General features: G+C 42.8%; 1 protein-coding gene across 1 annotated transcript; it reads left to right on the forward strand.

Moving 5' to 3' along the window:
- Window positions 1–13,908: 13,908 nt before the first annotated feature.
- LOC147906331 (auxin response factor 12-like) lies at window positions 13,909–38,614 on the forward strand. Its single transcript, XM_087378104.1, has 15 exons — window positions 13,909–14,767; window positions 19,428–19,540; window positions 19,915–20,013; window positions 31,734–31,790; window positions 31,905–32,057; window positions 33,418–33,502; window positions 33,648–33,738; window positions 33,941–34,105; window positions 34,289–34,411; window positions 34,564–34,639; window positions 35,120–35,258; window positions 35,890–37,155; window positions 37,280–37,530; window positions 37,627–37,817; window positions 37,902–38,614. The coding sequence occupies exons 1-15, from the start codon at window positions 14,761–14,763 to the stop codon at window positions 38,050–38,052; spliced, it is 2,967 nt and encodes a 988-aa protein (XP_087234230.1). The 5' UTR covers window positions 13,909–14,760; the 3' UTR covers window positions 38,053–38,614.
- Window positions 38,615–72,089: the final 33,475 nt, after the last annotated feature.

Here is a 72,089-nt window from a genome sequence, read left to right on the forward strand (position 1 = left end):
AGCTAACTTAGTCTTTTCTTGTGAGTCGTGATTCGTGAGCCTGTCTATGTCAATCTTCAAAGGAAGGCCCAACTTTCAAGACTCAAAGTTTGCTGATTCGAGAAGTTCGAACTTAGCATTGCTAGTCACCATGACTCGTCAACTCAAACCAAGGACCCATGTACTTTCACTTTGAAGTTTGAAGATGCTTAACTTTCATGTGCATTTCACATTGTGAGTTGCTATTGGAGTCTTGAGAGTTTTGGGAATGGGGACTTGCATCGTATATTCATATCTGTGTGTAGATTCATTGTTGAAAGTTGAAACTATGGCTGATGGCCTCCCCTCTTCACATTAGATTCGATAAATGGCCTTGTATAGTATATTCCTGGCAATACGAATTCTATCTCGTTGGTGCAATCGTTCGAGCTACTATAGCCTGCTAGTCGCTTGGCCAGAGCAAGGTAGACAATGGATATGACTAAGAAGGAAGAGCAATTCAGCCTAGATTCTGGATGTCACCAATCACTCTAGAATCCACAGATCCAAGACCCCCTGACACACAATTAGTTCTATCCATAGATGGTGGCACATTGTCATCCAACGTAGAGTCCAAGACCTCTTACGTTGCTGGGTAGCTGAATCAATTTGCTTTTTTTATTTGTGTGCATCAGTTTGTCCATAACGCTCATCACCACGTTAACTTTTAGCTTGCTTCGCTCTTCATCATCATGACACCCTCCCGAGTCCCCCGCCCTTGGCCATGTATCCTTTAATGAATCTCTCTTCCCACCAATAGCCAACCCTTTGCTAGAATTCAATATGTCCTTCTCTCAACATGTTTCCAACTTCTTGAATCTCCAAATGCATCATATGTCATGGTAGAAGCTTGTTATTAAGAATTTCCACCACGAAATTGATTGCCCACACAAGATGCGAATTATAGCCAAAAGCTTGCATACATTCTGAAGCTCCCAAGTGCGATTACGTGTAGCTAGTACACAAGGAAAGAAAAACCTCAAAGGAAAGGCAAAAAAGCAAGTCACTACACAAGGAACATAGACACACAATGAGAATGATGAAAAGCTACAAAAGCAAAGCTAGGTGGAAGATTGAAGAGCAAAAAAAGGGGTCTGTATCGGGATAGAAGATGCTGCAAAGCTATGATTGCAACCGCATATACCTCGCTAAGAATGTACTTAGTGTGCAACCTTGTTTTGAAATTTGTTAGGTCCTTGTTTAGCCTTGAGCGTTAAGATTCAAGGAAGTGAGTCTCTTTTGAGGAGTAGATTTAGGGTAGCCATAGTACATAGTGAATTTCAAAATTAGCCTTAGATATATTGGCCATCAAAATAGTAAGAAGTTAAGCTTAAAAAACCAAAGGTGATTACATTTTTTAAATGGTCTAAGCATTTTTAAATACTTTTTAAAAAATTTTAACTTTATTAATTTATCGAAGCAATGAGCATTAAGTATTTCTTTTTAATACTTTGTTATTTCCTTTATGAAGGAATACCACCAAGTTAGGTTTTGTGCAATTGACATTATTTAGAATGCAGGGATTTAGTAAAAAGGATTCATGTTCAAAATCTAATAAACACATATCCACTCTTATTGAAAATGAAATAACTGAGGTAGAAAATTTAGAGAAGGCAGAGATAGATGAGAGTCTTGGGATAGATGAGGCTAGCTGCAGGAGCGAAGCTAGGAAGAACTAGAATGAGGGATGGACCAAGATCTTTGATTGGGCTTATTTTGATAGGGGACTGAATATTTTACAAACTCTGCAAGCAAGACAAAGATAGCAAGAGTGTATTTGGAAAGCTAGGATCTTGCAACATTCAAAGTAGTGCCCTATCTAATCATGCCAAGTCCAAATCTCATAGATTGGTATCATGTTCATATGGAAAGCGAAAGGTTGAAATCACTCAGTGTTTAAGAACAAAAATAAAGCAAATCTCGCAACCATTAATCTTTTTGCATCAACATACCATATTGGAAAGGAAGATCTTCCTTTCCATAAATATCCATTAGTCTTATTTACTAAATGCCCTTCATTACCCGTTGATATGTATCATAATGATAAATCATGTACCATGTTCATGTACTATATTAGTAGTCTTTGCTTATAGACCACGTTAAAAGGATATGATGATCTCCTTTTTTTAGCATTATGATGGATGAATCCATAGACATCACAGTGACGCATCATCTCATTGTGTATGTGTCCTTCTTAGAGGATTTTGGAAATCGATAATGATACAACGTCTATACTTTATACTACATTTGAGCGACTACTATTGAAATATGATCTTGATATTTGAAAAATGGTTTGCTTTGGCTCTGATGGTGCTGCAATGATGATTGGAAAAGGATTGGTGACTTTATTGAAAAGCATAATCCATATATGACATTGATACATTGCATTGCACACAGAACAAGTTTATGTGTTGTAGATGCAATCAAACAATCATGCATGGCACAATATATTGATAAGTGCATAAGTTCAATAAAATGCATTGTTTTCAAAAAGTGCTTTAAAAACATCTATGTTGGAAAGTTTAGAAAAAGAGTTTGGTTGTGCCATACTTCATAGAAGTCGCATTCATAACGTTAGATGGCTAAGTAGGCACCAAGTGGCTCATAAGGTTTGTGGATCACTAGAGTCATTACTAGCATTTACAAGCACTGAGAATGCAACTGTGTTTGAAAATATTTCCAAGTTTGAATTCATCTATTGTCTTCGTTTTATGGTGGATATACTAGCCAAAATTACATTTCTAAGCAAAACTTTTCACCACAATTACATAGACATAGTTTCATTTATAGTGAGTTGTGTTCAAGTGAAACTAGAAGCAATAAAAAAATAATTTACTCATGAGCGTGAAGTTGTTATGAATGCTTCACTTGATGATCGCATGGGTTTCCCTATCATTCATGATTTCTGACCGGTAGATGGTAAACTATATGCCCTTTGTTCATTAATTCGGGGCCCATTAAATTGGATAGGGAGATTGATGAATGTGATCTAGAGAGGGCCATTGCATTTTAGAAAAAATTTGCTTTCTCTATTATTCAAAACTTGAAAAAAGATTTTCCGATAATGATATTTTAGGTTGCTTTAAGGCTTTGGAACCTTGTAGCTTTCCACCTAGGTTGGATTTTGAGATTATAGCACTTTGAAAATCCAAAAGCTAGCATCATTTTATGGTGACAAGAAGAGAGCAACTAATGGTGCAGGTTTTGAGGAATTGATTGACATTATCCTAGCTAAGCAAGAGTATCAATACTTTAAATTACAAGCTCCTCATGAATGGAAGGCATGGAGCTTGTTAGAGACATGGGTTGCATTGGAAGAAATGCAACAATGTGTGCTAAGTATCCCATGTTATTGAGATTGGCTAGAATTTTTCATATATCATCGATATGCAAATCCCAAATGTATTACCAATCGTACTACTTTTTAAAAGTATTTTTCACCCTCCATGCTAATGTGCCTTCCCCTCTCCATGCTTTTATCATTTTGCCCTCTTGAGATGGCACTTTCATTTGGTGCTACTTTTCGCTCCATGTTCGCGTGACCTATTTCTCCCTTATCCATGCTCATATTGCATTTACCTCTTGGTGTGCACTTTGATTATTTATATTTGGGTTAGCCATGAGATGTGTTTTAGAATTATTCTAGTGAGTCATCATCTTTTGCTATTTGCTACTAGCTAGTCTCTATTCCATTTCACTGTACTTAAAATAGGCTATCTTATGGTATAACATAGATTTTCATGGCTTGCAAGAGAATGAAAAAAGCCTATGAGATAGAAAACTTAAAACTTTTTTTCAAGGTACAAGGACAGAAGGGGAGGAAACATATCGTACAATAGAAAACTTAAATTTTTTTGTCAAAGTACAAGGACAAAAGGGGAGGAAACATATGGTACAATATCCAAACAACAATAGAAAATAAATTTGTAATATTTGAGGAGGGAGAAATAACTCCATGAAAAGAAAAGCCCCATACAACAAAGTGAAAACCCCATCCTCAATGTATAGAGAAGCATGCCTCAAAGGTAGCATATGCATGAAGGATTGCCATCAAAGTGTGGTCTCAAAGCTATTGGAAGCATTCTAGGCAACAACATCAAGTCATTTGGGTGACTACTAGGCTCACGTCTTCACAAAATTGACCTTGCATCCAAGGACTCATGAAGTGACAACTCTACAATGCCTCAAAACTTGTTTGACTAAAAGACTATACTCTTTAAGGTAGAGATGACGTGTACAATTGGAAAGTGGTGCACAACCTAGTTTATCTAGTTGTAAAGATGGCTATAGTAGTGGTGTGAATTTCCTTTGAAACAAACACAAAGTGGTTTGGCAACATAACATCAAAGATGCTCTCCATAAGACATGATCGGTTGTTAAGTGGAAGCACTGCAACATGAGTGCCTCACTATCTTGAGCTTTGCCGCATCTAGCTCTGGTAATATGAGGGAATCAGATGCACAATCAAGCAAGTCCACCTGTATATCTCTTGTGCATGCATTAAAGTCACTAAGAAGGAGGGCGTCATCGTGTATCATCTCATATAGGTTGTGTCCCTTTGTGGTGACCTCACCTATATAAGATGATGTATCTTGGGGAAAATAGCACATAGCAATAAAGATCGGTTGTGCATTTAGTAGTTGGACTCGTATCCACAAATGTCATGCATGCTTCTCTCTTCATACCACAAATATGAGTGGTGTTCGATGTAATTTGAAAAGGAAGGCCATGCCCCTAGAGCATGGCACCCCATTGTCTCTCCTTATCTCCATCCTATGGGTTGACTCCCATGTATATCCCTATTACTATAGATAGTCCTATCTCTGGGCTTTCATGTGTCTTGATGTAGAAGATCATGTCTCTATTAGTGTATGTCTCCAAGAACCCCCTAGATCAACCCAAAGGGTGCCATTGCAATTCCACACTTCCATTTTCAGTCCACTTTGTGCACTCATCCCATGGGCCTGACACCGTCATAACTCCCAATCTTCCTTTTCTTCATGTATACTCTCTCTTGAATGATCACTTTATTATCCCTATAGGCAGCCCATTTCCCTTCTTCTCTTGCTACCATCACATGCACTAATCCCTCCCTTCGACGCTCTTGCTATAAGAGAGTAATGTTGTCATCCAAATAAATCCCGGTTCCTTTCAAGGTTGCCCTCATACTCATGCAGGTAGACTTATCCATAGTAGTCTTGATCTTCACTAGTGGCCTCATTGGTGTCTTCACCTTTCCCAATCTCCAAGCTGTCTCAAAGGTGAGATTGACCCCCATCTTATTGAACAAGACTTTGGCAGCTGGCATTGGAGTGTCTCCCACTATTAGGCCATTGACCAAGACATTTAGTGCATTATTGGCCCTTCTCCTTCCTCCAAAGATTCAAAGATGAAACTCCTTCTTGGGGGCTAATGTGCCTTTCTAACCGCATCTTTCTTCCATCATCTTCGCCTCTCCCTTGTTGATTTGTTGTTTGAGTTTAGCATGTGTCAAATGTACATTGCACAAAGAACATATTTCTACTCGATCGGGATGGTAAGGGTAATTACTTGGTGCAAAAAGTTTGTTTGATTGATTAAGTAGCTTTGGATAATCTAATGAAACCAAGAAAATGAGGTGGGTTCATGCACAAAAATGTCATATAGTTATATATGACTTCTGCTACCCTAAACACAAGAAAATTTCTTGGCTTTCTTGCCTTTGTAGCCATAGATCAAGCTTGATGTCAAAAAATTGCAGTCTATTGCTGTTGTTATGGATGCAAGCATTTATGAGCCCACTTTTAACAAATAGTAGATGCATGTCTTGGTCAAATATGTCCTAGTTCCACCCACAATGTAACAAAGAAATAAAGACATCCAAATTATCTTGAAGCCGTGAATAGTCTAGGCATAATTAAAGCTTTAAAAATGCCCAAATATGGATTGAGCATGAAAATTTGTTGTAGGGTTGGAGCCTTCAAAGGCAATGCATGACAAAAAACAATTCAAAGGTTTCATTGATGGTATTAACTTTCAAAGGCAATAAGTAATCTACATTTGTGTTTTATGAAGTTGGGAGGGAAGTTACAACTAGTAAGATGGAAGCTCTTCAAGATATAGCAAGGTGTTAATGCTTGCACACCAGTTACAATCATAACTAAGGTTAATATTGTGGAATTTTTTACCATTAAACTTTGCTTAGATTTTTGAAGTTAATTTGGTACTTTCCCTTTACAAAGGAAAAACAAGGAACAGATCCCATGTGAAACATTGTAAAATATGTTCATACATAGTACACACTTGCCATAGGTTACAAAATTCAGCCTTAAATATGTTTGGAAAGGTAATGAGCAACATTATCGTTTGTAATTTCAAGATTTGAGGGATGATTGTGACATACGTGATTGTAATTACAAGTGCCTTTCAAAAATTCACACTTCTAGTAGTTGCATGTAAGTATCATTGAGATTATCTAGGTGATGAGCTAATACTTAGGCCCTTCAAATTGAATGGTCCTTTGAATGTAAGGTCAATCGTAGTCGATTTTATTTCCTATAGGAAATTGTAAAATTGTTAACAATACCCATCTTGTTTCTTAATAGTATGCCATATTGCGAGAAGGAAGGTAAGACGCGCAAGGCTTTATTATTTTCATCGATGAGTCGATCACTTATATGTTCATTCTAGAAATTGTGTTACTGATTCCACTCAAAATTTAACATTTTTCCAATCCAATCTATAATATCTGATTAGTGCAATTCGTAAATGTCAATGCCACAATGCTATTTAGATAGCTTCTACTATATCTCTTCACCCGAAGCTAGTCTTTCAAGCACCAAATAGATTAAAATGCTGGGTTTTCCTAACTTTGCAAAATTATAAAGTATATATATTTTTTGAGTGGAGATGGAGAGTGAATAGTTTTGTATTGTTCCTTGCAAAATGTGTAAGCAATACTAATTTTTTGTGAAGTGGAGATGGGGAGTCGTAGTTTTGGTTTGTGTCTTGCAAAATATATTAGCAATGTCATCTTTTTAGGTGTAAAAAATGGCAAAGCCTTTAACTTATATAGTTTGAATTAAGCATCACCTCTTGTTAATAGAACTAGAGAAGGGGGAAAAAAAACCTATTCCTCCCCTTATGGTGCATGTTCTCCCAACTAAAGGGTATCCTAACTTGTGTTAAGTAGATTCTATACATTCAAATTGGATTAGCCAAGAGTTGTGTTGAGTAGACTCTATACATTCAAATTAAATTAGCCAAGACTTGTTGGACTTATGATGAGGTCAAGGGGTTGAACTAAACACAAGCTACAAATTGGTGCTTAATATAGGCTTAGAAAATTCTATAGTAATAGTACCATCTTTAGCAAAGTTATGTTTCCCCCTCATTTGAGTGCTATCCAAACACACTTTGTTGTATTAGCATAATCAATGTGAACAATACATAATTATCTATCATTTGCTCATAATATGTTTGCCTCTTTAAAACTATGTTCTTCATTGTAGTTGGGTTTTCTTTACTTATGCACATGCACCATACAAAAGATCGATGTCACTAAAAAAGAACCTATCTTCTTTTATCTAATGATATGCCACTTGATTCATATCTCATCGTATAAAATTACATAAAAGCAAAGCTTGGTTTGAATCTTTGGTGAGCTTTGAAGTTCCATAGGAGTCAACTACATGAATGCATCAGCATGGTGATTGGCCTCCAATCACCGATCTGATGCGGCTTTGCCTTTTGCTTCATGAGACCCACATCGGCAGTGAGGGAGCCCAACTCTATGGACTTGTTGGTTAGATCTTCCCCAATCAATCCCAAAATAATTGCCTCTCTTAGGATCAAGGATATCTACGCCAGCATAGTGGATAATGAGCCAAATGGGTTTGCAAAAGGCAGGGACATTTGAAAACATCCTCAATGTGTCAACAGTGACCGACTACACGGAGTACTCAGCTCAGAAAGCCATCTTCTTCTCGGCTTTGATCTAGATAAAGCTTATAATCGCGTTTGGTGGGACTGTTTGTTGGCTGTGATGGAGAAACTTGGGCTAGGCATCGGATTTCTGAGAATTGTTGATTGCCTCTTTGGGAACGCCTCGGCAATCTTGTGCATCAATGGGGGCACGGTGGGCAATTTTCCACTATGGAGATCGGTAAGGCAGGGGTTTCCTCTTGCTCCTGTGATGTTTTCTATTGGCACAGTTCCTCTAATGCAAATGATTAAAAGGGCAGCTTAGAAGGGGCTAATCCACGAGGTTGATTTACTAGAAGGGGGTCCGTTTCTTGTTCAACTATTCGTGGATGACATCCTAGCCAGCTTCGTAGAAGATGAATCTAATGTGAGAAACCTTTTGCAAATCCTCCAAAGCTTTTGCCTCGCCTCATGCTTGGTTACAAGCTGGAACAAAACCTTTGCTATCCGGTTGGACCATGTTCCACCACCGGTGTGGCTTGAGCAACTTCAAGTGTAGATTCTCCTTTGAGGTAACGTCATAAGATACCTAGGGGCCCCCATCGGACTAAGCTTGAACTTACGCCAAAGGTTTGATTGGTTTCAAGGAAAATTTGAGGAGATGGCAAGGACTCAGCATTGGGTGGGATGCCAAAGTGATCATAGTCCAACACATTCTTGCAGCCACAACAACCTACATGGCTTTAATCTGGAATTTCAAGAAGTCGCACTGGAACAAGATTGAGCAACTGTTTAGGAGTTTTGTGTGGATGGAGGAAGTAGGAAAAATGAGGATGCACAATATTCCTTGGGAGCCACTCAAGGCTATTTGGGCCTCCCCGACATCAAAAGAAAAAACATCTCCCTGATAGCCAAATGGTTCCCTAGACTGCTAGAGAAGCAAGCCCCTTGGATTGATATTACCAAAGAGTTCATTTCCAAGGGTAGAGGTAAAGGAGTGGGTGCTTGGAAAGAGATCACATGGTACGACAAGATGTTCTCTCAATTTCCACTTTCTATCGTTGGGTCTGATTTACTTGTAGGTATCGTTGCAGCCTTGAAAGAATGCATGGGGTGCATGTCTTGGAAAGACCGAAGGGGTTTAAGAGGGGACACACGCCTCATGGAAAACATCTTGTGGAGCTCACACCCGAGGAAGGGGGGAGAGCCCTCTTCATTCGTGCACGTAATGTTTCCAAGAAAGGAATTCAAATCTGGCGTGACCTCTAGGACACCCTAAAGGGTGATTGGCTTCTGCTACAAAAGCTACGCCTGAAGTTTCCTCTCAACGATGGGGAGGCTGACTTGATCCAAGTAGTGATCGGGACAGCACCCCGATTGGTGGCCAGCAAACACCTATCCATCATTAGACTGGAAAGCTAGCCAATGGCTAGTAGGGAAGCAATGCGTTCGCAAAATCTCATCCAAATCAATCTATGGCTGTCTGATGCAAGAAAGCACGGTAGTCTAGGAGCTGAACCGAAAATGGATGCTGAGGAGAGGCAGAGCGTGGTGGAAGGATAGGTTCAAAGGAATATGAAAGGTTTGCGTCATAGGGAAAGCGAGCTTTTTGATGTGAAGGATCAGTGGTGGCTGCCTCTCCGAGGGAAGCTCGCAAAGTGGTTTGCAGTCAACCCTTGTTGTCTGTTGTGTGGAAATCAACAGAAGTGGCCCGCCATCTAATGTGGAGTTGTATGGTGACTAGGAGCGTATGGCTTAGGGTAGAAGCGGCCATTAGAGACTTGGGGCTGATGTCAAAATGCCACTTAGGCTCACAATGGAAACCTATTCTCATGGGAGATACATCCCGATTTTTGTATATGCTAGTAGCATGTTGGCCGTACTTGAGAGCTGCAATATGTATGGCGGTTTGGGAAGTGAGGAACAAGATTGCCTTCCAACACGGAGTCCCATTGGGCCATAGGGAATCACTCATTCTGGCCCCGATTAAAAATAACCTCAAGGATATGAGCTAGATTACACAGCATCAAAACCCACTAGTAAGTAGATACCTTTTGGTAGTCCGGTCCTGCATAAGAAATGGGCTTTGACCCAACTCCTTGCAGCACGGGCCGAGCATAGCTAGCTGATAGCCGGCCCATTTTTGTAATTGTCATATTTTTTGCTAGGCTGACTACCCCTATAATATAAGTTGCTATTTTCTTTAATTAAAAAAAATAAAAAAAAACTACATGAATGCATCAAGTTGCCTTAACTCAGCCATGTACACTAAAGATACTAATTATTGCTACAAAATAATTTGCATAATCAATACAAGAACTAATGTGTTCCTAAATATGCCTTTGTGAGGTAAACTAATGTTTTGTGAAAGTAAGGTATGCTATTAGCTTAAAAACTCACCACATGCAAGTCTCCTTCATGATGAGGTAAAATATAAATTCGGACGTGATGAATGCTCTTTAATAAAAGAGCATGTTAGAAAAAAAAATGTAAGAGCATTTTGGTGCCCAAACTTGTGACAAAAATGAAATACATTCTATGTCACGGAGGGATATAATGTTGGCCTCACTTATGCCTAATTCTTTTTTAAACGCCCCATGGGAGTTTGCAATATGAGATTAAATAATTTTGTGAAGGACCCACCATCAAAAAATTAGAGAGAATAGCTTCTTTCCCCATTCTTTCAAATTTTCCTTCTTAAAATGTATTGCAAAGGGGCTTTTAAAAAATTTGAATCCGATAAGCTTCATCTTATGTGTATTTAAAATAAGGGACTCTTCATTTTGCCACTTGGAGGGAAGAAGACAATTGGTCAAAGTTCCCAAGTGCCAATCGCCTTGCCACTTTATTGAAGTCCACAAAGCACCATTTTATCAATGTAAAAGGACCATATCTCATGCCTTGCTTTCGTCCCTTCCCATCCTCTTGTTGCACTACTTAACTAATTCTTGAATATGATCGATGTAGGCCCCCATAGATGCTTTGTTGCTTTCGTAGTCCATGCATCTATTGAAATTATATTTTAAATGGAAAGGAATAAAAAAGAGATGAATGCCTAAGGAGTCATCATGCCATAAGCATATAGGTTTGCAAAAGGGAAAAAACCATAAAACTTAGAAAAATGCATGTTTTCATCCTACAAAGGTTGCTGGACTCAAGAAGTTGTTCATGGCATTGTCTTTTTATATTAAAAGGCTTCCATACTTTATGGGATTTAGTTTTGAAAACCTTGTAGTTAGACCGACATGACATGCATGAGAATTGTCAAAATACATGGGATCCTTCTTACCTTAGTTTATGTTATAAATGGAGCTAGTACCAATTGTAGTGACTGGATTAAAACATGATTATGTTAAGTTATAGTCCCAATGAATATTTAAAGGGAAGGGGCATAAAATATTTTGGCGATAATATATATGCAATGAATGCCATTTTTATAGAGCAAGAGTAACATTGTATAACCTTGCATGAAAAAACGTGCATCACAACTTGCAAGTGTCACCTTTTAAGAAGGTGGACCTTTCAACAATCGTTCAACAACTACTCCAACTCTCAATCACTTCAACAACTTCTGAGTGTCTTGTAATCAAGCTAGTGAGCTTGCCTCTAAGAGTTTAGGGAATGGTGATAGCTTGAAGCCCATAGATTGGTATTATCATTATTAGGGAGAAGACACTAGTCCTAGTGAGCCTATCTCTAAGAGTTTAGGGAATGGTGATAGCTTGAAGCCCATAGATTGGTATTATCATTTTATAAGGGAGAAGACACTAGTACTTATTATAACGTACTTATCACATTGCTTTTGCCCAATTATGAAGCTCAAGGGGCTATAGTGGATGAGGTAAAGGCAATTGGGATTGCAAGATGATGGTGACAAGCAAGTATAACTATACAGGTCTATAAAAGTCCAAAAACAAGAAGTATAACTAAGATATTGTTTGACTAGATGTTTGTTGAAGCCATAAAGTAAATCCAGTTAAGGAAGGTTGGTGAGGGTGGACGAGCACCTTCGAGGAGATGTGGAAAGCTACATTCAACATTGGGTGTTGGAGAATGGTGGAGTGATGTGGAGTATGCAATAGAGAAGGTGAGGTTCAAATTACAAGAAGGTGCATGTGGGAAGTGATAGGATCGAGTATATTTCCCATTAATGTAGTTGGTGTAGCAAGAATCCCTTTGTAAAGCTCACGACTCTTGGTTGCCCGATCCTTTCAAGCTAGTTGGTCTTTTCAAGGAAAGAGACACTAGCAAAATACTTGAACAATTGTTCAAACGTCTTTCATAGTTCATGCATGCTTACTCTTGTGTGGGGGGGTGCCTAGTGAGAGAGAGAGAGAGAGAGAGAGAGAGAGAGAGAGAGAGAGAGAGAGAGAGAGAGAGAAGAGAGAGAGAGAGAGAGAGATTATAATTGAATTATATGCATAAATATGTAACACACACACACACACACACACGAGCAATCCGCTCTAAAGGGTTGCTTCAAATAAGATTAGACGTTCCCCTATGTGGTTTAATATTACAAGGGGGCACAAGGTGCCAAGAGCATTGCCCTTTTCTAAAGAGACCCGCTCAAAAGTTGGGCATAAAGTGTGCATTGCAAACAAAAACTCAAGAGTAGAACTTGAGTTCTTAAGAATGACCCCTAGCAAAATGTTACAACTCCAACGCCCTCTAAGAAGTGCTAGGCCAAGGCATAGGCGTGGATGTTTAGTAGTGGGGGGAAAAAAGCTGAGTGAGCCAGTTTCCTGTTGAATGGTAATGAAACTGGCAAATATGAAATTTCAACTGGAAATTGACTAGTAACATAAGTAAACAAGGTGAATGACATGCAATCATTCATAAGGCTTGCCCAAGATAAAAAAAGTAAACAAAAAGGAATCCACTGGAAATGGTGTGGAGGAAGACTCGAGGAAATAAAGGGGAGAGAGGGAGAGAGAGAGAGAAGGGAGGGTGTGGGAGAAAAGGTGGAGATTCTCCTGTAAGAAGACTTGAGGAGATAAAGAAGGGAAGAGAGAGAGAGAGAGAGAGAGAGAGAAGAGAGAGAGAGAGTCAACCACTTTAAAGTCTGCATTGAAGTCCAATGAAGAAAAAAATGTACTTCCAAACAATTCAAGAAATGCCTAATTTTGCTTTGCCAAAATTGCAAGGCTACCCAAAGGCAGGCCAAAAACCTAAAATTCTAACTAGTTGACTATAAGCCAACGAGCCAATTTGGAAATTTTCCGAGACCGTAGTCATTTGTGTGGAGTGATATGTAGGACCAGCGGTTCGGTTCCTGTGGGCGTAAGTTCACAGCATGTGAACGTAAGCCCAGGTTTGAAAAGTGCGAAAAGGGGGTCATGCGCTAATATTTGGAGGGATGAAGCGACGCGGGGCTTGCAACGTGGCATGGATTGATAGGCGGTGATGAGAAGTCTATAACGGGGCAGAAAAACAGGAGCCCCACGTGGGCGCCACGGCGGCGGTGGCCCAAATGATGGGATTGGGGGTGGCGCGAACATGGTCTCTGACACACCAATGCATGGATGTACATCAAGGCTGGTGAAGGCATGGGCCATGGGGGGGCGCGGGTGCCCAAATCATTGATGGATGGACAAGCCCTCAAGACCGTCGGCATCTCATCATGAAGCGCGTGGGGAGATGGGGATGATGGGCACCGGATCATGGGTGGTCATCCATCATGATGCATGGGTTGGCTGGCCCATACACTACGGCCTACCCGCAGCCTCCTCGTACGGATGGTGGAGAGTGAGGTGGAGGCCAGTGAGGGGGTGGCACGTGGAGGATGAGGTGGCGGGGGCTAGGGAAACCGGGAGCGCCGGTGGCGGGGAGAAGGGATAGAGTGGGGTCGACCGGCTGGAGCCGGTAGGAGGAGCGGCCTACAGCGGGTGACGCGGTTCCCTGAGTAGGGGTAGTGTCTGGTTGTCTGGCTGTCTGGCTGTCTGCTGGCTTAGCGACTGATTGATTAGTATTTATTATGAGCTCGATTAGCTGTGAGCTGCCTTTCTCTCTGATCTGATCTGACACTCAGAGGTCTGGCTATGGCGGACCTCACAGTCTCCTCCCCCATCATCATCTCACCATCATCCCCTTCGCATTCCTGAATCAATGCCCCCTTCTTTGGCTTCTTGCTGCCTCCCTGCACTTTCTTCGTAGCCTCCCCCGAACCTCTGCCCATTTGCTTTCCTGCTCCCCATCCCCCCCATCACGCTCATTTGCTCGCGCGCCTCTCCTTCCCAAGTTCTCAGCTCCCCTCCCCTTCTGCTCCCTGCGATCCAGCAGAATTCTCACCCCGGCATTGTACACCGGCTCTTTACCTGGGTTGGAGAAGCCCCAGCCGGCGTGACGAAGCTCAAAGACCTTGTTCGCCACAGCCCCCTAACGTTGAAACCCAGCGTCAAAAGCGATGCGCGAATCTTTAGTCGTTCATGGATGACCAAGCTTCGATCGTTCATATCAAGGTCGCATTGGGGATATTTAACTTTCGGTGTACGACGAGATCTCGCAAGCAGGAGGAACATAGGCCGGATTGTTGCCCATTTGCCCAAATGCAAGCTTGGAAGGTAGAAACAGGCCCTGCCGATTTCCTGTGAAGCAACCAAGTAGATCTGCATGATCTATTTCTCAAACCAGAAACGAATATTACAGCTTTCGGCCTCTGGATGCCCTGGTCGTGACGTTTCGCTTCTGGAAAGTTTTGCATCTCAGCGAGGAAGCGGACTCAACGCATTGGGCAGTAGAGCAATGCGGTTATGATGCCACTTTTAGTGTTACACATAGTGGTCATCTGTCGATCTTAGCCACTGGGCTCCAGTTTTCCATAGAATCAACGTGCAAACCATGGAAGGTAACTCGTGTTCGGATTTCTCCCTGCATCTTGCCGTATTACTTTTTTTGGTGACCTACACTTCAACTTACCTGCCGGGAGGGCGGAGTCACTTTCGTAGGTGCCCAATTTATCGAGTTTGTAGATAGTATGCTATTAACAGAGGCACAAAGGAGCCCTGGGGTCCCAGTTGTTACAAAATTTGTAAGGACTTGAACCATCGTTATATTTACAGGGCAATTTTTATAATTTGCAAAAGTGTGGGGGCTTGAAGCACCTTTTGGCTGGAAGGCTAAGTGCAAGCTGGTTTGACCTCGTTAGTGGCTGTCCCTCGTATCCATTCGTCTTCAGACAAAATAATTGGAAAAATGTTTGTTATGCAAGGCCTAGACGCTGGCTCCGACTCTTGATGGGTATCTTTTGGAAATCAACGAGAGAGTACACAATTTGGAGGCGGGGGGGAGATTCTGTCTTTGAGCATTCTGTGTATGACGCTAGTGAGGAGACGTGGGGTAATACACAAGGTCTACCTTGTAGCCCTCGATGAGTATATTTCCATGGATAACACGGTGGAATATTACATTTTTTTGCGAGGTGATCGAGAGACTATGAGAGAGAGAGAGAGAGAGAGAGTTCAACTTCAACATACACGAAGGCATAACGCCAGACATAAACAAAGGGTTACAATCTGCTTCAACAAAATGCCATGCTAAAAGCGAAATGTGGCTGTATTTCCTAATGGAAGTTATGAGAGGCTACGCCATACAAACGAAGCTGACGTTGCAAGCTGTCCCAATGAGATTTACAAGAGACTGTTATATAGTGTTAAGTTATGCTTGCCTTGCCGTCCTAAGAATGCAAACATTTCTGGAAGTGCTACTCTAGGCATCTTATTCTGGGTAGTATTCTGTCAGGCTATGATGTCAAACTTGTAAGGGCTATTCTTTGCTATGAGTAAACTAAATTACAGATTCAGGTGAAAAGTAAGGAAAGTGGATGTAGAGCTTATCATATGTGCAACACAATAGATGTGAGTTGTAGGGTACAATGCCTACTTGCATAATCGAAGAAAATTAAAAAACAGCTAGGCTGAAAGCTGACTTCCTTATTGGCTGAGTAAACCAGTTGCAATCCCCTTGGCTGAGACAGCGTAACAATTAAGCCATAGTCCTTCAAAGAAGATGACTAGGCTACAATGCAGAAAGATAGACTGGAATTGTTGAAGACTTTATGTACAAAGACGCTAGAGCTTTTGGAGAAGGAATCTATCCTCGTGACTCTTGTGAACTGAACTGCACTTCAAAAGGGGATTCTTGTGTTTTCTTAGATCTTTAGAGGTTGATATATACGATAAACGTGAACAACCTGAATATAGTGGTTTACACATTATAAAAATGCCTCACATTGACTCAAACATTTCTGATTTGGCAAAATATGGAGTCATTTCTTCCCAATTCCATAGATTTTCCCGCCTTTGTACAGCTAAGGAGTCTTTTATCACTCATTGTAGTAATTTGATCACTTTACTATTACACAAGAGGTATAATCCAAGGAAAATAATGAAAAAAGTTCGCACATTCTTAGATATGAAGTCTTTTATCTATGGTGTTTCGGCCTTAGGTTTGTTTAGAATGATTGAACTTAAGCTGAAAACAAAAAGCGGGGAGCTGAATAGCCCGTTTTTCTTTTAGTTTCAAAAGAGAGTTTGTTTGAGTATACTTGTGCTTTCTAAGTTAGAAATGTATTTTTGCCTCTTTGCAGAAACGAGACATAAGTGTAAAGTGCCTTTTAACTTTTTATGTTTTAAATAAGAGAGAGAGAGAGAGAGAGAGAGAGAGAGAGATTCTAGTTTTTTGGAAGTTTTTGTTTCTTGACTTGCTTGTTTATTTTTGCTTAAGTCACCTGCTTCGTTTCTTCTTTATTTCTTGTTTTCATTCTGTTTTGTTTATTTGACGTATTTTAGCAAGCACTAGGTTTGCCCAAGAGACTCCGCGGGTCTTTAGAAACCCAGTATAGCTGCTTATGCTTGGGCACTGATGACGACATAAGTGTTGCTTTGCTTGCTAAGTATGTCTTCCTTTTGCTTTTCATAAAAGTTTTTGTTTACCTCTTTTTTCTTCTCTTTCATTTTCTCTTTTATTTTCTTTGTAGATTTTTGATCTTTAGAACAACAAAAAATTCTAAATTTGTATGATTGGACTTATTCTAGTCTTACAAAGGTATATATGGAATTGTTGAAAATGGATTATTGCCTATTCATGTCTTGAGGCTCTGTATTTGAGATAAACCACATTGGTTTTATTGTGCCATGTTATGATTAAATTTTGTTTTGAAGTTGTTGCGTATGCAATAAGTAGGGAGGGGTTGTGAGAGTTTGAGGTAAAGAGGAAAATTGGCTGCATCGAAGGGCTGTCTAGGAGCAGGATAGGGCCCTGGATGTGGACTGAGGTGCTGGCAGCAGCAGGCCTACAAGGGCAGCACATAGGGCAGCGAACAAGGGCTGCCAGGGCCAACATATAGGCCCTGCAGGTGGCAACAGGAGGGGATCTGAAAATAAGGCATGCCGGCCCTTTATGGATTGAAGTAGGGACCCCAGGGCTATGCGCATTTGATACATCTTGGTTTTCAGAACAGCCCCACAAAAACAACACTTCATTTCCGGAAGTGTGGAGCAGATTTGCTCATTTTGATTCTTTATGTAGATGACATGCTTATCACTGGGCCATCTACAGAGCCTTTAAGGCTGATTTGGAGAAATCTTTTGCCATGACAGATATGGGTCAGTTGCATTATATCCAGTTTGCTCGTGGCATTATGATGAGCTAGTTTAAGTATATTGGACAGCTCTTGCATCGCTTTCAGTTCAAGGATTGGAAGCCGATTTCGACACCTTTGGAGCCTGGCTTTTGTTTTTTGTCAGAGCATGGGAGTGATCCATTCATTTGATGGCACTCTTTATCAGCAGGCTGTTGGTTGCTTGATTTATCCGTTCCTTGAAGTGCACGTATCATTTGGGGCTTCTCTATGATGATAAGTCTTCATTGGTCATGGATGGTTTTGAAGAGTGAGTAGGCCATTTGTTACAACACAATGGTGTCACATAGTGGCAACTGTTTCATGCTCAGGGGTTCATGCATATCATGGTTCAACAAGAAGCAGCCTACCTTTAGTTATGAGGCTGATACACGGCAGCTTTTATAGCTACCGTGGAGTGCGTTCGGCTTTGTGCATCACTTGCAAATCTTGATGTCAGCCATACATCTTCTACGACCATCTACACTGACAGCTAAAGTGCCTTGGCTATTGTGTGAAATCCTCTTTCATGTGCGTACTAAGCACATAGAGATTGTGGAGACATACAGCTGTCCTATGTTCCGATAGAGGACAACTTTGCATATCTCTTCACAAAGGCTCTACTGCAACCCAAGTTTGAAGCTTTTCGGCAAGCTTCACACTTGGTACTTTTTGTTACGTGATTCTGCTAACCTTGTACTATCATAGGTTGCTATATTCATCACGGATGAACATGAGTATTCTTGGGACGTTTCTAGGGTACTTCAGCCATACTATGGAGGGGAGTTTGTTGCCACTTTCTTTGGTATGAGCCATATAGGCTAGTTAAGACAGTTGGTACAGTTAATACTAGTTCTATCTAGGGTTCGTACACTTAGGACATTTAGTCCTAAGTTAGGCCTACTATATAGGCCACACATATACTTTCACTCTCATCAATTCTTGCAAGTACTCTTTGAGCTTTCTCCTTCCATTGCACTCCACTGCTTCACTCGACAACCATGACATTCCATTATGCATAAATGTTGCATTTTGTAGGTTTTCTGAGAGTTGTGCCTTGTAGAAATCAGCAAAGGCATGGGAGATGCCTCCATCCAGGGATGCCTCCGTCTTAGGGATGCCTCCGTCTAAGGGCAGACAGTGAGGATATTGACTTACTGGTTTTACCAGATGACAGGCAACAAAATGTCTAAAATTGGATTATGGTAGATTCAATCAAGTGGCAAGCTTGAAGGCTCAACTTGGAAGGAAAAGGCCCTACGACCACTGACGATCTCCATCCAGCTATCTTTGTACGATGGTATAAAGCACAATTCCATGGGCAGGTGGCAGGGCCCAATAGGCTTAGATTGATCTGGGCGGAAGTTTGATGAACATTCAATAGCTTATTATAATATTTAACGACAACACACTGTTAAGTTGGAGTAGTATCTTACTGGTTATGAGTAACCGCTGCAGCTAAGCAGTCTACTGCTGTTTTTCTCTCCTTAGCATTCTGGTTGCATCATTACTATAAGTTCACTGCAACTCCTATCTGTAGCAGGACGGTTTTGCCTACATAGTATGCCGAAAGAACTGCAGGACTGCCTCTCCCCAATCTATAGGAGGATGGACAAGGGAAGTACATTTAGCGTCTAGTATATTTGTATGCAGAAGTCAAGTCTAGCAATTGGAGGTGCAGGTGATTGGATGAGAAGATAAAGTTCCTGATTGTGTTTCTCTTTTGAGTATCCTGCTGTTGTATTTATGCATGACGCTTCTATGCTCTTGGGGGCCTTAGTGCTTTTGCTGTTTATGGGAATCAAATTTGGTCTTTCCAGCATGCTTTCGTGGAAACAAGGAGGGATCCCTTTTTGGAAGAACATAAATGGAAAATTTTATTATGCAGGGGAGAGGAGAAGCATTAATCCAGAGCTGTGGCACGCCTGTGCTGGACCACGTGTTTCATTGCCACCCATTGGTAGCCTTGTGGTCTACTTTCCACAGGGTCACAGTGAGCAGGTTGGTAGTCTGTGCCACACATGCTGGTTTTATTCCCGAGCAAAATGAATATTTAATTAGCTGTTAATGACAATAAATTTGCTTTGAGAAAGAAAGATGAGGAACGCCAATTATGCTGGGTCTGCTGCATCCTGTTAGCCTTTTTTTCAGCGTTTCAAATTGTTCAGGATGTGACATTTGATTCTTTCCTCAGATCTTCAATTTATTAGCATTTTCCTTTAAGGTAGAGGATGCATATGTTGGTGCTTCTCTAAGCTTTTGCTTTTCATCTAGCCTTTGAGGACTGTCAGTAGATTTTCAACAGTTCCGGGCCTCCGAGGTCCAACGTTATGAATTCATTCAATGTTTGTTACTGGTGCTTCTATCTCATGCAGGTGGCAGCCTCGACCCAGAAGGAAGTGGATGGGCACATCCCAAACTATCCAAACCTTCAATCACAACTCTTTTGTCAGCTTCACAATGTTACATTGCATGTATAATTCTATCTCTGCTGTTTCTATTATCCATGTTCAACAAAATTATAGACATCTGGTTTCATTTCAGTTTTGTACATGAAGTCATGGGGAAATGTACTATGAGAGCTATATTTGTGTTCATCAAAGTAAACATCTAGTTGTACTCTATTAGAAGACACACATCTATACGTGCACACAGACACACACGCACACTGTAACAAGCATGCATGCATTATGCATAGCACACTTGCATGTGAGATGCTTGCTGTACTTGAAGCCTGAAACTGAGTGCACACAGAGAACATAAAGAGAGATGCAAGGCGATCACTGGCTGCAGGGATTTTTATGGGAAATCCAGAGTTTTGACAGAAACTCAGTACCAAGGCCTTTGTATAGATGGATGCTCAAGTATATGTGAGTGCATATGTTTATATGGTCTAAACCCTCCTTTGGGCGGTCATGTCGCTAGTGGGGATGTTACAGTAGCTAGTCCCTGCTATGTGTGATGGAGTTTATAGCTTTCAACCTTATGAAAGACTGTCATGAGATTGAAAAAACTACACACTGTGTTGTTTTTCTTGAGGATGAGTTTTGGGCATGTTCCTGGATTCATCTCAACATATATATGTGGTACACAAGGAAGAGATGGAGATTTTCATTTCTTCAGGGTGGTGCTAGTTTCTCCTTTTCTGCTAGAACTGCATCAGTGATGGGTGTGGGTGGACTGCTTCTCTGCTGCTGTTCTGAACCTCCTGGCTGCTGCTATGGATGGGCTGGTATGCTGTCCAGGTTAGGCCTTATAGAGGCTCGATCTTTGGTCGTACCAGCTGTTATGCCCTTGTTAATCAATAAACTGGGTAATTGACGAATTTGAGGGCTATGAAATTGACTTAGATCTGCTGAACATTCTTCTAGGTGGTCAGAAGATCACTGGATAGCGAGTATGGGTGAATTTTCGAGAAGAATAAGAATGTTCCCATAATGTCCATAATACTGTTGATAGGGTCTGTACGACCAGGCCCCAACCAGCTGGTTGGACCTGGCTGACCTAACTTGATTGGTCTTTTTTGGGCGGGCTGGCATCCCAAGGCTGGCTTGTTGGAATTAATGCTCCCCCCTCTGGATGGGCACCTAGATGTAGATGCTCACAAGTTATACTCCCATATGAGGAGAAGCCAGGTGCATTAAGGAACGATGCACATGCATCTTGTTTCAGCCATTGTCAGTCAGATGGATGAATTGAAGTGAGGACAGCATACTTGGCTGTCTACAGGTCGCAGAGCAGGCCAACTGCTGGTGTGGCAGCCTGATCTGATGACCTGGCACATAGGACTGAGGTGGTGGGTCTGTGACATGGCACGCCATGTGTACTCCCAGCAGAGATAACATAGCAACACAGCCACGTTTGCAGTCAGTGGATGATGTGGCAAGCTGGCGATGTGGTAGTCAGCCACATTGCATGTCAGCTGGCTGCGGATACTGGCTGGTTAGACTAGACCATCTTCTGGCCCATATAGTATGAGGGTTGCATTCCCCTCTCAATTTCTAATCCCAGCACAGAGTAGAAGCATTGTGCTCAGCCTTGGAGCACTTGTCCTTCAAATCTCACGTCTTCAGGGTGTGCAGGAAGGCTATTGACATCCCACCAGGAAGGAGAGCAGAAGGAAGGTCTTAGGTACCAATTGCTCTTAACAGTGAAGTACAAGTCCAAATTCCTATGGCAAGTACAAGGCTAGACTCGTAGGCAAAGAATTTGCTAAGCCAGATGTTGCGAGTCGCGACTGCAAGAATAAGAACTAGCAGAATGGTTCTTGCACTCCAATACTTTAGATGAACGTGAGTGAACAGCCTTGATAAGAAGTTCATATATCTCTTCAGGGAGAAAGGTAAAAGTGTTTTGCTATGACCACATCTGCAGTGGTGCCGATTATCATGGAGAACGCCTTCGTATCTCTGGTGTTACAACTCCATCTGTCACATCCTTGGACTTGACCTCGGTCCATTCAGTGATCTCCTATACAAGCCTTGCAACCAAATGACTACGTAGCTTCACCTTCATGTCAGTAGGCGGATCCCGTTCCTTTTGATCCACAAAAGAAAACCTTGTTTAAAGAATTCGATGGTATTTTTCTAACCTCGGGTTTGATTTTGCCACTCAGACCATATCATAGAGCTTTTGCTCTAGAGCAAGCCGACAAACAAGTACCCATACTAAGTCGATTCTCGATGCCCATGATGTTAGAGCAAAACGATGCAGGGGAATTCTAAACGAAGAAGTAAGTTACGTAGCCAAGGAACTCACACGGTGGTATAGTTGGAATCCAAAACTTCTTTTCCTTAGCAAATCAGCGGACTCTCTCGGGCAGCTTCTGCTAGGAGGGCTATGTTTTGTAGAGAATGGAGGGGCTCCCCCTTTTCTGTGGCGTTGAGATGGCACTTTCAGCCTCAACCTTGGTTGTTTTCTACGTCTTTCTCAAGAGTGTTTTTGTGTAAGAAATCCTAGATTTACTATATTTAGAAATGTGCTAAGGAACAGAAAGGAGACTGAGATAGCAGAGAATAAGGAATAATTGTATTGCTTGAATATCTGTAGGGTAGATGTTGTGTGTCATCCATACAATTGGGCCTCTCTTATATAGAGAGTGAAGAGTCACACATGAAAGGGTGTGTACTCCAAAGGGTATGTGCATGAAGAGGTGTGTACCCCTTGTGAAGGGTGTGACCCTTGATGAGAGGGTACATTACAATAGGAATGTCTCTTCATAGAATGTCTCTTGTGAAGGGTTGTGCCTCATTAGGAAGTGTCCCGTCGAAAGGGCAAAGGTTGTGCCTCTTAGGAAGTGTCCCATCGAAAGGGCATACCCTTCCACAAGTGTCCATTCATCAAACCATCCATAAGTCTAGAAATAGAGAAAGGAATACGTCACAGATCGTGACATCCCCTCCCACTCAAAAGAAGACCCTGGTGGAGATAATGAACTGATGTAGAAAATATCACGGTAAATTCTGAAAATACTGCTGTAAAAGGTCAGGGTACTGCTGTAAGTCTTCATCAGACTGCCAAGTAGCGTCGGAGTCGTCCAGATCTCGCCAAAGAACAAGGAATTCCGTGATAATTCGATGTCGAGTCTCTCGCTGTCGATGGTCCAGAATACGCTCAGGAATAAGGAGAACATAATCGTCTTCGATTTCTGGGACATAATCACCTGCAGGAGGAACTGCTTCATCGCCTGGAATGTACGTCTTTAGCCAAGAAATATGAAATGTTAGATGGATTTTACCCCATGATGGTGGTAATTCCAATTTGTAACTTAAAGGTGAATTTTTCTTGACGATCCGGAAAGGTCCATAGTATCTTGGTCGCAACTTAGGAAACACAGACTTAACCGTCTTATAGCGATGTGGGGCTACAAATAATAGCACCATGTCACCAGTGTTAAATTCCAGGTGACGTCTATGTTTGTTGGCAGACCGTTGATACCGCTCTTGCGCTTTTCGCATATGATCCCTGACTTGCAGTAGAATGTCTTGCATTTCTTGAACCAGTTGATCAGCTAGGGCCACTCGATGTTGAAGTACAAAATTCGTTGGTACAATCGGAGTGTGTCCATAAGCTGCTTGAAATGGAGTCATGCTGATGGCACTATGGAAAGAGTTATTATAAGCAAACTCAAGGAGTGGTAGATACTCTTCCCAAGCTGCTAGGCATGACTGAACATAATGTGGAAGTATTTCTTCCAGAACTTGGTTGACTCTTTCAGTCTGGCCATCTGATTCTGGGTGGTAGGCTGAACTGAACAGTAGAGTTGTACCCAAAGATTCGAACAGGGAAATCCAAAAGTGACTGGTAAACTTAGGATCTCTGTCGGATATGATATTCTTGGGCAATCCATGGTGTCGGAAGATGTGTTGTATGAAAAGTTTGGCTATGTCTGGAGCCTGTGCACTGCTCTTGCAAGCAACAAAGTGTGCCATTTTGGACAATCGATCAACAATTACCATAATCTGAGTGTTACCTCTGGAGGATAGTGGTAGTGTTGCAATGAAATCCATGGAAATACTTTCCCATCTTTCAGTTGGAACTAGAAGAGGCTGAAGAAGTCCTGTTGGAAGTCGTCGGCTTGCTTTCATTTGTTGACAAGATAAGCAAGATGTAACCATTTTGATGACGTCGCTTTTCATCTGAGGCCAGTAGTATGTGGCACTGAGTAACCGATAAGTCTTGTTGATGCCTGGATGGGCAGCATAAGGAACTACATGATGCTCTTTTAACAAAAGTCGTCGAACATCCTTGTCATGTGGTACGCAGACGCGATCTTGATAATACAGAAGGTCGTCCGTATAAGAATAGGATGAGAAAATCTTCTGTTCGGAAGTCGAAGGTTGATCTTTTGAAAGAACCTGTACTGCTGTGCCGAAGTCTTTATCATTGAAATACTTTCCTTTGAATTAATTCGGAACATCCACAGATAATGTAGAGATTACCATGGCTGATGCTAGAGGTAACCTGCTGAGAGCATCTGCAACTACATTGCGTAGTCCTGGTATGTACTCAATGGTCATGTGAAAGTTGGCCAGAAACTCAACCCAGCGTGCTTGTCGAGCATTCATGACTGGCTGGGTAAAGATGTACTTTAAAGAGTGATGGTCTGTTTTGACCACAGAGTCGGCTCCCATGAGATAATGTTTCCAAGAGCGATAAGCATGTACAACAGCAAGAAACTCCTTATCATAAACCGGATATCGGGTTTGGATATCAGAATGTTTATGGCTGTCAAAAGCAATAACTCTGCCTTCTTGCCTCAAGACTGCTACAGGCCTTCTTGCCTCAAGACTGCTCCTGTAGCGATGTCGGAAGCGTCGGTCATGACCTCAAATGGAAGGTTTGGGTCAGCAATAGCCATAACTGGTGTGGTAGTGAGTGCTTGCTTGAGTTGTTGGAAACTATACTCTGTTTCGGGAAGCCACTGAAAAATTGCTGTGCTTTTCAATAATTCGGACATGGGAGCTGCGATTTCGGAAAATTGATAGACCTTTGTATGGTAGAAGTTTGCCAATCCGAGAAAAGAGCGGACATCATGAACATTCTTAGGAGTAGGCCAATTTCGGATTACCTCGACCTTCTTGGGATCCACAGAGATGCCTTGAGCGGAAATAACATGTCCCAAATATTCGAGTTGGGTCTTGAAGAACTCACTCTTCTCAATGTTGATGTATAGAGAATTTGCGCGGAGAACTTCAAAAACTTGGTGAAGATGTTGTTTGTGCTCATGTAGGGATCTGCTGAAAACGAGGATGTCATCGAGGTAAACGATGACGAACTTATCAAGGAAAGGCCTGAAGATGTCGTTCATTAATGTCATGAATGTGGTCGGGGCATTGTTTAACCCAAAAGGCATGACCAAACATTTATAGTGTCCATACTTTGTTCGAAAAGCTGTCTTGTACTCATCGCCTTCTCGTATGCGAATTTGATGATAACCTGAACGAAGATCAATCTTTGAGAATTGTGTTGCGTGTAGAAGTTGATCGAAGAGGTCATCGATGCGAGGCAATGGATACTTGTTTTTGATAGTGAGCTTGTTGAGGGCTCGGTAGTCGATGCAGAGACGCATTGACTTATTCTTTTTTTCCACAAGTAATACAGGAGATCCGAAAGGGCTGAGACTGGGCCGAATGTGACCTTTGTCGAGTAGTTCGGCGACTTGTCTTTGGATTTCTTCATTTTGAGTGTAAGAAACCCGACAAGGAGGTTTCGACGGTGGATTACTGCCGGGAATAAGTTCGATGGGGTGATCCACTGGTCGTCGAGGTGGTAACTGCTTTGGCAATTCCTGTGGAAAAAGGTCCAGGTAGGGCTGGAAAAAAGGTTGGTTGAGGTATTCAAGAGGATCCTTTGTTGGTGTCTCCTCTACTGCCGTAACCAACAGAAGTGAAGTCTTTACTTAGCGTTTACGAACCCACTTCTTTACTTGTAGGGCAGAGGCAACTGGGGTTGAAGGAGAGTCCCTAGAACCAGTTAGCTCAATAAGTTTTCCCTGGTGGACAAACTGGATAGTATGGCTGCGAAAGGTGATTGATGGATCATAGTCGTAGAGCCACTGTTGTCCAAGTATGACATCGTACCGAGAAAGAGGCATGATGTCGAAGTTCAACTTGTCCGTATAATGTTGGATGCGAAAAGACAAGTTTTTGATCCTGGTGTTGCACAAGAAAGTTGTTCCATTTGCGAGTTCAATCTGATAGTCCATGAGACTAGGACTGGTGGTCAACCGAAGTTTATCGACCACAGAACTGGCTAGGAAATTATGAGAACAGCCATTGTCGATGAGGATGGTGACCGTTGTTCCACGAATCGATCCTTGAACACAAAGTACTTGAGTGGCCAGGGAAGGATCGGGGTTGCTGGCAAGGCTCAGGTGGATTGTATTCGCCATTCGAACAGCTTTGCCTTTCTTGTCTTGTGCTGAGGTAGCATCTTCTTTTTGGGAAGTGCTAGGTTTCATATTGGAATTTTGCTTTGGGCGCTTGGGACAATCGAACCATCTATGGTCGCCTGTACAGATGGTACAAAGTCCTTTTGTGCTGGAGCTGTTCTTCTTGTCAGTGGCCGCACCTTTATGTTGGGGATGTCGGTAATGACTTTGTGAAGAAGAAGAAGCGCGATCCTTGGGGGAGTGCTTCTGTTGAAATCCGGCAAATGATTTCTGAGGCTTCTGGGGATCTTGAGACTGTCGCTGACCTTGATTACCGAAGTTTTTTCGAAACCTGGTGTTATCTTGAGGGCGAGCACCTTTGGCCATAGTAGAGTTCTGTGTGCGATTAGCACTCTGCTTCCCTGTGTTTAGGAAATCTGTAATGCGCTCTGCGTAAGCAATAGCGCCATCTGTGGTGGTGATGTTTGCTTTAAGGACATCAATGCGTAACGAGGGATTTAGGCTTGAGATGTAGGCTTGAGATGAAAGCATGAAGGCGATCATCCTCAGTTAAACCATCAATCTCCAGCACCTTCCCAGGGCTGGACTGCGCAGGAAAGGCAGGAGCGAAAGAACCTGGCGGGTCAAGGACTGCGCAGGAGGGGGGGGGCTGGTGAGGCCAAGGATTTGTGTGCAGGGCTGGTCGTACAGAATGGCGCAGGGCTGTGGGAAGGACAGCGTAGGCTGGCTGTACGGCAGTAGGCTGGCTGCAGGGCTTGCGCAGGCTTGTACGGCAAGGGCAAGGGCTGGCTGCAGGGCTTGCGCAAGATTGTACGGCAGGCTGGCGGGTGGTACGGCGCAGGCTACGCAGGACTGTACGGCAGTGACGAGGGCTGGCGCAGGCTGCAGGTAAGTCCGTACGTGCAGAGGCTGGTGCTGCGCAGGCTGCCAGAAATCCGTATGGTGCACGCCGTACGGGAATGAAAAGGAGGCTGGCGACTTTTCGTGGAGGCTGCCTAGGTGGTTAGCTGCCCCAAAAATTAAATGGGGGGTTTAGTTAACCCTAGGTAGCTAGGGTAATCCTAGGGGTAGGGGATGGGTTTATTTTTTTCCCTTTTTACCCCTCTAGGTACCCTTTTGTAGGTACTTGGGGCCTAAAAGGTGTACCTATTCGAAGGGGTGTGACCCTTGGAATAGGTGCACCTTTTCATGAAGGGGTATGTCCCTATTGTTAAAAGGGGTGTGACCCTGCATGAATAGGTATGTCCTTTTGTCCACGATGGGGTATGTTCCATGAGTGAGGAGTCGAGACTCGTCACCAAAAGGTGTGTCCCATGGTGGAAAAGGTGCGTCCCTTGGTTTTGGGACAGCCCAAGCACCTGAAAAGACACGATTTTTGTCGTGTCCATTCACATCAACTTGTGATGTGTGGGAGATGGAGAGGCCATAGATGACTTTAGGCAAGGTTGGCGCTAAAAATTTTTACGCTCATCCTTTCCATCTCTTTCATGCACAATGTGCACGGAATATCCTTCTAGCGGAAAAGATGTATCAGATTAGCGCTAGAAGGAGGGTTGTGCCTCATTAGGAAGTGTCCCGTCGAAAGGGCAAAGGTTGTGCCTCTTAGGAAGTGTCCCGTCGAAAGGGCATACCCTTCCACAAGTGTCCATTCATCAAACCATCCATAAGTCTAGAAATAGAGAAAGGAATACGTCACAGATCGTGACATTTTGGCCTGTCGTTAGAAGCCTTAGTGAAGGTTCAACTTTCAGAAGTCAAAAATAATTTCTAGCATTTTTCAGATGTGTATTTTTTTCGAATTCTTTGATTGGTTGGTGTGTTGACTTTAGAGTATCTCTTTCAAATTTGGGTGTGCTTTTTTGGAAGTGCATTCATTCCCTCTCTCTCCTCTTCCATTTCTCTCCCTCTCACTTTGGGCAGGATTCATCTTTTTCTCCCCCTCTCTCTCTCTCTCTTTCTCTCTTCTCCTTCTTCTCTCTCTCTCTTCTTCTTTCTCTCTCTCTTGGCAGGCCACATGAATGAAATTCATTGCATGATGTATTTCCGCCTTGGGTTGGCCAATCTTGGTCTGTCCCAATTGGCTAAATTTTTTTCCCCATAAAAATGACTTCCGATAAGTAAAAGCGACCGGTTCCCTACTGGCCATGCTTGGCCGTGTGGCATCCGGCCACTCTTCTGCCCAGTCTTGTGGTCCCTTTCTTGACCGTTCCCTGGCCAAAAACCTCCACAGATCTGCTGCCCATCAGCTCCATCTGTTCCGCCTGGTTGCTGGCTCTGCTCCAGCCATCCGTACTGTTCTTCAGTAAGATGGGCATCCGATTGCTTTCAAGCGTTGGAAATACACGTTCTTGTGGCTAGTGGAAGCGGGCAAGGATTGAACGATTCACACAAATAAAAAACCAGGTTTGAAGGGAGAGGCTAGAGGTGGAGGTTTTAAAGGAAGGCTAAGGAAGAGGGGAGGGTTAGGCTGAGAAGGGCTGAGAAGAGAAGAGGGGCTGAGAAAGGGAGGATTAGAAGGAGAGAGAGGACTCAGAGGGGAGAGGGAGGGGCTGAGAAGGACAGAGAGGGCTGAGAGGGAGGGGGCTGAGGGGGACTGGAGGCTAGCTACGAGGGGTAGGGAGGAGGCTGGAACAGCTGCAGCAGAAAGGCAGTAGCTACAGGAGACATTCATTGGACCAGAGATTCATTACTTTGTGGAGTTGCTGGCGATTGTCCAGGCCCTCAACTTGTGGAGACATTTATTGTATGGGGTTGCATATAGTGTCCAGGCCGATCATTAGTCTATCAGGTGGCATACAAACTATACCATTGTATCGTACGGCCCCGCATTATGAGCCCATCATTCACGGGACTGGAGAGGCCGGTAGACTAGATTCTGTATAATGCATCTAAAGGACTTATGGGGCTCTCGGATAGACCTTGGATCTGGGAGTCAGATTCAGATTGTTTGCATCAATGCATAGCTCTCAGTCTCATGGTCACAACGGCATATTCGGTCATCAATCGGAGGTTAGAGCCATGAGATTTCTACATGCACCATTTGAGCCTTGACCGGCACTTCCAAGTGCCGCGTGGCAGCCCCCCAGTCAGCGTAACAGCAGCAGGTCGTGGCTGTCTGGTCTGCTGGCCTGCTGGGTCCCTTCTGGGCCTATAAAAGGGCAGGGGGCAGCCCATTTGCTGATTCAGCCCTCTCCACCCTTTGAGAAAGCATCAGTGCACGGCAGCTCATCCTTTAGCAGCACAGCAGCCTGCAGCCCATGGTTATTTCTGCAGCCCTAGAGTTCCCTTGGCCATCTTGTGGTACTTTACAGGTGTATGTACAGCAACATGTACCTTTCAGCATATGTAATAAAGCATTAGTTCAGGAAGTCTGTTCTCCCTGTGCACAGTGGTGTGAGTTCTTTTTATTATCATTTTCCGCAAAGATATATCAGCAAGTGTATGATATGTAAGCATAGGTCACAGTGCTTGTTACAGTAATTCTCCAAGAGATGAGCTTCAATAAAACTGAAGGCTTATAATTCAACATATACAATAGGGATCAACAATGATCAACAACCAAATGAGAGTTTGGATCCCAATTTCAGCTCCTTGGGATTTCTCCTCACTGGCTACCACCTAGGTAGGTGTCCATCATCGCAAACTGGAATGAATAGCCCTACCAAAAAAACACAAGGCATATGGTTCTGGCCGGCGCTGTGTTTGATAGATCTTTTCAATAAGAGGCTGATGCTTGTGTGCCATTCTGCTACTATGTGGAGGTATTGTTTACTAGTATGGGGCAATAAGGGGCAAAGCGTCTTAACTCCCAATTCTTCTATTATGGATCTTTTGGTTATCTTTCTTTTATTTTGAACAACCTTTTTGAGTCTTGGAGCCCATTCTTGGCATTTGTGCATGAGAACTGTGTGCACCAATATTGTGTGAAGCAACATTTTTCATTTCCCTGTTCCCAAAACATTGCATTATTCTGGAGGTGGACAACAGCCTCATTGTCTCAGATCTTTGTTTTTCTACACATGCATTTTTTTGTAGTTATCTTCAAGTTAAGCTCAGATATTGTTTGACTTCACTACTTGCCAACTTCTTTCCTCAAAGGGAATCTCAGATATTTGTTTGACTTCACTACTTGCCGACTTCTTTCCTCAAAGGGGAATGGACTTGCTTCTATGTGTCGCAATGATCACAATCTTGGTGTAGTAGATGTTCCCTCTTTTGCTTGAGAATCGCCACAAAGTGCTTAGTGCATGCAAATGTTGCCAAAGACCTGTCTTGCAAATATTTCTTTTGAAGTCCAAAGCTTGGGTACTGATGAGAACATAAGCGTAGCTTTGCTTACTAAGGTTTCGTTTTTCACCCCTCATTTATTAATAATTCTGTCTAAAGTCTTGAAACTCCCTTTCTTTGTTCTTTCGCTTGTTTCAAAAAAAAAAAAAATGCAAGATTGGATAGATTCTATTCTTATGAAGGTACACCTTTGTTGCAAATGTGCTACATTGTTTACATACAACATAAAAAAGAGGGTATATCCTGCAATTTTGATTTCCTTGCAAGTGTGGATTTACATCCATTCATCTAGTTCATCAATATATAGACCAAATAGAGTTTCGAAGAGGCCGCTTTGTTTCACCCCAATGTCTCTTCTTAGTTTTATCTTCTCATGTAGCTCTGGCCCATCTATGTGGGAACTTACAAATCCAGCTAGTATGTCTCTCATACAGCCTGAACATAATTCTAGGGGAATGTTCAGCCTATAGCTATTCCTTCCCCTGGGTTTCTCCCTTAGCATAGTGTTCAGACTTTTAAATTTCAGAAGGAAGAAAGAACGTGCATTGTTCTTTTTGCCTTTTGGCCTCCTTTACTACAAAGCTCCTATGTTGACCAAGTGATGCTCTGTGGATTCATGTGGCATGAAGCATGCTTTTGCTGGTGATCTAGCTTCATTTTCTCCCGCCCATTTGCTTATTGTTTTTGGTAAGATTGTTTCTTAACATGTAACCGCTAAGCTGCTGATCATTGGTGTACTGTATTCCCTCTTCTGCCTTTTCTGGTTTGTTTGTTGGTCTCCTTCTTTGAAGGTAGGGACTATTCTATTTCTTTGCAACCCTTCAAGGAATCCTTCTTCCAATGCATTGCTGGTTGGGGAGAGAGAGAGAGAGAGAGATGGGGGGGAGGGGGTTGTGGGTATGATCACTTTAGTTAATCAGCTCTGTAAATCTTTGTTTGGTTATTGAAGATTTAGTCCTTTCAGTGTCTCTACCTTTCATTTGTGTGCTCTTATGTGAATTCTTTATTTTTCAGGCAGATCCGGAGACTGATGAGGTCTTTGCACAGCTGACGCTACAGCCTGTGAATGAGGTGAGTACAACTTTTCTAAGTGGATTAACAGAAAATGGCTGCTTTTAATCAGTAGAAAGTCTTTTGAGGTTATACAGACAAAGTAAAACTGCTTGATTGGTTTACTGGTTGCAGCAAGAAAAAGATTCATTTATGCCCCCTGATCTGGGTATGCAAAACAGACAGCCAACAGACTTCTTCTGTAAAACGTTGACTGCAAGTGATACTAGCACTCATGGGGGCTTCTCTGTCCCACGTCGAGCTGCAGAGAAAGTCTTTCCTCCTCTGGTATGCAAAGTGCTCTCTCCCTCTATCTGTTTCATGACTCCAATTTCATTTGAATTTCACAGTTTCATGTGCCAATTGCATGGCATACATTGTCTCTACATACTGATGTAGAAATGGCCATTGGAGTGTTGAGCTGCTCAGCTCCTGTTTGTGCTTTCAGCCTTCTTAGGGTTTGGAATTGATAATATGTGGATCATATTGCCATGTGAGGACAAATTTGCACTTTATCATGCATGCACCCGCATGCCCAGAAACCTGCAGCAGCATCTCTCTCTCTCTCTCTCTCTCTCCATCCCTCAAGAACGAGAGTGTTTTGGAGCCTCCACGACCAATGATATCACAAAGGAAAGAGAGACTTTCCAAAGGGTACCTATAGATGTGCTTACTGTTGCATATGTGAGCTTTGAGATATGTCACAAACGAGAGCATTTGCATGTAAGATAGCTTTGGCATAGAATGTTGAGGTTATTAACATGGCAATGCCAGGACATCTAATATTGGATAGCAGCATTTGTGGCTCTCCTGCTTATTTTAAGGAATCATGTCACCTTAAAGCTCCTTTGCACATAAAAGAACAAAATCAAGAGGTGCTTGGCTACAAGCAGCTTTCATGACCTCCTGTTTCAAAATTTGCACATACAGCATGTCTTTTAGATTGCTCTGTTGCATTGAGAATGACATCTGTGTCTTAAAGTACCTTATTTAGCTTCATCTAGCCTTGGCATGGGTTGGACGAGCTTTCATGGTTCGTATAGAATTTTGCTTTCTATTCACATGCTGCACCAGAAACATTGTCCATATTCCTCGTCCTCTTCCACACTCTGCTTTTTCTCCATCCGTGCCTGGATTACATTCAGCCTGGCTTCAGCCCTCTCACAGCAGCCTCTACAGCCCCGTCAGCCGCTGTGCTCAACAGTTTGTATGAATAGTAGTTAGCATAACCTTAATCTTCCAATGTGTGACAGTGAGCATGATATGAGAACCGTATGCATGCTCACAGTATCTCTCTCTCTCTCTTTTCAGATAGTATTCAACGCTTCTGAACTCAGTAGATAGCATGGGCACAGCTAGTGGAAGAGTATGTAAGCTTCATGCCTGTTACAAAAATGTATCTTCTAGAGGGGCCCCTCTCTTTACTTGCTTCTGGAGGGGATAAATGCCAAGCCTGTCTATCTATGGACATTTCTATGTAAGCTTCATGCCTGTTACAAAAATGTATCTTCTAGAGGGGCCCCTCTCTTTACCTTCTTCTAGAGGGGATAAATGCCAAGCCTGTCTATCTATGCACATTTCCAGCTTGTGAACATAGCGGTGCTTGGCTTATACTGCATCAAACTGACTTTATTGTGGTCATTTCCAGGACTTTACAAAGCAGCCACCGGCACAAGAACTCCATGCTAAGGATTTACATGATCAAATTTGGACATTTCGGCACATCTATCGAGGTTGGTATTAATTTATTAGCCGGTGAACTCTTTTAGAGCTGTTCAGGAATTTTCCCAAGGATCATGAATTTTACAATCTTACTGAACTTCCTGAATTTGTGAAGATCTTCATTTCTGATTTAAAATGGTCTCTGTTATTTAACAGGTCAACCGAAGAGGCATCTTCTTACAACAGGATGGAGTGTGTTTGTTAGTGCTAAGCGACTAGTAGCAGGTGATTCTGTGCTATTTATCAGGTAACCATCTGTTCTGGCTCCAAGGATTTTCTTCACAGAAGAGTCAGCATTCATGATCACAAAAGTGTTATAATCCTGTGCTGATAAATTTTCTTTTGATGATGCCTAGCTATGTTCTTTCTTAGCTCCTCATATCTCACATTCATTGGAGTTCAGCAATTGTTTTCTCCATGTAGTGATTGTCCCTAATCTATTTGAGCAGAGATGAGAAAGGGCAGCTGCTTCTGGGCATCCGGCGGGCCAATAGGCAGCAGATTGTGATGCCGTCCTCTGTGCTTTCAAGTGACAGCATGCACATTGGAGTGCTTGCGGCTGCAGCCCATGCTGCTGCCACTAGCAGTCGTTTCCAAGTTTTCTACAATCCAAGGTCCAAACAAACTTCTTTCATTTATTTTAAGAAGCTTGTCGTTGATCAGGCACGTTTTTGTGGCTGGCAGTTGCTTATTTTCCTTTTTGACTTGCAATTCAAATGTCAAGTAAAACTGCCAAGCTATAATGCACTTGATAGCTTGCATTTGAGTGATGCAGACTCTTTTGTGACTCTTGACAGGGCAAGCCCGTCAGAATTTGTTATTCCTTTGGCAAAGTACAGGAAGGCAGTGTATTGCACCCAAGTTTCTGTAGGAATGCGTTTTCGGATGGTCTTTGAAACTGAAGAGTCAACTTTACGAAGGTAAGATTCTCCCAAATCTCAGCTTTTGATGTGCCCTCAGAGGTGTGGCTACAACTAGTTTAGAAATGGATATCATAGTGCTGTGTGTTTAATATGCTCATATTACATCATTTATTCCTTAACAAAGTTGTTCTAAAAAATATTTGAAACAGGTATATGGGTACTATAACTGAAATTGGGGATCTCGATCCTGGCCGTTGGCCAGGCTCCAAGTGGCGTAATCTTGAGGTATATGGTTGAGGAACATTTCTGTACGTTCAAGATATTCGTTACATCATGCTATCAATGGCCTCCTCTTTTGTGCATGGGTGTTAGATTTCATGAGTGAGTTTGTAGCTAGCCTGTGAAGAAGTGATGGTATCTCTATAAACATTGACACTGAAGCGGACTTACTATACATTTGACATAATCTTGCTTTGAGGTGCTGACATGCTAGTAGGAAGGTTGCACCATTAAGTAGCAAAAATGCATGGTGAAAGCTTAAGGTTGAAAACAGTGTCAATGGGATTTATATGATTGTGTTTGTTTGAGTCTTTGATGCCAACTTTGGGATGCTTTTGCTAGAAACTTAATGTTTAGTTCGCAGGAGCTCTTGCAAGTTTTCAGGATTGCTGGTTTCCTGAAAGTCTATATTTAACTGCAGAGAGTGTAGTAAACCTGGTTGATATGCTATATTGAACGCTTACCAGGGTAGATGATTGTGAGCAGGTTGGATGGGATGAATCAAGTGCTGGTGAAAGACCTCGTAGAGTATCAATTTGGGAGATTGAGCCTGTATCCACTCCGTTTCTTATTTGTCCGCCATTTGCATTGAGACCAAAGCGTCCACAGCACCCTACTCTGCTGGGTAACTTTCCCTTATCTTGACTTGATGTCATCAGTTTTTGATTTACTTTAGAGGATATTGAGCTCTTTTATTTTCTCTCTTTCTGCACATTTGGAAGGAAAAACGACCTCAACCATACAATCATTAATGTTTTTGTTGTGAACTTGCATGCCGATGAATTGTCAGCCAAGGGCTTTCTACAGATATTGTTCTTATCTAACTCTTTGAAGATCATGGAAGTTTTGAACTTCTTGCTGCTCTACCTAGAGCAACGTTCACCTTTTACAAGAAAGATGTTACCTTAGTCTCGCGCTCCACAGGCTTTCAGTAAGAAGTTTAGGTCTAGAGGATCCCACAAATTTTAAGTCTAGAGAGGGTGCTGACTAAGTCAGATATATGCTCTTGTAAGCTTGTTGCTAGTAACCAAATATGCAGACATGCATGCGGGAAATTCATGCTTCTGTCTGATTTGGAAAAGCCGGTCCTCATTGAGAACACTTGCTCATTATCTTGGGTGTGAGCAGGCCTGTTCATATTTTCTGCCTAGTTGAATGTGAGGACCGCTCTTTTTCCAATCTATGTGGATAATGTCTTCTTGTCTGAGATTAGGTGGAGTTTTAAGTTAAATGACTACAGTTTACTTCTTGTTCAGGAGATGATGGTGACATGGAGGGTAGCATGAAGAGGTGCTTGACATGGCTTCGAGGAGAGAACAGTAGCAGGGAGCTGCAGAGCTCTGGTTTTCAAAGTCTGTGCGGAGACACGTCATGGATGCGAATGCAACGATCAGAATCAGCTCAACCTGATTTATATAATGCAGTAGCTGCTGCTACTTTTCAGGGTCTGGATGCATCCAAGTCTCTGCAACAACAGGCACAACAATTGCAATTTAGGTTGCCACAACAGTGGCAACAACCTCTGCAGCAGCAGGAGCAAAAACAACAGCACATGTTGTGGCCACAGTCTAACATGCATCAACAACTTGTTTTTCAAAACCAGCAGCAGCAGCAGCAGCAGCAGCTGCCATCGCCACCACCACCACCACCACAAACACAAGCACAAGCACAATCACTTTCACTCTCACAATCGCAATCACAATCCCAATCCCAATCACAACCACCTCCATCAACAACACTAACCACAGTGGCACAGCAGTCTATGCCCATGCCATTGCCTCATCCACAGTTGCATCCCCCCTTGTCTCATCAACACCAATATCCTACTCATCACCACCACCATCATCATCTCAATCAGCAGCAGTATCAGCAGCAGCAGCAGCAGCAGCAGAATCAGAATCAGAATCTGCAGCAGCAGCCGCCGCATCAGCATCAGCATCAGCATCAGCATCAGCAGCAGCAGCAGCAGCAGCAGTCGCTACTAATGCAGCCAACCACACAAGTGCAGTCACAACCATGTGCTCCACAGACACAGCAGCAAGCCATACAGATATCCGATATGCCTGCCCATTTGATGCAGCTGTCTTTTAGTCGGCCTCAGGCGTCTCTCAACTTATCTGGCAACTTGCCAATTACCATGAGGCCATGTGCTGGGTTTTCTGACTCAGAACTAGCCTTTGCATCGACATCAGTGAGTGGGAGTGTACCTACATTGCAAGGTATGCTTGCAAAGTCTCCTTTGGGAACTTTCACATCAGATGATAATGGGCAGCTCCCCAACATTGCACGTCCCAACCAGATTATTGTACAACAGCCACCACAGCAGCATCAATCACAGGGAGCATTGCCACCGTTATCCACCCTGCCACAACTGGAGACACAACTCACAGGAAGCTGGTTTTCTTTTGCAAGGGAAACCAACAACTCAGAATCTCCAATGCTATCAAATATGCAAATTGTACAATCGGATACACCATCAACAATAACATCGTGCTCATTTTCAGTACCTCCAGACCCTCTAGGTAAGAGTGGACTTGCGCCGCCCTTGCCCTTGCAATCTTGTTTATTTTCTTTCAGAGAGGCTTCTAAGGATGACGAGATGCAGGCTGACACTTGTGCTCATCTTAACTTTTGGGGTGAATATAGATAATCCTTTAGATCTGCCATCAACTACTGGCTCTTTTCAATCGAGGTCTGCCAATGTGGACAAGGAGGTTCATGCACGAGCAATGAATGGCAACATGCTAGGATCCTTCCCATCGCCATCTGGATCATTTACCTCTGTAGCAACTGATGTTTCAATGAATCCTGGGATGATGGTGAACGGAGGATTAGACGAGGCCCTACTGCAACGTAACTGGTCCCAAATGCTGGCACCAGTTCGCACATTTACTAAGGTTCAAACTGAAAAGTCTTTGGAAATTGTACATTTGTTAATATATCCGTGATATTGTCCATACGCAAAAAATAGGTATTAATCAATTGGATTGCAGGTCCATAAATCGGGGTCTGTTGGAAGGTCAATCGATCTTTCTCGATTGAAGAATTATGATGAATTACGACGGGAACTGGCTCGCATGTTCAACCTAGAAGGACAACTAGAGGACCCTCAAAATTCATGTTGGAAACTGGTGTTCATTGATAATGAGAAGGACACTCTCCTGGTGGGAGATGACCCTTGGGAGTAAGTTGAGAATTTCCTTTGAAGTTAGTTACGACCTGAAGTTGGCTATATCTTAATTTTATTTGTTGGATTGTGCATGAACAGTGAGTTCGTAACTTGTGTTCGAGCTATCAAAATTCTTTCGCCTGCGCAAGTTCTTCAGATGAATCAAGAAGGCCTAGAGCAACTATGTACTTTTCCAATGCAGCAGACAAGTAGCAGCTCTGGAGATTGCCAAGTTTGGAAAGATACTTAATCTGATGGTCAAAGGGTCTCTGGCTGGTGAAGCAACTAGTAAGGAGATAAGAGATGTTAACTAGGAATGAAAGTAAATTTCTTGCTCGGCAGTTCAAATCTGTGGAAAAGGTTAGGCTCTGAGGACTATGCTGTTTGTCGATGTGGGTGCCAATCTTCCAAGTCCAAATTTCCCAACCTGTCAAGTTCGCAAAAAGATTGCGGGCATGTTTTGCTTGTGATGGCTAACCACGTCAAAACAAACTTCGTTCTTGAGCCCCACAGTGGAAAGACTTCTGGATTTTGCTCAAAAGTCTTCAGAAGGCGGCTACCTTGCTTGGACGTCAGAGGAAGAGTCCTTCTGGCGACACTAAGTTGCTTTTGATCTCTACAATTTCTTGAAATTTTGGCCTTACCCTCTTTTCCAAAGTGGATACAATCTGGCCAACATAGAAGCTGTCCAAGCTGAGAAGTTGGGTGGGCTGCTGTGTATCATATGCTGTACATTCTTGGACGTCAAAGACATTTAGACAGACAACAGATGTACACGATGCTGATTTATATAGGCCTGGTTTATATTTCAATGTTTAGGCAGCTAGCATTGTGGAATCAAATGAAAAGGTGAGCCCTCCTTGAGCCACGTGTCATCATTTTTCAATTCTAAAAATTCTAATTGTTTTTGGAATAGAAATGCCTATCTTGGTCAAACCACCTTGATCCTTCTTCTTCTTCCGTCATCGTCTTGTTATCTTGGTACCCTTCTAGCTTTCAAATCTTTCAATTTCCAATGATGTCCATCTATTCCTCTTTTGAAGCTTTCATGGCCTCCTCGCTCTCTTTCTCCTCCACCTGCAATTTGAATTTGCATTATCTACAATGCCATGGCCACGTGCTTCATCTCTCTTTGTTGCTTGATGCTTCTATGTTTCTTTTCTGCTAAAAAAGAAGAAGCAGCGTCATCATCATCATCATCATTTGCTGTTGCAGCAACTCGCGATGGTGGTAGAGATTGTAGCTAGGGCGTAATGCAAGAATTCTCTTACCGTGCCTTCAATTTTTGCCTTCCTCCCCAATTTCTCTCCCTTTCTTTCCCCATATTTGATTGGAAGATTTCTGTAACACAAGGAATTGCAATTGTGATCTGTTTCCCCATCTCCGTGATTGCCTTTCCCAATTCAAAGCTGTCCTCTTTGTTTCATTTCCTTCCTGCTATGAGTGGCCGATCTCCTACTTTTCGATGATGCAGCATTGGAGGATCCTCAGAGCGTGAGAAAAGTGTGCAACGATTAAATTTGGAATCAAAGTTGCCTTCTCTAGAGTCATTGCTTGCCAAGGAAGCTTGGAGGTGTAGAACTTGGAATCAATCTTCATGGGAGCGACTTCGATTCATTGACCCTTCAGAAGATCACCCCAGCCATTTCACATTGGATCCTCAAACAAAGACAAGACACTTTCGGAGTCCTCTTAACAGTAAGTTCCCGCTGTAAGCAATTGTACTGATAGATAATCTTTGTTACAACAGACATCTAGTAATTCTCTCTATACACTCAAATTTTCATTGCAGAATCGCATATCGAAACTACCACAAGAGGGAAGGGCACATCTAGCGATAGTTGTCGCTATATGGAGCTCACAAGTTTGACGTTCTTGTCCTTACCGAGGTCAATAGGTCATACACACTGTGATCAGCGTGAATTGGCTTTAGAAATTAAAGGATTTCCAACCATGTGCAATGTTAGGTGAACAATTTTAAAGGTAGAGAAAGAGTGGTTGAGGTAGTAAAGGCGCACACTGTCATCGCCAATCATTCACATGAAAATATTAGTTTCAACGTTGCAAAATGCAGCAACACGTGGCCAAGTTTTTGACAACCCTACTTTCAAAAAGCTTCTTATAATTGTTACCCCAACTTACAACATGTCATTTCAGGCCCGGTACTTGATCCGGCTTTTTGAAATCCTCCTTAGCAAGTAGCAATAAAAATTGAGATCTCGAGCATCAGTGGATATTAAATATAAGGCATACATAGCATGCAACCAGGCCCATATAGATGAAGCTTGGCTTATCATCAGGTCCTCCACATCACTTAATCCTTTGTTGCTTGGGATGGTACCCCTCCCCTTCCAAACCAATCCATAGTGTAGAGAGAAGTTTTAGTGCTAGCTTTTGATTTGGCATCTAGAAGTTTGTGATCAAGAGGGGCACATGCTTGATCATTGCACCCTACATCAACTGGGGCTCTCGATGTCGCCCAGTGCAAGATCTCTAAAGTACTTTTGACCCCTTGCCTAGGGCCCTTTATATAGGGCAGTAAGCCCTCCAAATGAGGCCAATTGGCCTCCCAACATACTAGTCAAGCAGATTCTCAGCCCTCTCCGTTATTAAAGGGGAGTTTTTCCTTTTCATGAGCAGTACTTTTGCACATAGCAGCAAGTAGTGTTGGTCCTCATCCTAGCCCACATCCATAGTCTCTTCCTTGGGAAGTTGGTTCACATGGGCTTGGGCACATTGATCTCTCCCCTGTACTAGCCCTTGCCAAGACTGATGCTCATGATATCGCTACAATAGCACCCAAAAGATGAAGCAAACACCAAGAAGAGTCCCCTAGCTAGCTATCAATCGATTGACTGTCTATCTAAGTAGATGGACCTGTGTATGATATCTATGGGATCAACTCCACTAGGCGGCTAAGGGGAGAGGAAAGCTCATCTAACAATGGCTCAGGATTGGGTGAGAGCTAGCATCAAGGAAGAAAATCAATGATACAATGCTAGTGTTGCCTGGAATAGACATCTCTGCTTTGCTACCTTTGTAGCTCCCAACATACCCTGGGTGCTGCAATCTACTTGCAAACCTCTAACATGAACCTGATAGCTTTGCATTGATGTCTTTCACTGCCCCAAGGTACTCCTGTAAAGTTGCAATCATCTGCCAATCTTTTGTGCAGTCCCTGGTGCCCACATAGCAGCTATCATGTTGGCCATGTTTCATTTGTTGATCGTCAAGAAAATTGAGGAATGGACTCAGAACAAAATCTCACAATGTGTGGAGAGCTTGATGGCCAATTCACCCTTGCCTATTACATAAATTGCTTCAGTGGAGCGAGGATTCCCTTTTGTTGGATCTGTGCTTACAAAAGTTATGTTAGGAGGTGGTAAGCCAATCTCAGAGAATGGAGTGCTCATGGAATCAGAAATGAGCAATAAGGAAAAGCTCTCCTCTGTGCAAGGATTTGTCTTTGATGAGGAGAAATCCTATTTAATGAAGTTTTGGACTGATTGACTGCATTAGCCATGTAGAGGGCATTCAATGCAAGCTTCCAAGAATATAATGACTGCATTAGCCATGCAGAGGGCATTCAATGCAAGCTTCCAAGAATATAATGACCGCATTAGCCATGCAGAGGGCATCCAACACTAAGGGTCCATAGCTTTGTCGTATATCAAGCATCGAGCTCAGCTCATCACAAAAAGGACTTGACATCTGTGCAGGACATGCCTCCGCTGAAGCATTGCCAGGCTCAAACCAGACAGAATCCACAAATTTTGGGTCTGACATGGGACATAGATGCAATGGAAACAATACAAAGGACACTAGAGCCATGTATGCAACCCACAGTACTTGCTTCCATGCCTAAATGTACAGCCACCATTTGGACAGCCAACATCCAGTGTTTATAAGGAATTCAAGGATGGTGGTTCTCATGTCAAGTTTGAGTCATATAATGGAGTACAAGACAGGTACAAAGCCATCACATGTCTTCAACAGTTTGATGGGTGGTTTGTTTACGTAAGCATCTAAGATGAGGAAGGTTGCCACTTTCTTGAAAGGCAATGCACTCAGGTGATATACCAACCTAATGCTTCAAGGAGATGCTTCTTCCACTTGGCTGGAATTTAAACAAGTATTTTCCTCTACCTAGCTTACTCCAACTTTTGAGATGGAAGTACTCTCACATTGGCTTGACTTGTCATATAAAAACAGCAAGAATCTTGAGGATTATACTCAAAGGTTTTGGGATGTGTTGCTACCATTGATCTCTTATAGGCATGTATCTTTGAAAGAGCAAATATAGAGGTAGTATTGTGGATTACCAAGTGAGTTGTGTGACTATTGCATCAAAACCAAGGTTGGTTCGATGACTCAGTTGATTGAGAATGCAAAGACAACCAATGCTTGGATGCAAGAGAGAATTTGGGTTTCAAGGATAGCAAGAAAGAGGACAAAAACAGGATGCCAAGCATCAAGAAATGAAGGACAGTAAACCGGAAGGTAATGGATTGCATCCAAACCCACGAGCTGTTTATAAACACAATCATGAACCCCTATGAGCATGGGAGCTACTAGCCAACTAGGCCCATCCAAACCAGTCACAACCAAAGGAGAAGGTACTCCTATGCTACCACATCAATGCATATTCGTATAGCCAGCCACGGACAGCTCTCGTACAAGGATTGTGTAAGTTGTAAGTCCTACCAGCTAGATTTAGATTTAGATGCTCGTTTGGGAGAGACTAAAATGAAATCGCTTAGACTTCACAAGCAGTTGTAGCTTGAATGAAGAGATTTGGACTACTTTTTGATTAGCCTTCTCCTTTAGTGCTAGCCTTCGTCATGGCTGAGTTTGCCCTTTACCTCCGAAGTGCCGACAGAAACTCAGTACGAAGACTTTGTATAAATGGATGCTCAAGTATGTGTGGGTGTGTGGATTTATATGTGTGAGAGCATACTTTTATACTATGGTCTACACCCACTGTTGGGCGCTGATGACGTCAGTGGGGATGTCATAGTAGCTAGTCCCTACTATGCATGATGGAGTTTATGGTTCTCAATCTGATGAGTGACTCTCGTGAGATTGAAACTGCACTATGTTGTGTTTTTAGAGGATGAGTTTGGGAATGTTCCTGGATTTATCTAGGTATAAGCTGTAAGTCCTGTATTATAAAGGATTATACATACAGCACGTACAGCCACAAGTGGTAGTCAACTTGGTATACCATCTGCCTACAATTCCATACAACCTAGCCATTTGGCCAGCAATTAATATTAGCATACACACAGTCCATATAGTCCGTACGCTTTTAGCCTGTAGAGCACCAAATGGAACTGCTTTGTGTGCTGCTCTGTACACACACAACCCCCCCCCCCCCCCCACACACACACACACAGCTAGCCTATGAATTTCATATGATTGTGCTACCTATGATCCAACCAAGGGCTCTGTGCAGTCCGTACTGTGCATACAATAGCTCGTCATTCCACTGTGCAACCATACTGCCCGTACACATAGCTCCCATGATGCCTAACAAACAGTCCTCCGCTATCATCCAAAACGAGGTTGGTCGGCCATCCTATTGCACCCTTTTTTTGGTGCTCAGAATTTGGGGCTTTTTGTAGGAGTGGATAGCCCTTGCTTCCCTTATCATTTCTATGTATGAGAATCCTAAAATGGTGGAGGATTGAGTCAACATTGAAGGGATTTTCTCTCAGGTGCAAGAAAGAGAATCCTACACCAAATTCAGTATTCTTGGCTTGATCTGTTTGCCCTAAGCTCTTGAGGTTGCTCCCGAAGTCTGGTGGTGATTCGAGATTGTTTGGAGGAGCTGTGAGAAAATTTCGACCTGCAGAAATTTGCATTTTCCAGCGACTAGCAGCATTTCTTCTCTAAACTCTGATAAGTTGGCCTTAGGGGAGTTGCCTCTACTCTAGGAGCACCCACACCAAGTTTAATCACTCCAAGAAATAGGCATCCAAATCTGTCCTGGAATGCTTGCAGTGAGCATAGAGCTGGCCCTAGCAATCCATATTGGATCACATAGTATTGCATCCAAACTCGTGAGGGTGGCATACAAATTTGAATCTCTGGTTTGTAGTTTTCTCTGCATCCACAGGTTTGCAAGGGAAACCATCACTATAGAGAAGATATGTTGCCTGGCCAGGCTACCATATCCTCGGCCATCCTCTTAATGATCCTCAGCAACTCCTATTGTATAGAAGTGGCATGTGTCATCCCTCCTCATCTACTCTAGCGATGGACCTATTGGGAGGCCATTGTGAGCCACTAACCAAAAGAAATAGGAAGGTGGATCCACAATCGAGTCTAAAACCTGGTGAATACATATTGTGGCTCACACAATCAAGAACCCCTATGGCAAGCAGATGAATAACCAGTCGTGCATCCCTCCACATATGTTTGACTACGCTAGGACGTCTGCATGGAGAGGGCAGGTATCACCATTCTCGGATACTATATGAGGACATCCAAAGTCACATGCAGCATGGGGTGGTTCTACTTCTAGGGTCCTCAATTTCAGGACCAGGGATGCACATGCATAAATTTTGGTTTTTCAAGGGACTCACTAGATCACATATTGTTGAAAAGAGTGAAAAGAAAGGGCTACCACATGGACAGCATGATGACTATCATGTGAGCAGCACATATGAAGAGATATCTGGCAATGGAAGGGCTTCCTGGAGGGAAGATCTTGCAGAAGGAGATCCAGATGCTGTCCACATGGAGAGAGGACCTGATTGCATAGGAGAAATAGGGCTGCCACATGGCGATGACATCAATAGAGGTATGGATGATGTAAGCAGGCCATATTGCAGTTGGTAGAGTAGTTCCATGGCGTGAAGGAGACCCTGCAACGAGGTGCAGCAAAGGGGTAGAGGTGGAGACTATGGTGGGCCAGCCACCTGGCCATTGATGTGCCCATGGGTGGAGCCCAATGAGGGCTGCCCTTGGGGCTTGGAAGTAGTTCAAGAGGGCCATCAAAGGGCCCTTAAATAGGGCTAGTTGCATAAAGTCGGTCAGGGGGGGTTAGTACAAATCCCCCTACTGGTCGGCCAATTTTGGAGGGCTCATACCCTATTAAAGGGAGGGCCTTGTGCCCTCATAATATCATATTTGGAGCAGCCTTTGAGGTGCAGAAAGGAGCAGCACCAACACTATCAATTAGATTAGACTATCAATTAGACGCCTTAAGCACATTCACTTCTCATCTTTGAGATAGCTTATGCAACATTCCATATATAGATACCATCATATTGGAAACATAACACATCATCCAAGCTATATCTCCACTCTTAATGCCCTATCAAAGAGGCTAAACGCTCATACAACAATCATAATACACTAAAGCTACACTATAATCCCATTGTTGCCAACTGACCTAAGGCTGGGACAATCATATAAATGGATTAGCCTCCTCTCTCAATGTTGCTCCTTGTGTTGGTCTTTGCCCAGCCCTTGGGAAATGTACATGGCCCCAATGGGAGGCCTTTTCCGATCCCCATAGCCAGCCTTAACTGTGGGCTGAGAGTTAACCTCAGGTCTGTTTTCCAAAGAAGCTCGCTCTTAATGACCAGAAATTTGAAATTGTGCTACAAACACAAACAATATTGGAGTGGGGTCATGTATCACTCGCTCGAACTATAACAATTTACCTACTATGCTTTGGAGTCCCATATATATCACAGAAACACACAAAAGACTCGCTTCCCTCCACAACGGCTATAAGAAATGATCGAATGAATACAAATAACCAACTAAGTCAAGTTCGAGTACTAGAATTTGAGACATATACCTAGATGAATCCAAGAACATTCCCAAACTCATCCTCTGAAAACACAACATAGTGCAGTTTCAATCTCACGATAGTCACTCATAAGATTGAAAACCATAAACTCCATCCCCTAGCTAGCTATCAATTGATTGACTGTCCATCTAAGTAGATGGACCTGTGTATGATATTTATGGGACCAACTCCACTAGGCGGCTAAGGGGACAGGAAAGCTCATCTGACAATGGCTTAGGATTGATGAGAGCTAGCATCAAGGAAGAAAATCAATGATACAATGCTAGTGTTGCTCGACTTGTCTGGGTCTATCCTCCTACTCTATAGTCTTCATGATGTGGACCACTTTCTAGCAAGTGCTACCTTCACTCAAGTGGTTTATCCACCCATGTCATAAAGAGAGGACATATCTCTGTCCTCATGTGAGTAACCACCCAGTGTGAGGTCTATCGAATCACGCCCTTTGACTCTCTCCTCATTTGGTTCCCTATTCTCTCTCTCTCTCTCTCTCTCTCTCTCTCTCTCTCTCTCTCTCCCTCTCCCTCTCTCTCTCTCTCTTTTCTCTCCACTCTACTAGTCCTTGCTTTTGTTCATCATCCCTTTTCTTTCCACCTTCTCTACGGAAGGAGGGGCATGTGTTTATGAGGATGTGAGGCAAAAGGAGAGAGACTTACTGGTAAACAATGCTCATCCATCCCACATACCTAAGTGTATGGTGGGAGTTCCAACTTTGGCACCAATTGAAATAGGCTTGGGATATAGCATTCAGATATACAGCTTCCTGTCGGAACTATTCATAACACTTTCATATTTGCATATCCTGCAATTATTTACATTGCACGAGACCACATTTTGAACTAGAAGCTTGTCAAAGAGTACTTGTGCTTCTGCAAGGAAGTCCTATTTTGCATACGTATTGACCAAGGTGCTCCAAAGAAAAGGATCTCTTTCCCACCCCTTCCTGATGATCTCAGCATGTATTTCTCAGCCCTTTTCTATTGCTCCTACATTGCCACAAGCTTTCAAGCTTCAAGCAAATGTCACAGCATCCAGCCCCTTTTTGGAAATTGTCCCATGTATTTCTCAGCCCTTGTCTATGGCTCCTATGCTAGCATAAGCTTTCAAGATTTAAACAAATGTGGCAGCATCTGAAGAAACACCATCCATTTGCATCTATTTGAAATAGCACAGTGCTTTGTCACCAAGCCCATGTTCAGGATACCCTAAAATTAAGCTTGTCGCACACTTCTTTTGATGTTGCAAGCACGCCACATTTTGCATACATATTGACAAATGGGCCCACAATTAGTGCCCTCCAAAGACCACACTTTGAACTAGAATCTTATCAATCTCTTCCCTTATGTTTGCAAGGCAACCACATTTGCCATACATGTCGACCAAAGTGTGCCAACAAATGGATCCCTTTCCAACCCCTTTCTTGCAATCTGAAATCTGACCATGTATTTCTCGGAGAATCTGATGGAGGTCACTATTGGTGAGGGAAAAACAAGCTTAGTCACATAAACTCTAGATTTGGAGGATCTCAGCTATTGAGGTAGCCAAAGCATAGGTCTCTGTATCTGTCTTTGTGTCTACTCTACCTCAACTATTGAGGAATCCAAAGAGCAGTTTGAATATGGCTAGGGATGCTATTTGTTGGAATGGCCAACAATCCGCTGTGCCAAAACCTTCACTAAGGCTCCATGCTTTATCCTTCATAGATTAAATCAAAGAGCTCCTAGAAGCAACCTACCCCAACACAGTTTCATGCACTTATTTGATCATCAAACTGCCCAAAGGATTTCCTTGCCTACGTTGTGCAATACGTTGATGATGGAGGGGGTTGTTGCTATCCCCACTAAGCGACTACTTCCAAATGGAGTTGAACAGTGACAAGCTGTGCTTCCTATGCTGCCCTTTATTCTTGCTCGATTGCTATGGCCATGCTATCTTCGACAAAAGGCATAAAGTGTGAGCTTGCATTTTCTTCATTGGCAGGTCTATACTCTCTGCAAAGAGTTTTCTTGACATCCCCATAAAGCATCCTTTGAACTTCGCATCAACTATGAGCAGAGTCACTTTGCAATATTTAATGTATACAGGGCAGTCTCTCGATTGGGTTGGAATCTTTACGCTTGGGAGGGGATTGAATGTAGAGTCTTGATGTTCTGGTAGTGGGTTTCTTTTAGTCATTACCATGATTTCACCATTTTTGAGTACTCCTTTCCTCATCGAGGTTACCAAGATAGACTATGTAAGACAAGAATGACAAAATAGTTCATGCAGTAACAAGACAACAAAGAGTTCAGTGAGGCACAGGGCAAGGGCAACTCAAGTGAGCTAAAGCATGACAAGAAGGTTACTCAAAAATCTATTATCCAGATATCCACGCTACTGATGCACACGCTCACTCTAAGAACTAAACAAGGATTTCCTCATTCAAGCTTTTAGGATAGCAATCATAATTCCTTGCAAAGCCAATCTGATTGTGCCCATCCAATATATGTATATGACAAGGGTTTCTAGTTTGTAGCTCCTTAAGCACCTTCTTTGCAACCTTGGACCACTCACAATTCCTCCGTACTTGCCAAAATCTGATTTCGTATCCCTCAACAAATGGATCTCATCATACAAGCTTTCAAGAAGACAGAAGCCTTCATTCCTCACAAGCCCACTCTTCTGGTGCTCGTCTAACCTAGGTGTGGGAAAGCCCCCCCTCATTCCTAGCTCCTCTTCTGCAAGCTTAAAACTATACAAAGTCAACACACCATATAGCTCGCTGCACATATACCTAGAACAAGAACCACCCAAGATGTCGATATGGCATGTTAGCCATTTTAACACTAATACCTAAATGAGAATTACTATATACTAAATGCAAAGTTCTATATCCCAAACTCAAATTGCTACATGCTATATACAAAATACTGTGTGCAAAATACAAAATCATACATTCCTAAACACAAAGTACCATGTGCAAAATGCAAAGTGCTATGTTCTATATCCCAAACTCAAATTGTTCATGCTATATGCAAAATACTAAGTGCAAAATGCAAAATGATATGAACCCAAGGAAGGGCATGTTCCTTGGTCTTATAATTTCTGGAGAGGAAATGTGCCAACTCTCCCCCCACATGAATGTGTGGTTAAGTTTATTTGTTTATGTGTTGGATACAAAGTGCTATGTGCTAAATGCAAAAATACTAGTTAGTAAATTCTATGTGCTATATGCAAAATACTATGTACAAAACACAAATTCATACATTTCTAAAAACAAAGTACCATGTGCAAAATGTAAAATGCTATGTTCTATATCCCAAACTCAAATTGCAACATGCTATATGCAAAATACTATGTTTAAAATGATATGAACCCAACAAAGGGCACGTTCCGTGCCGATTCTCCCCCCACACGAATGTGTGGTTAAGTTTATTTGTTTATGTGTTGGATACAAAGCGCTATATGCTAAATGCAAAAATGCTATTTGCTCAATGATGAGTGCTAATTCTTAATGCAAAATGCTATGTACGAAATTCATAGTGCTTTATCTTAAATTCAAATTGCTACCGTAAAAATAAAAAGTGATAAATGAAAACGCTATGTCCCAAATTCAAATAGCTACCAAAAAAATGCAAAAAAATATATGTAAATGCAAAATGCAAAATGATATGAACCCAAGGAAGGGCATGTTCCTTGGTCTTATAATTTTTGGAGAGGAAATGTGCCGACTCTCCCCGCACACAAATGTGTGGTTAAGTTTATTTGTTTATGTGTTGGATACAAAGCATTATATGCTAAATGCAAAAATGGTAGTTGCTCAATGATTAAGTGCTAACTCTTAATGCAAAATGCTTTGTAAAAAAATCAAAGTGCTATATCTCAAATTCAAATTGCTACACAGAAACTCCTATGTGCAAAAAGAAAGAGCTATTTACCATGTTCCAAATTCAAAATTCTATATGCTACATTCAAATTCCTATATGCTATATTCCAATTGGTATCAAATTGGTAAAAATATAAAGTGTTAACAACCTTGATATTTTGTTTGCAGATTATTTGAATTGGTGAATTTAAAGTCATTTTTAACGCTTTGATCTACAACGGGAAAATAAAGTAGGTGCTTCTACTTTAACATATAATTTACTTTAAAAATATGAAAAGGTCACTTGTTAAAAGAAGAGAACGTGCTTCCTACATTAGCATAGAAAACAAGAAAAGACAATTACAACCGAGTTTCTCTTCATGGCTATTCATCGATAAATTTCTAAAAGAATGAAACCAAATTACTTCTCAATATATTTCGAAGATGCAATATTGTGTATTTTATGGTAGAATAGAATTTAACACAGGTTCTTTTACAAAGTTAAAATTAGTAATATCACTACTAGAATCAAGTATAACACCATATGACTTATCCAATACATTCATAAGTTTGCATGTAGAAAATGGCCTAGGACATAGATAAAAAATGGCTTGTAAAGCATGCATAGATAGGCCATTCAGAAAGTTGTACTCGGTTCCCTATGATCCAGACTATTTACAGAATGTATTAGGTACAGACATATTTCAAATGCAAATGCTTTCTATAATCGATATATCTCTAAACGTTTCTAAAGGTATTACATCTTTAGCAATAGGTATACTACAAAGAAGATCAATGTTGGATAATCCACTAATATGTTGGAATTGCCAACAAAGATTTTGTATTAACTCAACAAAATTACTATCAACAACTAAACACGTTCTAGCATTTAACTCTAGAACAAATCCCATATTTAAAAAATACTTGACAATGTATGAACGACCACATCCAAAACTAGGAGTAAGTGTTCTTTCTTGAGAAGTTATTTCTGATATTCTTGAAAGACACTCTGCTGACTCACCATTTGATCTTATGAAAATTGCACATGAGGACAACTACTTGTCATTACTAGAACAAATTAACATGCTACCTGCAACTCATCAATTCAAAAAACATACATCGCAGGAAGTCGGCACAATTGTACTTCGTGATTCAACAAGAATTATTGAGCGTCAGCTCATAACATCTATGGAAGGTCTGTCACAATGTGATGAATTAACACTTGAGTATGCATTATTCCCATTCCTCTATCCTTTCGGATATGGTGCTCATGATGGTTCTTCAACGTATATTTAAAAATGGGAATATCAACATTGTTCTCCGTGTTCACTCTTTATAAACCATACTTGTTATTGATGTACCAAATACGTCAATCTATTATAATAGCAAATTCTACTCAAACTATAGTACTACAAAGAGATATTGACCAACAAAGACAACAAGATCCAAGAATATCTGAACAAGAGATAATTAGACGTATTCTTAAGTTCAAATACCAAGTTCTATTCCTAGATCTCCTTCATGGTATCGTAGAAACTTAAAAGATCTAATGGCAATGGTTGACACATGGCGCCTTCCCAATATATTCCTTACACTTACTACAGATGAGGTATCAACCACGAGATGGTGTGAAATCGATCAAATAGAAACCATTGCTAAATAATTCAATAAGAACTTCACATGGAGAGATTGTCCAGTTGAATTGCAGTGCTCTTCCATGTTAGACTGCAACAATTCTTAGCAAGATATATTCTATGTGATAAAGGACTACTAGGTAGAGTCAACCATCACATCATAAGATATGAGGTACAAAATTGAGGATCTATGCATGCACACATAATGCTATGGGTAGATGAACAAGATATAGAGATCATATCAAACTAGATAGATGCATATATCCCTTACATGAATGATTTTAGTAACTGGCCAAAGAATTCAATTCAAAGAAAGCTTAACTATATGGTAAAGGGAAAACAAATCCACACATGTAGGCCAACATGCAGTCTATTTGACTCAAGCACAAACCAAAAATGCAAATATGGATTTCCATATCCTATACATTTAGAAACTAAACCTACTTTAGATCCTCTCACACAAAGATGGATCTACTTCTGTCCATCCCTAGAATATCATAATGTCATTCCATACCATGTAGGAATATTACTCTTGTGGCAAGCACATATGAATATTCAAAAAATAACCAACACAGGCCTATCATATTACCTTCTAAAATATGCTATGAAAATGGAACCCATGGGACTTCCTATTTCAAACTATAGTAAAGTCATAGTATTGAAGGACTCTTAATTCATAGCATATATTACTCAATTTTTTTCGTTTTCAAAGCATTACTAATTTTTTCCAAAGCTCAAAAAATATTTTATGTATGAACTATTATCAAAAAATGCTTTTAAATACGTCATGTTTTTAGTGATATATAACTCCATTTAAAACAAATCCAATAATAACCACTTTTGAGTATACTACATAAATTTTCATGTATTGTTACTCTTATTAAATATTGTAGTGTATTTCAAATATTTCTACTATTATAGTGCTCTTCTTGATATCATAATTAATTCTTCTCAAATTGCAAGTTTAGATAAATCTATGTTCTAAATTAACTTTAAAAATTAAGTCAAAATGGAAAATATGATTCAACAATTTTTAGGAAGCACTAAATTCATTTATATATATTCTAGTTCAATATAGCTACCTGCTCGGATCTAGTTTGGTATGTGCTACAAGTCTCTACGTTGTACAAATAGATTAATAGGTTCCCCCTTCCCCTTGTTCCCCCACCTCATTTTTATGAAACAAGACTTGTTTCTGAGAATGATGTGTTTGCTGGGTTTGTGGATGTGATTTTCCAATCTCTTTTTTATTTCTTTTCTTAAAGATTAAAAGGAGCTAACAAGATATCAAAGCTTTTGGGCAAAGACCAGTAATAGGAAGTCATATCATGATAAAAACTAGCAAATACTCCAGACATTTGACATGGATATGGATTGTTTTTTTTTCCCCTCAAAGAGAGGAACCTTCTATTAATGCTTGAAAGGCTTCAGACAAAACAACAGCCTCGAACGTGCTGAGTATGGCAAAAAATCAGAAAAGGTTGAAAGAAAAGATCGGCCTATTCTAGAGAAACCCAGCTCACTGCCTAGGGGATCTTTCGTACTGGGGCTAACAGCCAGATACAACCAACGAATCCCTCGTGGAGTGAAGATGTAGAAAAATTTTGCAGGCCAGGCCTTGCAGAATTGAGCACGCCTTGATAGCCACCCTAGAGCTTGGGCTCCCACACTTCCAAGTGGAGCATAGGGTGTAGATGATATCTTGCCATATAGCGACCAAGGTAGCTGAGGGTGGAACTGGATGCTCACCCATCACGAGACTGTAACAAGCCACCCAAATGTTCCATGCAGTGATACTGGCTACCACATCCCAAACGTTGTCCTCTGATGGAGGAGGAACTAGGCTATTAGGAGGGATTGCCTCATGGAGCGCTATCCTTTGAATGCTCAAACCCTATATCTGGTAAGCTAGGGAGATCTCATCAATTTGGAATGCATGTCCTCCCTCAGTCAACCAGGCCACCATCCCTCAGGTTTAGTCCCTCTGAAAACTTTGCATACGGGTCATGATCCTAAGGGCTCCCATCCAGATTCTCGCTGCACTACGACAGCTCCAAGGACAGTGTGGGATCGTCTCCAGGAAATGAATAGAGCAAAAATGGCACTATCCCTCCACCCGCATTTGCTCTAACCACGGTCTGATGGGCAAGCCTCCGTGGGCGGTCAGCCAGAAGAAGTATGAGATCTTCCTTGGCAGCAACTTGGACCACAACTGTGTCCAAAACCTAGAACGGACATCCCAAGGCACTCTCTGGGTCACCCAATGCCTCTCCCTCGAGGGGGTCCACATCAAAGAGTCCATCTGAAGCCTCTTGCCAATCTGTGTGGTGTAGGAAAAGAAGGGAACCTTGTCTACTTGCTCGGCAAGACCGCCCCTGGAGGGCTAGAACCACTGTCATGGATCCCACTGGTGGACCTCCCTCAAGGGTCTACCCTCCCAAAGCCAGAGGTGCCATCTGGGGGCATCTTCTTGTTCTCAGATACTAGGAGGGTCAATGTGCCACTTCTTCCCCAAATGCCCCACCACTCTGATCATCTACCAGTGCATCCCATCAAGACTCCCATCCATCTCAGGGTCTCTCTCAGTGAGTGGCTGAAGTAGGCCTCCCGGTCCTACATCATCATCATCAAGGGCACACCAATCTGAGAAAACTGGCCCAACCATCTACTGTCCCTTCATATGCGAAGTCCCTCCTACCAAGACTCAGGGATGGCTAGGTCCATCTCTCTCATCTGCCACCTTACCCCTCGCAGATGTGCTACAACGCTAAGCCTTGTCTTTGCCTCCATGGGTAATCTGCTCCATCTACCAAAAGACCCGGCTGGTCCATTGTCCCATTGTGCCTAACCAATGTGAGTTCACTGCTCGAGCATATGCCTCTCTAGATCTCGGATCTATGGGTGCCACACAAGGGGTTGACGCTCAAACTCCTCTTTGCATCTAAGCGGAGCACGAATGAGGCCCCCTGCTAGTCTCTACCAGACCCTGTGAAGGCTCCTCATCAAAGGGAAACCCTTCCCCGTGAGGGGGGCCTTTGAGAAAGATCCATCTGTGTGAAAGCTACCACTGCCCCCCAGTGTGCAGGGTGCTCTTGATAAGCCCTCACTATAAGAGGAGCTTCCAGCGCTCTGCACCTTGGGTGAGGTTGCGAACAAGCAACTTGCCTAGGAGTGCTCTGCTCTGCATCTCCAGATCAATGATACCCAGTGCCTGCGGCATGAGTATCGTTTGTGAAGCGATCGGGGCTCTAGTATTCCTCATGCCATCCGAACCTTTGCCCAAAGGAAGTTTCAAACCAATCGCCGAAGCTGCCCAATGCACCCTCTATGAAAGCACCAGCAAGAGGCGATATACCAGGCCGTGGCAAGAAGGACCTGCTTTGCCACTAAGGCATGACCTACTGAGTTTGGCCGAGTTCCAATTTAGAAGCTTGCACCGAACACTCTCAAGGACCAGGGTGATCTGCTGCTCTACTGTAATGTCAATACAAACCTGGCATCTGAGGTATCTCATCATCTAGCCTTGCGGTATCCATCTGAAGCCAAAGTCACTCCCCCACTCCTCCTCATAGCCTGTGAAGAAACCTATGGACTTTGTCCAATTGATCCGCACACCTGAGGCCTCGCACTAAATAGCCAGGGCTCCCCTAACTCTCTCCAGACTCGCTATGGTGCCCTCTCCATACAAGGCTGGGTCATTTGCAAACTCACAGTCTAGCAGCTCCTCCTCCTACCTGATTGGGAGCCTCAAGCCTTTGAGGCTTGCCACTTGCTTGATTGGGAATCACAAGCCTTTGAGGCCCGCCACTTGTGATCTCAAGTAATAGCCCAAAGCCTTTGCCACGAACAAGAAGAGGAAGGGTGCGAGTGGGCAGCCCTGGTAGACCGAGCGAGAGAGAGGAAAGGTCTTGCCCGTGTGTCCTCTGATAAGCATCTGACTAGACCTCCCCGCATAAAGCATAGAAACTCCTCTGACCCATCTGTCTGAGAAACCCAATCCCCACATAGTACCCCCCAGGAAAGACCACTCCACCCTGTCATAGGCCTTCTCAAAATCCAAGAGGATGGCTAGTAGCTGTGACTCCTCCTTGGACCAATCCACTGCCTCCCAGAACATGAAGATGTCCAAGATGTTGTGCTCCTGGATGAACCCGGTCTGTGTGTTGTGGATGATGTTAGTAAGATGGGGCTGTAACCGCAAGCTCAAGACCTTGACGAGGATCTTGTATGCAGTATCAAGCAAAGTGATCAGTCTCCACTATCGGATGTTTGACCTATCTCCCCCTTTCAATCAAAAAGGGGTGGAGATAATATCCTAGAAGTTTTGAAAGAAGGCCAGAGTCAATCCATCCTCGCTAGGGCACTTCTGGGTTGGGAGAGCCTTGAGGGCTTCCTAGAGCTCCTCATCTGTGAAAGGCTCCTCAAGTCTGCTACATAAATCTTGCGAGACTACTATCAGAATGTGATCCCAAACTACCTCTCGGGCCACAAGACTAGCTGGCATTATCCTCTTAGTCTGAAAGAGCTAGTTGTAAAAACCTATGGTTAGGGGTCTAAAATCCCCTATGGGTCAATGTGCATAATGCCCTGCAGGTCACAAAGACATTGCATTTGTGTGCCTATATAGCCACTTAAAGGTCATGATCTTGAAAAGTTGGGAATATCTTGTGCCCTCTCATCCTTTTCTAAAATAGACTATTTAGAGCTCTTTACATAATACATCTTATGGCCTTTACAATCGTTAAATTATAGTTATGTGAGCTCTTAGAGTAATGAAAAATTATATATGGGCCCCCTTTATAACATTATATATATGGAAGTATATGAGCTCCTAAAAGAATGGAAGTATACATATAACCAAGGCGAGCACACATGGACTTGATGCATATTGAACTATAAAACCTAATTTTCTGCTATAAGGAAAATATTTAAATGGTTAAGTTTTTCTACATTTTCTATGGAGAAGCACAATGGGCTTTATAAATCAAATATTTGACTCTAATACGGTTTTATTCATATCTTGAGCGAGCTATGAACCATAGCTTAGCATCCATATAAATGGAAAAGGCCATCATTTCTCATTTATTTGTCATGACTTGCTAACTGAAAATACAGGGTGAAGTTCCATGGGTTATATTTTACCCTTAGGATGGCCTGGGTTCACACTTTACACACACACACACACAAATCTCTACTTAAATCTTCATAGATTGTCCCCTTAGATGTTGAACTTATCTTTAGAGCAAGCACTAGCATTCACTAGCATTCATGCTCTCTTGTTTGTTTTGAAAACTTGGTATATTTTTTCAATGGATTTTAAAGACTTGCGACTACTTGAAATTTTTTTTGCATGATTTGCAAATTATAAGAGATGTACTTTCTATAACAATGGAATATAAACCTTTTTTTCCTCTCTAGTTTCTTGTTGGAGGTATTAGTATATGGTGAGACTCTATTAAAAAAACATAAGAATTGTATGGATATAATGAAATTGTATTCATTATGTTAATATGTATAGTGAATTTTTATTTAAAAGAAACGATGATTTCACTGCATAGGGAATCTTATTTGAGAGAATAAGGAGAGCAAGTCTAGTAGCCCCTCTGTCCACAGTCTGATCATCGACAAGGTAATGTGTTGAATCATACAAAACCAACAAACAATTTGAAAAAGGAGAGATGAAGGTGATAGTAGGGAGGGAAATAGAGGGCAAAGGGATGTTGGGAAGTTGTCCCTTCGTAGTGCAATAGAGCAACAGAGGTGGAAAGGAGAGAGGTGCAGCATATTGCAAGGGGAGAGAGAGAAAGGTGAGGAGCAACAACAAGAAAGGTGGCAATGACTTGAGAAGAAACTAGAAAGACAAAGCAAGGGTAACTTAGGGCTAAGCATTTAATTTGGGCCCAACTTTCTCATAACATAGGCTAATCAAGAAATTCGAGCCACCGCTCTTCGAACTAATTACGAATTTTGATTTTTTTAACATGGCCATTGCCATTTCCTTCAAATTCAAAACTAAAACTTGTAGGCCAAGACTATGCTAACAAATCAAAATAAGAAAGAGTTTCCTTGTGACTTCAAAATTCTAACATCCAAATAGTTCGAGCTCTAACTTGGAATTAGACAATTATGTTCTTTGAGGCTTTACAAAGAGCTAGTCACCACTAGTGTAATTCTTTATCTCGGATCTAAAGATATTTAATTCTTCTTAATACTTGTCACCATCCATAGAATGTCTCGCATGCAACATGTGGGTATTTTATTTTGTACAGATCAGAGCTATTTCCCATCAATCGTGGGATCTTTACAAGTATGATGTCTTCCTTTAATGTGTTTTTTAGTAAGGTTGAATCTATTAGCTCAAGATACATTTGTGGAAAAGTGGCCTATGTGAGGTATGATAATTTTTTATAAGCATTGAGTTCATATCTTTCGCCTGGGTGAGAGAGAGATTAATGAGTTTTAACTGTTGGCTGCAGTTTAAATCTAATGTAGACTCTAATATTCATCTCCACTATTATGTCAATGTCATAATTATATAACTATCGAATATCGACGTAGTGGTGTATTTGACCTTCTGGCATAATACTTTTATAGCTTGATTTGTCATGTAATATTTGAGTCATATTTTGGGTCATACATTTGTATGGTGCTTATCTCTCTGCATTGGATCATATTATTCGATTATAGATGCAGTTAGATAAGTAACTCTATATTTCAACATTTGGTCATAATACTTGACCTTTGATGTCGTTATAAGGACTCCTTCCCCTTGTTTTTAAATTAGCTCGACACTTGGTCATATCATTCGGTTGTATGTGCCATTTATCAACCTTATAAGGGTAATAAGATTCAACACTTGGTCATTTATTTGGCTTTTGGTGTTGTTCCTTAGGTATATATTCATGAGTTGGTGTCTTTGAAAGATGAACTCATATTCTACCAATTGAGTTTGATTTAAAGTCTATACATTCACATAGTCACAATCCCCCTCATGCATTGCTTTGAAATATTGCTAAAAACTAAGTGCTAGAGAGATAGGCTTTTTCGTATCCATTCACACGAGTTTCAAATGTTCTACATGGTAGTAGTGAAGAGTGACCTCTATCCCATCTCTAAGACCCACCCAGTGCTTGGCAAAGGGATTGGTTCCTGGCCCCTATGCTCATCAGGTGATGGGACTAGATGGGATCAATCTAAGGTTAGGTTCCTGGACTCTTTTGAAGAGAGAGATAACAGATTTTTCTTTTCTGCATAGGAAGCATGCATGTTTGATTTAAAGTCCACTCTAGGCATTCACATAGTTACAACTCCCCTCATATGCATTACATGAAATAAGGCTAAAAACTAACTTCAGTTTGATTTTAAGTTCACTCTATGCATTCACATAGTCACAGCCCCTTCTTATGCATTGCATTGAAATAAAGCTGAAAATTAAGTGCTAGAGATACACTTTTCGATAACCATTCATATGACGTTCAAATGTTCCACATGGTAGTAGTAGTAAAGATAGATCTCTATCCCTTCTCTTAATCCCCATTTAGTGCTTAGCCAAGGGATTTGTTCTCGGCCCCTACACCCACAAAGCGATGGGACCACTTCTAAGGTCACATTCGTGGAGTCTTTCAAAGAAAGAGGTAGCTCGAAGAATTTTCTTTTCAATAGATTGAAGGATATTCATTACTCCAGAGGCCACTTGAGTGACACTTGCGGATGGCTCGTGCTATGCATTGCTCCCACAAGGAGTAGCCAAGCGTGGAAGCTCCATCAGCATATTTTCAACTACCCCATGACACGTGAGTCACTGCTGAGACCACACTACATTTTTGGCATAGCTGTCAGGGAGAAAAGGTATGCTTTTGCATTTGCACTTGTCTCCCTTCGTTATTTTCCCATTGCACAAGTTTTCAAGCTTAACTCGAAGCTTGTTAATGTTGTAGGAGAGAAGAGAGGTGGAGAGAGAGAGAGAGAGAGAGAGAGAGAGAGAGAGAGAGAGAGAGAGAGAGAGAGAGAGAGAGAGAGAGAGAGAGAGAGAGAGAGGATGGAAATCTGTTCTTTCATGTAGGAATGCCATTTGTGAGCTTGGGAAGCTTGTTTTGGTTGCTTTTTAGTGTTTCAAGTTGATAGGAACTTAGCAGGCTTGATTGCTAAGGGCTATGTGTAGTCTAATCACCTCAGAAAACAACTAAACTAAGGATTTTTGTCAATTTTTGAAGTAGTTTCATGTTCTAGAACTTTCCTTTTTTGAGTTTTTGCATTTTGACTTCCAAAAAGTGTTTGTTTTCAAGTTTTTTTTCATCGAGTAGGTAGATTAGGTAGTCTAGCACACCCCCATCACAAAAAATCATGAACAAAAACTGTAAAGTCCTAAAAAATCACCCAATCTCAATTGGCGCAACTGTGTCTGACTATCCCACCGAGTCGGCGTTGTAGCATATCGCATCGACCAGATTCCCGACCATCGGCACATTAGTCGGATCCTGTTGGTCAAACATCATTGACCCATCACTGTAACACTTCCCCGCCAACCTAACCCTTGACCACAGTTCACCCCGTCGCTCGGAGGTAATGCTTGTCAGAGTTACTTCCACACCGATCTAGCAAGTTGTTTACCAGTGCGGTAGTGGTTCCCCATCGACCGTTGCTATTTTACTATCCTGTCATTGGTGCGATGAAGCTACCCCTCTAGCCGTAGTCACAATCGTTCCCCCCACCGTCGCGTTACTACATCGCACCGCCTGTCACTGTGAAATCCTACTATTCGGTGTTGTCTACATACTACACCGTTGTCACTATACTATCCTGCCGAGTCATTTTCTCATCGACCGGTGTTATACCGTATCCCTATGCCCATGGGGATATTCCATCCTTCCGATCGCGTCGACCATGTGGTGACTATTTTCCCACCAATTGTTGCCATACATCCATCACACTGATCGGTGCCATTTCCTTATTCCGTCAATTATCGTTAAAAAGTTTAACTGTCACTCACCACCAAAACTATACTACATCGCCCGTTGCTATACCCATAGCCCACTCACCAGTGCTGTAGTGTTACCCCACCGACCAATGTTGTACGTTTGGGGTAACCAAGGAATTAATAGAAAATTCCAAAACCTCAGTTTTGTTTAGGTGTTCCTAGCTAGAGGCACCCCACATGCACCTGAGGTCTAGAAGGATTTTGCCAAAGGGTCCAGTGCCAGAGGAAAGCACTTTGAGCTACGCTTAGCCAACCCTCCATCCTAGTTGGGGGTCTGGCAACTCGATTCCTAGCCTCCACTCATTCGTAGGACCATGTCCAGAAACTCAATCTAGTTCAGACAACACCGAGAGTCTTGAAGAAGTGATGCAAGACCCCATGGGCCCCAAGGCATCAGAAGCCCCCTTCACGAGTGTAGCCTCTCCCAACTCTCCTGCACCTTTGGTTGCATCCAGGATTAGAGGTACATTCTCTAATATGTTCAGCCACTTGGGAAGAACAGAGTCGGCTGACATGGAGAACCCCTTTGCCGACATGTCCGCAGGAAGGGAAGGCCAACAACATATAGTTCTCGAGCCACAAATCGAGACATAAACTACTTTCGCCAATCCAGGTTCCTCCTCTTATGCCAGACCCCCCAATGGGAGAACATGGATGATGAAGATCCATGGATGAGGGAACTGCGTAGAAAAGACCCAAGTCGACGAGGGATGCCAGGAACTTCCAAGGTGGAATGCCTTATGACCCTCTTACCGCCACCAACCACTTTGGGGCACTGTAGCTTCCACCCTACTGCCCACAGCATGGGGCCAATGCTACCATGCCCCAGGACCCCCCACCTCCATGAGTTCGTTCCTCCTCATCTATACTGGTTGCGCCAATGAACGCATGTATGGGTACTTCTGTCTCCATGCCAACACCAGCGACTACATGGACACCACCACTTGGGCAAGGCCTAAGGCCAGTCCTCTGACCTGTTAGGCCCATAGCAACACCACCTCCACTAGCTGCTCAAATGATGTTGACTAATGAGGCTATGCGTATTTTGGTAAATGCCTAGGAAGGGGGGCAACACCACCGCCACTCACCCCAGTGTTCCTTGTGGGGATGGCAAATCCCTCGAGGAGCCATCCCATAGCCATTTCCAAGCTGATGATAACCAAGTTCCTCGGAGAACGAGACCCGATCTCTCACATGGAAAGGTTTGAGCAGATTTGTGAAGCCTTTGGTGCACCAGGCGACCTTGAAATGGCCAATGCATTCGGCGTTAGCTTGGATGGCAAGGCAAGTTAATGGTATAGAGCTCTCACCCTAGAGGAAAAGATCAACTAGGAGACATTGAGAAAGGCTTTTATTGTGGGATTCACTCCTAGTGGTCATAAATGGAGCCTGATCAACCAACTATATGGGGTGAAACAAAACGACAAAGAATCCCTTGGGATTACATTGCAAGGATTAAGCACCTCAATACCCGCTGTGAATGCTATGAGCGAATGAGTGACAAATGACTGTTGCCATGCTTCCTTATCGGGTTAGCAGACCCAAAGCTACATGACCATCTCATGGTGATGAATCCCACCTCATTTGATCTATGCAATAAAGTGGCCATCCATATATGTGACAATATGATGGACAAAGTAGATTTGTACAAGGCCTCGGCTTACAAGGATGCAGGCTAAGGCACTAGGCAAGGCCATGAAGAAGCTCACCAAGAAGGGTAAGGTATCCCGGTTGCCCGTCGGAGATTCCTCCACAACCTCTAACTCATTCTAAGAAAGCCATTTGAGTAGGTGACGGTTCCGATTAGGTATTCATCCAAGATGGTTCTGATGAGGAGACAACTACCCTTGCCACCTCCTCCACTTTAGAATAGTCTTCCATCCAAGGGGACCTTGAGGTACCCCCTATTCCAGAAGTAAACACACCAGTGCAAGCTCAGGGCCTGGCACCAGCTTCCACCTATAAAGAGACCTACCCTGACCCAGTCTTAGAAAAGCAATACGTAAAGGATGCCCAGGACTTGGTGCATGAGTGCCAAGATAAGTTCGAGCATCGAGTAAAGGCTAGTAAGGGATCAGATACTATCCATCTAGCCCACTTGATGAGGCATTGAGGAGCGAAATCTCTCAAGGTCCCAGAAAGAGTGGAGGAAGAAGAACACCTCAGCTTGGAGCAATCAAAAGCTCCGGATCTGATGCAGAAGATGTTCCAAGAAGACCTAGTGCTATAGAACCTCCAAGACGTAGGAGACCTATACAGCTTCGATGACATGTTGTCTATGGAGGAAGAAGCTTCACTAGAACCCTGCAACAGTGCCGGGTTGACTGCCTTCCTATCTACAGAAGTGAAAATGCCGATCGCGTCTCTGCTAAGAGGAAATCCCATCATATGGTGTGATCTATCCAATTGGATGAATAGGCCATTCCTACCTCGAAGCCCTGCCAGACCAACCAGTCAATGCTAGATAAGGGGCCGAACTTACCCAAGATTCCCATCAACAAGCTAGGCTAGTATTTCGAGGGTGATGACACAAATGCCTCAATCCCCATAGTCTGCCAGAACCAAAAGGTAGAAGCCATCCTAGATGGGGGAGCAGGAGTAAGTGTCTGCACCAAGGAATGCTGGGAAAAATGGGGAAAACCCACACTCAAGTAGACCCATTTAATAGTAAAGCTAGCAGATGAAGGAACCACTGAACCTCTGGGAGTACTGACTGGCATAAACATTAAGGTGTTTGGATTCACGTACCCTATCAGGTTCGTGGTCATGGACTTCACACAACAGCTTGGATATGAAGCTATCCTAGGCAGACCCTTCTTACAAATGTTCAAACTCATGCATGACTGGTGTAATGATAATATCTACTTACAGCACGAGGAGCAAACCATGAGAGTGGAGATGCATTCCTACAAGGCCCACCCATTTGTTAGGACATCTCTTTGCTACGGAGTTTGACACCACTGCCCAAACCACCTCCGTGAAGCTATTCCAATCTTGTGACAAGGGAGAGGATGAGGAGTCTGACAAATTCTGGTATGCACCCCTCCCCGTGCTAGAATTCTCACAAAACTGGATGCACATCTTAGCTAACATAGATGTCCCAGAAAGAGTAGGGTTTCAGATCACCACCCTAGAGCTCAAGGGTCTGACCTCGGTGGTTCCCCTAAGGATGTTCAATATGCTCAAACCATGAGAGGTAAGCAAGGGAACAATAAGGGTAAAATCAGATCTTCACTAGCTGACCTACATTGGTGTCACGACCGCCCACCATGAGTTCTCGTCTAATTGGAAAAATAGGGTGAGTAAGTAACCACCCCCGTCGGCTCTATAAGTACAAGGGAAGATCCCCCTTTCGGCAGGTGCCAGCCCACTACAATGCCTATGCTATTCAGGATTGCAAGGTCTTATACCAACATGCCAAAAGAACTCGAGAGGCTGGTTGTTCTCAAGGATATGATGGACCGGCCTCGGTCAAGGAAGTAAACTTACCCCTGGAAGGCCAAGACCCACAACCTATATTTGTCATCAATGACCTCACTCCCAGTGAGGAGAATGCCTTAGTAGCTCTCCTATGGGAATTTAAAGATTGCATGGGTTGGAAGTACACGGACATGAAAGGAGTATTGACTGTAGTAGTGCAGCATACAATCCCCATGATGGATGATGTTAGGCCTATACAACAATGCCCCTATCCTATGAATCCTAAATACGCACTCATAGTGAGGGAAGAAATCCAAGAACTCATAGATGCAGGATTCATCTATGAGATCGAGCATACAGACAAGGTATCACCCATTGTGATAGTCTTGAAGAAGAGTATGCGTGGATTTGAAGAAGATTAACGTGGCCACGAGATCTGACCACTACCCCTTGCTATTCATGGAACATGTTCTAGAAAGGGTAGCTGTAAAGGAAGCGTATACCTTCCTAGATGGATTTTCAGGTTACAACCAAGTCTCAATTGCCCCCTAGGATCAACATAAGACCGCCTTCGCAACCAAATGGGGAGTATATGCAACCAAGGTTATGATATTTGGTTTACCCAATGCCCCATCAACTTTCCAACGTATAATGATCACGGTATTCAAATAATACCTAAGGGACTTTGTGGAAGTCTTCTTGGACAATATCTGCGTGAACTCGAAATGGGATGACCACCTGAAGCATCTCATTCTCGAGAAGTTCTACTTATACCGCATATCCCTCAACCCCCTTAAGTGCCAATTTTGGGTCAAACATGGTGTCATCCTGGGTCACATAGTGTCCCAGAATGGAATCTCTATGGACCACAATAAAATCAAACTCATTTTGGAGTTACCGCCCCCCACTAATGGTAAGGGAATCCAGCGATTTACTGGCCATACGAGCTATTACTGGAGATTTATTTTGTTCTACGCCAATGTAGCCCGCCCGTTATACAAACTGCTAGTATCCTTTGAGTGAACTGAAGAATGCCATCCATCCTTTGAAACCCTCAAGCTAGCTCTAGCCACCGCCCCAGTATTGAGGTCTCCCGACTAGAATTTAATATTCCACATCCACATTGATGCCTCTAACTTTGCCATTGGATGTGTGTTAGCTCAGCCCGAGGAGCATAATTTGGATTACCCGATATACTTTGCAAGCTGTCAACTAAATGAGGCCAAAGTTATCTACACCACCACCGAGAGAGAGGATCTCGCCATGGTCTATGCAGTCAAGAAATTCACGCACTACTTGTTAGCTAACAAGTTTGTCTTCTTTGTGGACCATCAAGCACTACTGTACTTGGTCAACAAACCCTACATGATGCATTCTAGCCGACCACCTATCGAGGATCCCTAATGGCAAAGCTCCAATAGGAGTAGAAGATGATCATCCTGACACTTCCCTCTTCTTCCTTGACATCATTCCAGAATGGGCCACTGAAATCGACCACTACTTGGCAAACGGACTACCCCTAAGCCAAGAGCTTAAGAAGGATAGAGCCTGTAAACTCATTAAGGATGCAGCGCCATATCAGCTGATAGTAGGCCAACTCTACTGCATGGGTAAGGATGGCAAACTGCGAAGGTGCATATGCAAACACGAATACATCAAGGTGCTTGAAGAAGTCCACTCAGGAATCGCAAGGAGGCCATTTTGCCACTGAGGTTACAACACGTAAAGTGATGCAACCTAGTCTCTAGTGGCCAATGCTCTTCGGAGATGTGGTCGAATTCATCAAATGTTGTGACCCCTTCCAACGCATCCAAATTCCACATATATAGGTACCGCACATGCACATCAAAGCGCTTGTGGACCTAGGAGCAAGCCACAATTTCATCTCCCGAGAGGTATGGGAAAAGCTATAGGTACCCCTAACCCTCACTATTGCCTCAATAAGAGCTATAAACGGCCAACTTTTGCAAACCTTGGGTTATGTAAATCTAAGTCTAATGGTTGTTTGCCAAGCTGTGGATATACGCTTTTATATTCTCCCAATGGAAGCCACCGAAGAGTAGATTATTCTAGGTCTTAGGGCTAGACACTCGACGTCAAAGCCCGCAATAGCAACAAAGTCCAACACGAAGGTGCCTCTGCCATCCAAGGTAAAGAACAAGCTAGACACATACTCTACATGGCTCCTTACTCGCTATGCTGCAGTACGGCATCCACCTCCATCACATTGATCATAATCATCACATCTAGGTCTAGGTGAGTTAGTATGGTAGGCACCTCACTTGATGCACCAGCAGCACACTAGTCTCTGCCGAAAAAACCGCACGTGCACACATGGTCAGCACTAGAGTCCGCTCTTGCATTTTTTATAAGTGCTCATGTTCTCACACGCTAACCTCATTATCATGTTGCACAACTCAAGTGCACCCCGCTCTTTCCACATTTCCCCCACCCCACTCCCCCTTCCTTCTCTTTTTTCCTATTTTTTCCTATTTTTACACAGTCACTACCCCATTGATCGTCAATTGAAGCATTCACCACCGACCGTCGCTGAAGCGTTCGCCACTGACCGTCGCTGAAGCATTCACCACCGACCGTCGTTGAAGCGTTCGCCATCGACCATCGTTGAAGCATTCACCACCGACCGTTGTCGCTATCGAAATGTTCACTGTCACCGACCGTCATGATCACCATCCCCATCAGATCATTGCCATCCAACACAGCACTGGGCCGTTGCCATTTGGGATACCATGTTGGCCGTGGCCTAAGATACTTCGCACCGATCATCGCTATCTAATTCAGCACCGACCGTTGCCATACTAGTATCTTGTCAGTCGGGGGGGATAGAAATTTATAAAAGCAGGCCTACCCCACCGGGTTGTTGCCATAGCTGTTGTAGCCAAACTTTGTCAAAATTTATCTAGAAAACTGACAGTTTCCTACCCACTTCTTCTCCATCTCCACCTGCACATTGATGCCCTCCTGTTTCTCCTCATCCACCGATTCCTTGGTCACGCAACTTCCTTTTCTGTTTGCCATGGAGTCTGAACATGACATTTTTGAATTCGAGACTCACCTGGATCTCCACCCTCGCCCTATTCCAGAGGCCATCAGATTCTCAAAGCACTCCTTCGGCCACAATTTGAATGCCGAACAAAATACCCTCGGAGGACTTACAACACGAAGAAACCTCCACTAGGTAGGCAACTCAGGAAGAGCCAGCCATAGCAGGCACAACCCCCACGAAAACATGAAAGCGCACCCCACACAAACCATTGGTGAATACAAGATCGTGCATTCACAAGTGCACTCACCTTTGGGAGAAGCATAGCTCCAAGAGCTAAATGCTTGCATGATCCACTCACGCTTTGCCTTCAAGGTCGGGACTACACCCTCCACTACCATACTACAGCAGCATATGCTACTCTCCAAGATCCGGCAGTTGTGGAAGCCCTTAACTTTTCAGGCTTGCAAAGAGTAGCAGCCCGCTTCCCATGCCACTTGGACATGAAATTGTTGGCGGAATTCCTCAAGCCATATGACAACAACACCAACATTGGTGTTTTGAGAGATGCAGTAGGCAACCCCCACCACTACCAGATCAATAAAAACATGGTATGGGCAGTATTCAACCTGCCAGTTGTCACAAAAAAATATTCCAAGCAAAAGAAGAGCCTTGACTCCCTAAAGATGGTCTATCTCTACGACTGCCACAAGTGCAAAGGCTACATCCAATTCAACACCATCTACAAGCCCGAGGTAGAGCACCCAACAAGAGCCCTGCAATGGCTCACTCAAGTGAAGCACATGGATCATCATCAATCCATGGTGCCCAATATCTTGCTGCAAATGGTGAACATGTAGCAGATGAACTGGGCTGACTACTATTGTAGCCAGATGAGAGATGACCTCAGCACCCACGGGGACATCATCAATAATCCAATGATGTACATGCCCATCCTCTATTACCTTAAAAGTCAGCATCTACCCATCGGCTTCAGACTCGCCAAGAAATCGGCAATTGTTCCCATGCAAACCGAATAGGAAGAGACAGAAACTAGGCCCAAGAGAGTGAGGACAACGCCAAGTGCCACTCCGGTCACCCAGGTGCAATCGGAACTAAGTCAGCTGCTCAACCAATATAAGGAAAGCTAGTTGCATGAATTCATGCAATGACAACTACACATGCAATGGCTAGGTTCTGAGGATAAGGGCAAATAGGTGCAAGGAGGGCCTATTCTCATTAAAGACCTCGAGGGTGATGACACCATCAAAATCAGTCTCCATACAAGAGTCGAAACTATGTCGATAACCCTTGTTGCACCCTTCGTCTCGGTCTCCACCATGTTGAGAGTTGTGGTGCCATGAGCACATAGATTAAAGGGCTAAGGTATGGTATAGGAAAGAATTAAAGTAGCCACCCTAGGATGTGGACTACATGATGTGGAGATGTGGATTGAGGATATCCATAAGGAGAGATGTGGATGAGAGGATCCCACATGGTTTGACTATTCTAAAGGCTCTCTCTATATAAGAAGCCTATCATGTATTGTTGAGTACACATTTTGCAATAGATTGAGTGTTTGCTATCCTATTTCTCTCTTGTGGTGCTTTGATCCCCCTTGATCCCTCACTTTGACATGGTATCAAAGCCGATGGTGCTCCCACTCCCTTCATGAGTGATAAGCTGTCCATTTGAGGCATCTTCTTCACCTTGAGAGTTTCGTCTTGTAGAGCTAGTCTTCCTCTCCAATTTAGTTCAGAAAGCTCGTCATTTTAAGCTATGGAGAGAGAGATCTGGTCATTTTCGTGTTGAGGCTCCTTCTATGAGATGGAGAGGTTCAGTGTGATGGATTCTCCAAGAGATATGAAAGAAGAGGACTAGGCTTCATCATAGCTCCAAGTCACAGCCTCCTTCAACACCGTTTGATTTGTAGCTCCCTCCTACATCCCAGTGCTCCCTCAACATATTCTTCTGTAGTAATGGCAACGAGGCAGCCACCTGACACGGCCCCTCATGCTTGACACAATCTGCCATCTCCAACTAAAAGTAGCTTCCCATTGCTCCATTAAGCCCATAGCTCCTCAGCTTCTCCTATGAGCCACCAAGCATAGGCAACGAAGCCTTCGACTGAAGCTATACTTAGCTTCCATGATTGACTATCTCACAGGAGACCGCCTTTAGCCGCACCTTCTCCCAGTAGCCTCTGATCTCTCTTCAAGGCAGATGGCATTCCCCCGTCAACACAACTCCTCTAGCCTCTTCCGAAAGCTCGCGGCTTTGTAGCGGCTGCGCAACAAACTACAGTCTCCAGCCATAGCCGCTCACGATGGACTTTCCTCCAGTGCTCACAGACAGGCGACTCAGAGCCAGAGCCAACGGGCTCCCATTTCCACGGTTGACTCTAGCAGCGACACCTTCTACAATGTACGCCTCTATGTTCAGCTTACCTCGTCAATCAATCTTCGCCAACACAGCCTCAAATGATGCTGTGATGCTCTCTGCATCACCATCTTCTTCAAAGTCTTTGAATTTGGGAAAAGACACGTGGCATTTTTGAAACCACCCACAGGGTTGGTGAAGTTATTTGGCTGGTTAGGTTAAGATAATGTTGGTTATCCTTAACTATGGTTAAGTTTAGTAGCGTGGGTTAATTGGACCATGGTAAAGTTTGGGTAACCTTGTGTTAACTAAGCTGGGTTAAAAGGTCACCACAGTGCCACCCAAGCATGACAACCCTTGCTAAGCACAGTATGGAATTCTGCATGTGAATCCCTGTGCCACATTAGCAAAGGCCCCCTCTTCTCCACAAAATTTTCGACAAGGCATAACTCTCAATCCAGAAACAATTTGCACACACTCCGAAAAGGAAAAGTCATCGTCTTTTTGAGCTCTACGCGCCTATCAGATCAAAATCATTGTTAACAATTAGACACTGCCAGATTTGAAAGTATCTTCAACTGGTAAGACCTTTGCAATGGCAATACGCACCCCAACTGTTGAGAAGTCCACTGGGGAAGGATTCCACACATGGTCTACACAAATGAGGTATCTCCTGATGCATCAAAAGCTTTGGAAGACTGTAAAAGAAGAAATACCCACTGCACAAAATGATGCCTGGAAGGAAAAAGATGAAGCGGCACTATCACTCATTGGTTTGCACTTGGGTCCAAACATAATTCATCATATAGACTCCAAGGATCATGCCAAGGATGCATGGGATGAGTTGAACACAGTGTTTGGTGCAAAAGCCAAAAACCAAGAAATCCATCTCAAGATTGAATTCTATGGTATGCACATGGGCTTCAATGAATCCATGGCACAATTTGTAAACAAAATCAAAAGCATTATGAACCAACTAGAGGGCATAAATGCAAAAGTAGGAGAGAAAGATGCACTTCCAATTCTCCTTAAAAGCATGCCTATAGAGTACAGTGCACTGACAACCACTTTGAAGAATTTTCCAGATCCAAAGTTTGAGGAATGTGTATCCTCTCTTCTTGAAAAAGAAAGAGAGTTGAAGGCATTGACATCGACATTGACATCTACACACAACAACTATAATGAAGAACAAGCACTATTCAACAAAACATCAACGAAGTGCTACCATTGCGGAAGGATGGGTCACTATCAAAGTGACTGTAGACTGAAGAACAAACCAAAGTGTCAACATTGCAAGAAACTGGGACACAAGGAAGAAGATTGCAGATTGAAGAACCAGCAAGTCAACTACATAGCATCGTCATCAAGCTATGAGCCAAATGGTGACATCAATGGAATGTATTGAGAAACAAAAACCTTGCCAACCTTGCCTATATTTTGTAATCAAACCATGACCACCTGCTGAGAGTAGCTATGAAAGCACCCAGGGGAGGTATTGATATGTAAAAGCCTCACATCTGACCACCTTGCAGTAGCCAAAGGATCATGGCACCAAGGGGAGGTGTTGAGAGTTGTGGTGCCATGAGCACATAGATTAAAGGGCTAAGGTATGGTATAGGAAAGAATTAAAGTAGCCACCCTAGGATGTGGACTACATGATGTGGAGATGTGGATTGAGGATATCCACAAGGAAAGATGTGGATGAGAGGATCCCACATGGTTTGACTATTCTAAAGGCTCTCTCTATATAAGAAGCCTATCATGTATTGTTGAGTACACATTTTGTAATAGATTGAGTGTTTGCTATCCTATGTCTCTCTTGTGGTGCTTTGATCCCCCTTGATCCCTCACTTTGACACACCACCCCTCAGGAGATAGCATCCTTTGCCCCACAGGCACCTCTTCCATGCCATGGGCAAGCCTAACAATTTTATAGTGCGCCCTAGTATAGGGCAACGGGAGGCTATAGCCATATGACAGTAGAATAGTTGTCATGTGCCGATGTCATGGAGATAAACCTCTTTGAAGCCATGGCACAACTACTGCAAGTCGCCTGCACGATCTTACAAAGGAGGCAGGAGTAGGCTTCACAACTCTTCTCCAACCTCGTCCAAGCCCAACTCTCGGCACAGGAAAGCCAGTCGACAATGGTTGTAGCGCAAGCAACGGGCCATGCCACACTACATCGAGCCAAAGAATATTGGGTTAAGGTGGAAGAGCTCGAGCTCACTCTGACAAAAGTCAAAGATGACCTCGCCATCAGCAAATCCTTGGTCCAGACATTGGAACAGACAAAAAAGGTAGAATCTGCCCTGCACACCACGCTGGAGCAGCAAGCATAGGCAGAGCAGCAGTATAGCCCATGACACGTGAGTCACTACTGAGACCACACTACACTAGGAAGCTGGAGTCTAAACCTACAGAGGAGGAATGTAACATCTCTCTTACATGGATTTTTTGAGTTTTTCTAGGATGCTTCGTATTATATCTTCCGTGAATCTACATACTGGATAGCACAGACCGCACCATTCCTGGGCAATATGCAGATAGAAGCAACATGTACTAAGCCTTCCCTTTGAATCAGGGCCTCTTTCAAAATCAACTATGTGTCGCAACTATCAAAGGCATACTGCCTTGGTGGTGGCACAGCTATAGAGCTTGTCTCATGCTCTCTCTGTGGTATTGCTGGTTCCATAGTTAAAGTTCATATAGATATACTGTTTGTGGAGTCCTGTGGGAAGCTCTAGCATAGCTCTATCACCAAGGTGCCAAACTAGCTCCTAATCTCTAGCGAATAGAGGATCGTAGTTCAACAGTCAATTTGGTTGTAGTTGAGATCAAGGTTGTTGGCTCGTAGAATTACCCGTAGTTCTTCCCTTGGTTCATAGAATAAAAGAGGTCCAAATTGTAGAATAAGAGAGTACTTCCCTTGGTTGTTTGGATTGTGGAGAGCCCCTGGTAAATTGGCTTCATTCGAAAAATGAAAGCTCATGGAGACGTCAGGACTAGTAATCTACGGTGTCCAAATATCATAACCAGTGTGTATCCCCTGTCTTGTTTCCCTATTAGCAAAACTTTGTAATAATAGTGTGAAGGAAGGGACCAAGTATCGAGCTCCTCTATTAGAGTCTTATAACCAAATAGATAGAGATCTTACTAGAGAGGCAGCATCATGTCCTCACGAGATCTAACAAGAGAGGCAGCATC

The sequence above is a fragment of the Dipteris shenzhenensis genome, chromosome 1, assembly GCF_047967505.1.
Source record: "Dipteris shenzhenensis isolate YYH24624 ecotype China chromosome 1, Dip_SZ_1.0, whole genome shotgun sequence".
Taxonomy (NCBI): Eukaryota; Viridiplantae; Streptophyta; class Polypodiopsida; order Gleicheniales; family Dipteridaceae; genus Dipteris; species Dipteris shenzhenensis.

Coding starts and splice junctions, on each gene's coding strand:
- LOC147906331 (XM_087378104.1), top strand. Junction 19,541..19,914: donor CACAGGGTCACAGTGAGCAG/GTTGGTAGTCTG, acceptor TATCTCATGCAG/GTGGCAGCCTCGACCCAGAA. Junction 31,791..31,904: donor CGCTACAGCCTGTGAATGAG/GTGAGTACAACT, acceptor TACTGGTTGCAG/CAAGAAAAAGATTCATTTAT.